Source organism: Labrus bergylta, chromosome 19, assembly GCF_963930695.1.
Source record: "Labrus bergylta chromosome 19, fLabBer1.1, whole genome shotgun sequence".
Taxonomy (NCBI): Eukaryota; Metazoa; Chordata; class Actinopteri; order Labriformes; family Labridae; genus Labrus; species Labrus bergylta.
The window spans coordinates 23,371,410-23,425,069 of record NC_089213.1 but is presented as its reverse complement, the minus strand read 5'-3'; the positions used below and the strand labels follow the sequence as shown (position 1 = coordinate 23,425,069).

At 38.2% G+C, this 53,660-nt stretch overlaps 6 protein-coding genes across 8 annotated transcripts; 2 read left to right on the top strand and 4 right to left on the bottom strand.

The window, feature by feature from the left end:
* Positions 1 to 5,122: 5,122 nt before the first annotated feature.
* Positions 5,123 to 9,472, bottom strand: mrpl24 (mitochondrial ribosomal protein L24). Its single transcript, XM_020648605.3, has 6 exons — positions 9,382 to 9,472; positions 8,927 to 9,113; positions 7,705 to 7,800; positions 7,176 to 7,279; positions 6,742 to 6,872; positions 5,123 to 5,568 (listed from the first exon to the last, which is right to left on the bottom strand). Exons 2-6 carry the CDS (start codon positions 9,107 to 9,109, stop codon positions 5,432 to 5,434), a joined length of 651 nt encoding a protein of 216 aa, XP_020504261.1. The 5' UTR covers positions 9,110 to 9,113; positions 9,382 to 9,472; the 3' UTR covers positions 5,123 to 5,431.
* Positions 9,473 to 10,417: 945 nt separating this feature from the next.
* LOC109995037 (hepatoma-derived growth factor) lies at positions 10,418 to 15,891 on the bottom strand. The gene is made up of 6 exons (XM_020648619.3): positions 15,462 to 15,891; positions 13,713 to 13,789; positions 13,254 to 13,392; positions 12,583 to 12,741; positions 12,289 to 12,477; positions 10,418 to 12,096 (listed from the first exon to the last, which is right to left on the bottom strand). The coding sequence occupies exons 1-6, from the start codon at positions 15,546 to 15,548 to the stop codon at positions 12,076 to 12,078; spliced, it is 672 nt and encodes a 223-aa protein (XP_020504275.1). The 5' UTR covers positions 15,549 to 15,891; the 3' UTR covers positions 10,418 to 12,075.
* Positions 15,892 to 16,870: 979 nt separating this feature from the next.
* prcc (proline rich mitotic checkpoint control factor) lies at positions 16,871 to 22,232 on the top strand. The gene is made up of 7 exons (XM_020648610.3): positions 16,871 to 17,620; positions 17,706 to 17,753; positions 18,351 to 18,833; positions 19,382 to 19,474; positions 19,591 to 19,737; positions 20,076 to 20,141; positions 21,058 to 22,232. Exons 1-7 carry the CDS (start codon positions 17,333 to 17,335, stop codon positions 21,142 to 21,144), a joined length of 1,212 nt encoding a protein of 403 aa, XP_020504266.1. The 5' UTR covers positions 16,871 to 17,332; the 3' UTR covers positions 21,145 to 22,232.
* Positions 22,233 to 22,533: 301 nt separating this feature from the next.
* Positions 22,534 to 26,424, bottom strand: mrpl9 (mitochondrial ribosomal protein L9). The gene is made up of 7 exons (XM_020648611.3): positions 26,136 to 26,424; positions 24,366 to 24,525; positions 24,139 to 24,263; positions 24,005 to 24,058; positions 23,800 to 23,901; positions 23,592 to 23,675; positions 22,534 to 22,844 (listed from the first exon to the last, which is right to left on the bottom strand). The coding sequence occupies exons 1-7, from the start codon at positions 26,217 to 26,219 to the stop codon at positions 22,551 to 22,553; spliced, it is 903 nt and encodes a 300-aa protein (XP_020504267.1). The 5' UTR covers positions 26,220 to 26,424; the 3' UTR covers positions 22,534 to 22,550.
* A 325-nt stretch (positions 26,425 to 26,749) lies between these two features.
* si:dkey-266f7.9 (uncharacterized protein LOC100006223 homolog) lies at positions 26,750 to 34,006 on the bottom strand. 3 transcript variants are annotated; one of them, XM_020661234.3, is made up of 8 exons: positions 33,853 to 34,006; positions 33,291 to 33,390; positions 31,000 to 31,570; positions 28,228 to 30,320; positions 28,079 to 28,141; positions 27,937 to 27,987; positions 27,629 to 27,823; positions 26,750 to 27,518 (listed from the first exon to the last, which is right to left on the bottom strand). In XM_020661234.3, exons 2-4 carry the CDS (start codon positions 33,359 to 33,361, stop codon positions 29,937 to 29,939), a joined length of 1,026 nt encoding a protein of 341 aa, XP_020516890.1. In that variant the 5' UTR covers positions 33,362 to 33,390; positions 33,853 to 34,006; the 3' UTR covers positions 26,750 to 27,518; positions 27,629 to 27,823; positions 27,937 to 27,987; positions 28,079 to 28,141; positions 28,228 to 29,936. The 3 variants fall into 3 exon arrangements, with proteins under 3 accessions (XP_020516890.1, XP_065803951.1, XP_029131358.1); XM_065947879.1 differs by having other exon boundaries at positions 28,083 to 28,141; XM_029275525.2 differs by having other exon boundaries at positions 33,291 to 33,417; positions 33,853 to 33,983.
* Positions 34,007 to 40,875: 6,869 nt separating this feature from the next.
* LOC110005974 (protein rapunzel) lies at positions 40,876 to 43,178 on the top strand. The gene is made up of 2 exons (XM_020661233.3): positions 40,876 to 40,981; positions 42,143 to 43,178. Exon 2 carries the CDS (start codon positions 42,197 to 42,199, stop codon positions 42,887 to 42,889), a length of 693 nt encoding a protein of 230 aa, XP_020516889.1. The 5' UTR covers positions 40,876 to 40,981; positions 42,143 to 42,196; the 3' UTR covers positions 42,890 to 43,178.
* Positions 43,179 to 53,660: the final 10,482 nt, after the last annotated feature.

The window sequence follows — 53,660 nt, the reverse complement described above, 5'->3', positions numbered from 1 at the left end:
AAACGTCATTCTCAATCCCAGGAGGGGCTTTTTTTATTTCCAACTTCAGAAACGCTTGTGCTACACCTGCTCCTGATATCTCACTTTTGAATTTACCCATGTTTGTGTGGGCTAAATAAGAATAAGTGATAAGATTATAATCTATCATTGTATCTATATTTATCTATTAATGAAACACAGGTCAAATCCCTTCATAGAGATCAGATTATGTTTATATAAAGCATTTAGTTCAGCAGTTGTAAGTAGGTTATCTGAGTGCATTTACTGAAGGCCTGTGCTTCTGTGTTTTTTAAGGCACACACACACACACACGCACACGCGCACGCGCATGCACACACACACACACACACACACACTCACACAAAATAGATTTGGATAAAATCTGTTCAGTGAATTGCAGAATTGTAGAAAAATTATTTCATACTTCCACTTCGCTGTAGTTGATGTTGTTTGTTTTGTAAAGTATGACAGTATACATTTTCTTACATTAAAGCAGGGTTAGCTCGTCAGGTCATTTGGCAAGCTAGACAACTAACAACATCAAAAGTATTATGCGAGCAATAACATAATATGTCAGGGTTTTAAAGCTCCTGTGAGCGGTGACCTCTGGTCTTTAAAAATGAATCCAATGTGGAAGTGCAAAATCCCGCAGTTTGCTGAGTGTCCGCTTGAGGCTGGCTCCAGGAGCCCTTGAAGTAGTCCTGTAGTAATTTCAAGCTTTTAAATTATTTTAGTGTATATATTTTATTGTTCTCATTGCTCTTTTATTGATTTTATTTTCTGTGGTAGCTTTATCTCATTTCTCGTTGTTTATCATTTATGTATGTTTTCTCGGCATCATTGTAAATGAGGGTCCCCCTCAATGATCTCTCCGAGAACTTAAATAAAGGTTGATGATGATGATGATGATGAAGTCACATACACATGACTGGCAAAAAAGCTGTTTGTACAGCATAAATTAACATGTTTACAGCCTAGTACAAAAAAAGAAATAGGTCTGATTAGTTTTTGTCATCATGGACACACACTGTGCAGGGGGTGATTTATTTTTTTAAACGGCTCTGTTTTGATATTAGGAACAATACGATTGAGAGTTAGGCTGAGACAGCATTACCAGCATGGCGGCTGCTGCCGATGATAATTGGGAACATACGGCTCCCAGGTTGCAGCTCTGGTGTAGTTGAAGCAACACATTCCTCCAGCAGCAGCAGCAAGGGCTGATGGGTTTTCTGCTCCACACTGGGCCATGATGGGGATGAAGGAGCCAAGAGGGAAGCTGGTTGATTCAGCCTTAACAAATATCTGACTTCACTCAGGCTTCGTCCATTATTACTTACAGTCTATGGAGAGACTTCCAGTTTGTTTTAACTATGGCGCCCCCTGTGGACAGAGCAGTAACTTTCCTATCTTTGATGTTCTTGCCTAAGCGCTTTTTCATGTCAAAAGATAAAATCTCATCCTGCCTTTTAACAATCAAATGTTTCACTCACTGTGAATCTTTGCTTCAGGAAATGCAAACAAGGAATTTTCTGGAATAATAATGTAAGTCCTCTTGTCTGACACATGCCCTGTAGAAGTGTTTAAAGACATTAAAAATGAAAATATAGAAATAATACATATTCTTGCTTTTGCAGCTCTCGAAAAGTACTCATTTCAATCTGTTTCATAACCGGATGAAAACCCCTCATAGGAGCTTTAAGTTCACTCTCCAGCTCATAATTGTAAAATATTGAGGTGATGTACAAGAATCCATTGAGAGAAGCATAGTCAAACCAAACAAACTGTAGTTTAATACGCATGCAAGCCATGCCTCAAACCTGCATGCCAGCTAACGTAACATTTTCCAGCATCCTTCAAACAAGCAGCCTATAATTAGGCACTATCATTATAATGTAGCTGAGCTTAGATCATCAAGTGAAAGAGGAACGGTCAAATTTAGTTTTAAGTGTCTTCAGATGTTTGTGAGATTTTTGAGGGATCACAGTCCTTGTGATTTTTAAAAGTGAGATCAAAATACCACTCAGGCTGTATGAGGCAAAAAAATATCTGAAATTGTTGCTTTTTTAGATACAGTATCTGTAGAGCAAAATTAATATATCAGTCATAATAAGAGACATTATATTAAATACATTTTACACTAATTATGTAACACGGTGTAATCTGACTTTTTTAGATGAACAAAGATCTACCATTACTCGATTCTGACACGTGCAATCTACACAAACAGGTGGGATTCATTAGTTCATGTGGCTGAGAAGCAAATATGACTCAGCTGAAATACAGAGCACACAGCCTGCAATTTCTTTTTATGTAAACCTAATTCTGCTTGAGTCATGTTCAGTGGTTTAATTTAACTGGGTTACCAGAACTGCTGTGAATTTACCACAGGGTAGAAATTACAAGATGAGCATTCGAAAAGCTCTGTCCACCCAGACTGACATAAATCTGTGTGCTGTCAATGGAAACAGTAAAGACAAATGAAACAACACAAAGGTTCCACTTCAAGACTGTTACACATCACCTTGCTGTAATCCCAGACTGAAATCCTCATCCAATGACAGAAAAGACAACCAGCCTTTGAATCATTTTTCCTCCCATAAAAAACGAAACCTCAAAAACCCTGTTTCCGCTGACGGCGTCTTTTATTCCCTTTTGGATGCAGAGTGAGGCAAACTGGTTCAGGAGGGACGAGTCTGGGAAATGTGCCTCTCTCATCTAACCAGCCAAACCCACCACTAGCCATGCTTTCTGCATGATGTTACTTCACTTACCAGAAATTAGGGTATATGGAGAGCCACTGTGAAATGGTGAGGCTGTTATATTTTATCTGTGACACATCGTTTTTTTGTGTCCACACCTGGCTACACAGTTAGTCGCTTCTCCAGCTAGAGACTTGGCAACGAGTAAAACGGTCTTTACGGTAAATCAATACAAGTTGTTAACCAGCGACGGTTAAAAAAAAAAGAGACAGGAAAGGAAATGGATGTCATTTATCAAAAAAAACAGCTCAGGATGATCATTAATAATTTGATAGGTGCTGATCAAACTGGGTGTTTAATGGGAAGTTTATGTGAAGTAGGTTTTCTGTGTGTTGTGACAGATCTTTTAAAAGAGAAAACTAGATTTCAATCAGGGCCATAGGCAGAAAATTTAAAATGTTTAAATCCAACCAAGTCCAGAATCTGTAGTGCAATCTGCATCATCAAAATTTATTGGGAAAAAATGCATTTTTATTTGATTTTTATCTTCTGACAAGATGCTGTTCCACTCTCTATTGGATAGAGGCCACGCCCTCCAATTGTTGTGGGGGGCAAATCGGGCCTAAAATTTGTAGTGTAGCCAGCTTGAGTGTATTTTGCTGGATGAAAAATATTATTATAATGGTGGACTACTTTGGACTACATAAGAGAACCTGCCCCCTCTTTAGACACAAAAACTTTTAATGTAAATAAATATTATTTATTTTTAGTCATTAAAAGTGAAAACATTCATAGCACCCTTACTTACTTCAGCTGTAATGTCTTTTTGTGTATTATAATGCCTTGTTTTTTGTTACATTTAATCACCAGAAGATCCTTTTGGTTTGTGTAAAGTTCTTTTGACATCTACAAAAGCTTTATACCATAAAGTCTCCACTCTCCACTGTTGAGAGTTTGAACATATTAACCAGCTGGAGAGAGTGAGGGGCCAACAGCTGGTAGAAAAAACAGCTGGTTAACATTTAGCGGATTCTCTCCACGTCAGACATTTTGACTTGTTTTAGCAGGTCAAAATGCTCAGCAGAAACTAAATATATTGGCTTTGGTTCCCTTTAGGTCCTTTAGAGGACTTGGCCAGTTAACCAGTATGCACAGTAGTGAGAGAAGGCTCATGAAATGGAAACAGTCCATCGTTACTGGTTTCATGCAGACCTTTAGCTGTTTCTGCTGAAACAAGTCCAGACCTTTGCTGTGGAAAAGTTGCACTACATTCTCAGTGATATGACGTGTAGTAAGGAAGAATAAAGTTATATAAGGACATTTTCAAACTGAATCCTAATATCAGTAATCCTTTAAGAACTTGATTCCAGATGCACACATTACTGCCTAGTTTGAATATTAATAAAAATAGACAATATACAATTGTTTGTTAGATTTTTCTTTTGCAATTTTTGGCTGTTATAAATGTCTTTGAGAATTTGAATGAGGTTATTCAAAAGCTTTTATACTGTCACTTTTTCATTGGTTATTGCTGGAATGGAATTTGGTATAATTTGTCGGGTCATTTTGTAAAAAAAAAAAAAATTAAAAAAAATTAAAAATTGTTGAGCAAATTGAAACAATTAGTGTTATCTGTTGATGTTACCAGATATGCAGTGATATTTTTGTTTTGTTTTCTTAGCTAAGTCTTATCATAGAAATGAACTGGTCATAAATCTGAGAGTGAGGTCATGTTTGAAACCTGATGTTAAAGCCTGTCAGACATCACAGTAACAACACAAAGTGCCAGTTTATACAGAGTCGTATGAGGTGACTGAGAACTTGGTTAAAACTCTCCAGTGTTGGTAGTCTCCTCCCAGACTGTTTCCTTCAACACATGGTTTCCCAGACTCTTTGGAAAGACAGGCTCATTTGTCTGAAGGCTTTAAGTTTTTGGAGAGCAGCGCGTCTGGGCTTCTGTAAAATAATATGACTATTTCAAGCCGTACAAATAATCCAAACAGGCTGAAATGATTATAACCGTTATTATCCATGCCAATAACCAGAATCATTTTCCAATCGTGCAGACTATACAGTATGTTTGAATCATTCTACAACATGTACTTAGTCTTTTACTCTCTAGGACAGAAGCCCCATGCTCCCTGAATGTTGGCCCATGTACAAGTTAACTACAATGCCATCTTTGCTGAAATGCTGCTTTACTTCATGTCTTAGTCTTCCTAAATAAATAACAGTGTGTGCATGGTTTGGGGAAAACTGCAAAACTTTCCTTCTTATCATTAATGTGTGTAGATCAAAGCCTAATCTTTCAGTCATTATTTTTTTTAAACAACTTAACAATAATAAGAAACTTAAAATGTGTTGGTTTAAAGATATAAGTTCCTGAACTGAAGTAGAAAACTCTCCATCAAAGTAACCCATCATACGTGTATACTTCTGACATTTATTCACAAAATCACAAAGTATGAAAGAAAGAATAACTACAGCTGTAGCCATTAAGGAAACAATAAAGTTGATGTTTGTTATCAGCTCTGTCTTCTTCTCCCCTGTACACAAAGCTGTTCTTTTCTCAACATGTATGTTACAGCGCTGCTTTTAAGTCCAGAGGTCTTTCTCAAATCATCCTCACAGTCTCTTTTAAAATGTTAACTTTGACTCCAATCAAAAACAAGATCCTCCGACGTCCTGTGGAAACTCCATAGCACCCTATGGCTTGTCTCTGGTTTCTCTGCTCAGTACCAGTAGGACCTTTGGTGGCGCCTGTTCTCCTGGATGCCCAGTTTCTCCATGACTTCCTCCTCCAGGGTTTTCAGAGATGGTACGTATGTCTTTTCTAGAGTGTCTTCTGGACTAGTGTCTTTGGGACCATCTGTGTGAGCAGAAATAAAAGCCGGTCACATACCAAAAACATTTACTGCTGGAACATCTGTATCATAACAAAAAACATGCACCTGAACAGGTACGTTTAGAGACATTACTTTACACTGTTAAAAATGACTGCGTATAAATACCCATTCAAATACTTGGATGGACAGACGGGATGAATATTGGATGATTATTACGTTTTTTAAGTTTTTTGCTTTCCTCTTGATTTTTTGTCTGTTCTGAAACTCCCCAGACACAAGCAAATCATGAACCTTTCAAAAGGAATCCATATTACTGCAAATCTTCTGTTAATATCCCAGGCTATTGTTGACTTCAGTCTATAAAGTTACCCTGCCTTTATTTGGGACAGGCTTCAATACCAGACAGGCCTGTCATTATTTTCAAATCAAACTCATACACAGCAAAGATTGGAAAGACTAAGAAATTGTAAATTTACAACAGAAATAACATTTAACATTGTACATAATGAGGATGTCATTAAAATAGTAAATCACTAATTTGATCTCGCTATGTAAAACAGCCCATCCAAGCCAACATACTGAACTGCTTTTTCTATGTATTTTTGATCATAAAAACTATTTCAACATTTAACGGAATATTTGTCAAAACTTGCAGAAATAGCAGGATAGTAAAAGGGACTGGGCCTTAAATTGGGATGGGCTTTTATTAACGTCATGCAACAATTGACCAGATGTGAAAATCTGTAAAGACTATATTACAGTTGAACTTTTTCATCTTGCTTTGTTTTTGTTCTTCAAAAACAATTTTCAGTAAAATGTTAAGAAATAATATTTAGTTCAAAAGCAAAAATACATTTGAAGAGAAACCGTCCTAATCAAACACTTAGTTTCTCACACCTCTGAATGAGAATCACTTTCTTCTTTTGATGTTTTTTATGATAATACTCACAAACAACTTTATTTAAAACATAACCTGCACTTACAATTAGCTGAGAACGTTGTTAGGTTCTGGTAAGTTTACACACAGATGTGTTCCTAACACTTTTAAAATTAAACTATTTTTAGAATTCAAGTCTGCACAGGGTGGAAAAACAAGTGACAGCCAGTTTTCTGTGCTGACTCTTCACTAACACTAAGGGAATAAACTGGTGACTGAAAAGAACACCAATCCAATCCCAACACACATAAACACTCACCTTTCCACTGCTGCGGTACGATGCCGTCTCTCCGCTCTACTACAGGTTTTGGGATGATCCGACCTGTCCTGAGAGACACTCGGACTCTCTCGCCTTCCTCTGTGAATTTCCACTCAACATCAGTGGGCTTCCTGGAAAATCAATATCAGCACATAATAAATGTAGTCTGTTGTTAAAGCAGAGATCATTTACATTAAACTCCAGTAAATACACTTGCCACTTCTTTTATATTTGGAAAAGGTTGAAGACTGTTATTATTCATCACTTCTCTTACTGATAGTGTAAAAGAACACCATGCTTACCATACCACCAGGACAATGCATTACAGTACACATCTGTTCAAACTTGTGTTTTCTTTGCTATACAGATATTTTGGATTTCAGTATTTTTATCTAAATTTCTCCTTTTTATAAGAGTAGCCATGTTTACTGTACCTGTCTGCGGGGTCAATGAGGGCAACATCACGAAGCAGGAGGGGAGCCTCGCTGGACACATAGGTCCCTCGGTAATCCCCAGATTTACCAATATACCTGTGATGCTGAAACACAAAACAATAGTTCATTGTTTGGACCCTAACAGGTGGCGGCCAAATGGCTTTGAAACAGTGTTTTTAGGGCACCCTGACTCCAGACTTCTGGCTCCATCTGGTGGAGCTGAAAAATTAAAACTTGGCTTTTTACAACTATACATCAGTAACAACTGAACTGTTAAGTTCAGCTTCACAGTGGAAGAGAATTTAGTTGGTGTCATTTCTACATGTCTCAGGTTTAAGTGTTTGTTGAAGTGTCAATACTCTGTGTAGTGTGAAGAGATATAATGAACTGACAACAGTTTAAACTGCGTCTGATCGTCTTGTAGATCAAGAAGGGACAGAATTAGTAGGTGTGGGATTTACGACACTTAATGCCCCTGAAGTAAACTAGAACATGTCTGTTTTCTTTGAGAGAACCATCACTTTCTTACCGTGTTCAGTCCCTCCAGTATAACCCAGTTTCTGTTTCTGATGACTTGAATCACTTTTCCATGTTTTCCTTTGTCCTTCCCTGCAAGGATCTCAACCTGAAAAACACATGAGAATACAATAATATATGTACAAAACTGTTTGTTTTTTATAGTAGTGTACTTTTAGGTGTATTAATAACGGCATACTTTAAACTACCATGTATCATGGTGGCTCACTAACTTTTATTTTGGTGGAAAAACTGTAAATTCACATTCTTAAAAGTATCTTTTAGAACATTTCACTAAAGGTCTTTGGGCAATAAAAAGTTACAAGCAAAATATCCAATCCATCTTAGAGCCCATTTTAATTAAACAACAGTATTCACCAAAGGGCTTTGCAGTCCACAAAAAAATAGTGTTTGCAAATGAGTAACAACGAAATAAATACATAAAAAGAACAACATCATAAGACAAATATGAAACTGTATAGATAGATAGATAGATAGATAGATAGATACTTAATTGATCCAGAGGGAAATTCAAAGCATCCAGTAGCAGGTTACAAAGACGTACATGACATGAAACATTTGTTACAAATTAACCACAAAGCCGGACCCCCCCCCCCCCCCCATACATATATATATTAACCTGAAGAACACCCCTAGATGAATCAAACTTAAACTGTGCAATTAAAAATAGACTTATACAAGAAATGTACAAAACCTGTGCAAGGATAAAAATATATCTGTAATTTAAACAAGAACCTATAAACAGTTGAGGTAAAAAAGATCTGTAATTAGACCTGAATATAAAAAATAATTTTAAAGAAAAGTGTTGACCTTCTGAAGTTGTGTTGTTTATATATGTACAGCAATGTTTAAAAAGAAGATAGTGCAAAATTATCAAAAAACAGACATTAAATAACAGGGACACAAGAACACATCCCTCTCATTCAGAGTTTAAATACACAATATATTTAGCTTTAAAGCTTAATCTTGTGCGCATTCAACTTGAACAGAGTCATTCTGGAGAGTTTGATGCGCTTTACATGATTTATATCTCAAATAGTCTTACTCAATATTTGACAGACGATTAAGTGCAGATGGCTTCTTGATGTTGGACTCTGTAAGACTGAAGACTCCACGATGGTGTGCATTCAGAGACCTAAACAACGTCCATCTGACCTAAGTGACTATAGAAGACTGAGTTTTAGTGAGTTTACTGTGTTTGGTAAGTCACTCACCTGGTCGCCTTTAAAAAAGGACCAGTCCTCTTTAGCTATCGGCTCCACAAACACCTTCCTCCTGGTCTTTCCTGGAGGATTGAGTCTCTTGGCCTGAGCAGTCCATGGTCTGTTTGTGCCGTAGCGGTAACCTTTGGGCACAATAACTCTGGCTGCCATCGATAGGAGAACAGTCAGCCTCATTGTGCTGCAGAGGCAAAAAAAAAAAAAAAAAGCAGAGAAAGTTAGCATAAAAGATGCTGAGTCTCCCTTGAAAACACTCGTCTATCCCAATAGAAGCTATGCTAACATTAGCTTCAGGGAAGCTATCATTAACGCTGGGTTACACCATCTTTTTTAAAGCTTATCAAAATATTCAACATCATTTCTGCATATCTTCAAACTTAAATTAAACATTGTGCTGAGGCGTTTTTATGACAAACACGAGCTGGCAACATAACATGCACTTATCTTACCCTCTGTTGTTGTCAATGTCACATGTGACAGCAGGCAGCTCGCCGACACAAGTACTAACACGCAGCGCCGCCTAGTGGACTGGGGGATGAGACCTGACTGCACGCATGCGCAGTGGCTAGTCAATGCATCGGTAAGTGGACAGTAGAAATAAATAACTGATGTGAAGGTAGGCTAGATCAGCAAGATGACCTTCATGATTACATGTAAAAACACAGATACGCATTTCATTGCAAATTGCATGCCCTAAAAAGTGAGGGAAGTATTTACAACTGTGATTACCGTATTAAAATATATGTGTATATATATATATATATATATATATATATATATTGTATTGGATTAAAGTTGTTTCACAAGTGTTGAGTGAAACTGGTTAAACACTTAGCTCTAAAGTTTGATCATCTGCAAATTGACTTTGGCCCTTTTATTGGTGGGAGCATTCATGTGGGTAGATCTAGTAAGTTTAATCAAGCTTTACTGTATTTTTACTGTAAAGAGGGCGAATGATATTTATAGCGCCCATGGAGACAAGAGGCTACAGAACCTGCCATCGAACATGTAAGAAAGCTGAGGAAGTCATTAATCTTGTGAAACATAGACCAGCTGCCAGAGAGGATGGTCATAAATCAATACTTCTAAAGCAGGGCAGCATCTCATGGATATTATGAGGGGGAAAATAAATGTGGAATTAAAACATTTAGTTTCCAAACAGTATATTTAAAGATCTAATAAGAAACAAACCCTGTGGCAAATTGAAAGCTGTCAGACCATGTTAGATAAAAACAAAACTAGTTCAGCCATAAAGCCCCAAACTGTGCTGGAGTGTTCTCTTGGGATCAAGTTATTTGTGACAAGTGCACAAAAAGGTGCAACTGTAGTTTTATAATTTTATAACAAGGATGAAAAGAGATAAATGATATGATGAATTAGGTCTGGTTGGTAAAAAAAGAACAGTGAAGAGAATTTGTCTTTTTTATACTTCTAACAGAGTAAAGACAAAACAAAATACAACTGAAACATAAATGACAAAAAATGTATTTTTTTTTCTGTAATTGACAAGTTTATTAAATGGACTGGCAGCTACAACAGTAAACTAAGCAGCAGATTAAGATGAAAGACAACTTCCAAAAGTAACAGTGAAATCCAAATCAAGAATCACACTGTGAAAACTCCAGATTTTAGCAGGCCACTTTGTTCGTTTATCAGCAGTCAGGATTATTGTCATGTTTCAAAGCTGAGATTTCACTTAGGTTCGTCATTTTATTTACTGTGGGCTCACTTTGCCAAAATACACAAATGCACACTCAAGCGATGAACTCCTGGTAACATGGATGAGCGGGGAGAGCGTTTAGAAAACATTTTGATCCTTGAACAGAAACAACACGCCATGTTTTCTACACAGATAAAGAAATAAAACACATCTGTAAAACATCACAACTTTAGTTTCACACCAAGAACAATCAGACCATTGAAGTTAAATAGCCTCGTATTCCAGTCAAGAGGGCTTAGAAACAAACGTTACAAAAAAAGGGTGGATTACTCTCTCATCATTTCTCAATGTGTGTTAGATAAATTGGCATTGTCAAAGCTGGAAAAAAAAAAGTGGAACATTTTTGGTACAATCAATTACTGTATGCAATTCTTCACAATTACACCTCCAGTATCAAGCAATGGCAGCATTCACATGAGCTGAATAATGTAGAAATTGAAAAATGACGTTAATGGATTTAAAGAATTTGACAGAGAAAATGTTTCCGTAAACGTAGTGATGGATTTTTAGCTTTTTTACCACCGACAGACAGCACAGCTCAACTTTCAAACGTCAAGAGCCAGCAACATTCAGGAATGTCTTTCAGCTTTCAATAAACACGTCAGCAAACAACGTTACAGAGGGGCTTTGTCTCAATCCTAAAATAGTATCTCCATCAATGGGCATTATATTTTTTATTCTGGTTTAATGAAGCACATTATTTGGTCACCTGCTTGAAGCACAAACTACACCATAGCAATAAAACCTGTGTTGAAAATACAGAGAACTAGATCATGATAAAAGAGGGGAGGGAAGGGGGGGGGGGGGGACTCTTAAGGTGCAACTTATCATGAATCCACTGTCTGAACATATGATTGAAGATGAAGTGGAGAAGCTAGACTAAACAGATGAAAGTGATTTTTTATTTTAAATCTATGAACTAAAGCTCTGAACATGTGTGACAATTTGTATCTATCTTTTAAAACCATCAAATTGGAGCTTTTCTCTTTTTTTTGTGTGGTTAAAATGTTCTCCTTTTTTTTATTATCATATATTCAGTTGTTTTCCCTCGGACTTGAAATGTGTTTTTTTTTTTTGACACCGAGCATTCAGTCTTTGTAATTTTTGTAATTGCACTTAGAAATAAAAAATATATATACACACAAAAATCCCGTTTATAAATGAGCCTCACTGTGCTCCTTTGTAATTGTTTGAAATCAGATTAGCAAACTTTTTTGTTTTGTTTCTGGGATATATGATATCCCAAAAATGGCATATGAGGATTTGTTGATGTCTCAATATAAACACTCAGGTTTTTTTTTTTTTTTTAATTCTTGTATTAATTAAACAACTGAAACCTGGTACCCCGCAGGTAATCACGTTGACGCTCAAATTCCAGAGAAAAGCGTAGAAGGTTCCTGGTCTTCTCCTGTGGGTTTTGACTTTAAGCACTGTCTGTCACAGGCTGCAGAGAGAACAGTGGAGAATAATTGTTAATCCATTTCTCTCACAATATGCATACAATGTTTCATTTTCTGGGTCAATATCCATACAAAAACAACATATACATATATACTGGTTCTCTTGACCCGTATCAAAGTCCCCATAACTTGATGTTTCCAGGTCTAAAACAACAAAGCCCATGTGTATGTCTCACCTTCTCGGCTGTGAGCTTGCCTCCTGCCACAGCGTTCTCCTGGTTCTCTGTTTTCGACTCGCTCTGAGAGGAGGGAGCCATCGCCTTAGGAGCTGCCACATCATTGAGCTTAGGCTCTGTGTTCAACTTGTTGCCGTCTACTTTAGAGTCACCTCCTGCCTCTGGATCTTTCGGCCGCTTGGATGAAGCCTAAAAAAAAAAAAAAGAAGAAAGAAAGGGTTTTACAGAGATCAGAGTGCTCAACATTCAGGCCCTCTCAGTTTGTTTCTGATAGGCTCAGAGACTAAATCTTACCTCTGTGGATTCCTCTGCTTTTCGCTTGGCTCCTCCCCTCTCGTTCTTCTCGTCGATGACCAGGGCCCCTTCATCCTCGTCGCTGCTGCCTTCAGCTTCAGCTTTCTCTGAACCACCGGTATCCCCTGCTGGTTCTGATGCATTCTCTTTCTTTGATGACTGAGGGGAGAAATACAAATGTTAAGGGAAATATATTTAATAGTTAGATCGACCAAGAGCACCACACAAAACCTTGATGTTGTCTTGTGTTGGTAAAACAGTGTAATCATCTGGCACTAAATCTAAATATGCTGCTGTACTAATAGTTCATACAAACAGAGAATGGTAAAGAGGGGATGATTGGTCTTGAGTTTCTTTTGGCTTGCTGGTTAAACAAGCCATTTATACACAATGCACGCGTGTGGAAAAGCAACACAGCAACAGAAAATGAAGTGAAATTAAGAAAAGGGTTTTGTTTTTACTTCAATCGTACAGCTCCCGGTTTCCTATACCTCAACCAGGAATCAACCAAAATATTTTCCTACCTTGCCAAGAACACAAAAATGAAATGATTTCCAAATAAATAAATATTATAGCAACATAAAAAATCAGTGTCAAACTCTCTACACTTCATGCTTTAGACGTCTTGTGATACAGTGCACACATGGTCACTGTCGTACAAACACACACACCTTGCTGCCTTCATGCGTGACAGTGGGGTTGTTCTCTATCTCCCAGAGTCCCTCAGAGAAGCCTTTCCTCTTGTTTGGTTTTCCAAGCTTCTCCTTATTCTCATCATACGGTAACAAGTCTTTAGCCCCAAGGAACGCCCTGTGATGGCCAAACAGTAGGAATGTGATATTAGCGTATATTTGTGTTACAGTTGTAAAAGCCAAACACAAACAACAAACAGCTGACTCAGCTATTTCAGAAAGATACTAGCAGGGGCAGTAGAAATGATTTTTCAGACTTTTTTGGAAGGACAATGATATATTTGTTTTATATCAGGAAAAAAAACAAAGTCACAAAAACAGATTTGATTTCATGTCTCAACATGAGTATCAAAGAGAAGTCCATTACACTGGGTTCATCATCTGGAGAGAACGAGTATACAATAAATAGATTAAAACCTTGAAACAAACTTTACTCACGTCTCATGCGTTCCAAAAAAGAACACCTGATACTTGTTTGAAGGAGACTTCACAGCTCCTTCAGGTAACTCGTCAATCTGTAGATTAAAAAAAAAACAAGCTTGTTAAGAAACTAATTCTGGTAAATCAATATTCATTCAGCTCTTCAGAAATAAGATTTAAGTTAAACTAAAAAAAATTCAGGAGCACAAAAAATATTTCTCAAGACATCGTCAGCTTTCTCATAATGTCGAATCAGCCTTTTCCAGGAGAACAAGAAAATCCTCCTATTTTTAAGAAGCTTTGATCTTTTTTTCCTTCTTACATTTTCTTGATAAAGGAAAACCAGATGACTTGATCAAAATATTTGACGCACTAAAATGCACTGTTTAACTCTTAATGCTTTATTAGGCCTGGACAGCCTTGCATCACAGTGTATACAATGAATTGCTAAACGATAGGTATCAAAATAGGTCAGCTTGATGAGTTGCTATTAGCAACTGTAAGGACAGGGGTCACAACTCTTTCTGCTTGGCTTCTTATGTTTAACATCATTACAGTTCACAGCCTGGCTGCAAAACTCTGGCAGTGTTTTAAAAAAGTGTACACAGCAATACACTGATCCACAGGAAAGCACTGTTATGATGGCTAAGTATGACGACTGTTTGCCACTGCATGACGGGCCTTTTGGCAGCAGTGTCCACAGTTTGAGTAGGTGGGGCAGGGCCTGTAGCTTACTGACATGGTCCATATCTGATAGAACTGAGAAAAGGAGGGAAGAGGTCAAGATTAATCCTAATACCTGACTTGACTTTTATGGATGATTTTACATATTCTAAAAGCTTATATTCAAATATATCCATGTTAAATGTAAATAAGTTTGCATTTAATGCAGTAGAGACAATCATTTCTGTCTTTCAACAGTATTCATTTATCAAATATAATAAAAACAGCTTTATAGATCAGTGGTGGCTATAACTTGAATGTTTTTTTTAAACATTTTACAGTTCAGATTGTGTATTTAGGCTCGAAAAATTGATTTTGAATCATCAGAGTTTAATTTTGAGTTTGAAAACAGATTTATGAAGCTTCATTTCAAAGGGAAACATACGGTGACCTTATTAGGCTCATAGTTTATTTTCTGTCTTATTAAATGATTTGGAAACACTGGCAGGAACTTGCTGTGTATTTGTATAGAGGGTAGACATTACGTTACATGTTATTTAAAGTGTTGAGTTATTTGTCCCGTAATGGGAGTAATTAAATGTTAGGAGCAGAAACAGTGCTACTTGTTGCAACAAGTGTGTGCAGACAGACAGGCGTGTTTACAAAGAGCACCATGTGTAGTCTGTAATGCAACAGTTATTAACAAGGGGGAAACGTTACTTAGCACTAACTTTGCAGAGTGAAAACGATGCTTCAGTCATTAAATATAAAGTTTAAATTAAATAAAGTTTCCTGGTGTTCACACATTAACTTGTTGATTACATGGTCGTTAATTCAAGCGAACCTTCTGTCGCCTCAGCCGCTATTTTTAACGGTAACGATCAATTAGCCTGAAAGGCCCCGGATGCTCGACCGTCTACAGTGTGCTAGCCGTGTTTGGATGCTAGGTGAAGTTAGCCGACACGACCGAAGCTAGGCTAACTCATGGTAGCTAACGCCAACTACTATTAGGCCTCTCGGGCAAACAGGTGATATGAGCAGGCAGGAGAGAAGCAGCAAAACGAAAAGCTGGAAACAAGATATTACACGCTGGGTGCTGCTTACCCTCGCAGGCCAGTGTGGATATCCCTTCATTTTCGCAAATACAAGATCTCCAGGTTTGTATTCTCTTTGCCTGTTGGACCTCGGCATGTTTCTTTGCAGAAAAAAGGCTTTTTAGTGTCAAGAATATATTGAATGAAAGCAGTGTTGTATCCGGAGTGGTCAGCAGCTGCAGCACACAATCCGATTCTCAGTTTAACATCCAAAATAAGCAGGCGCGGAAAAACTGGAGCTTAGACGCCGCGGGTTACTTTTCCCGCGTACTTACTCCTGCGTAACCTGCTAGTAACGTTGAAAGGTAACAACTGGATGTCTGGAGGTTTAGGTTGTAACGTTAACGCATGATCCACTTGCTCTTCCCTCGCACTGTTTGGGTTTGAAAACGAAACCCGCTTCCCACTTTGCAGACGCGCCCCCAGCACCAGGTGAAGCCATGCATAGCGCCCCCTGTTGACCAAAATCCTGCATTGTATGAGGGACAAAAAATGACTGAAGTGTAAATAAATAAATAAAGTTGGGAGAAATGAATACTTATTAATGTGGAAATGTATGCATTGATACATATATAACTGTAGAAATACGCTAATAAATGAATAAATACATGTAAAAATATATAAATAGCCTTTTTCATTAACAAAGTGTATTTATTATTTATTCATTGATGTATTGTTTTCAGCATTTATATATTTATTTATATATTTATTGTTTCATTTATTTAATTATTTATACATTATTGTATGCATTTCTCCCAACATTTATTTAATTATTTATACTTTCGTCATTTTTTGTCCCTCATAGTATTGTAGGTATACAAACATTATGGTAAACAAGCGATCCCTTAATGAGATAAAGTAATTGATTAAATACTAATGTTTCTACTTCAAGCTTAAAGTAAACGGACCAGGTTAATTTTCCAAGAGGCCAAATTATACTATAACTATACTGTGCAATGATTAAAGTCTGTGTGTTTTAAATCCTGGCTAGATCCTGGTACTAGGGCTTAAAAAATAATGGTCAACCTACGTGAACTACATGCACAAAGGAAATACGGTATAACGATACATTTGAACCAAGTAAATTTAATCAAGATGAATCAGAATTTTTTTAAAGCGGGATGGTAGTACTTTAATTGTACTGAAAGGAAATGTTTTTTAAATGTGTGCTCTGTGGTAAACTCATAAGGTTTTTAAGGGGAGTCTCACAATTCACAGAAGTGCTGCATTTAACACTGCCCACATTAATTTAAACTCAGTTGTTATAATAAATATCTATGCTACCAAAGAATTATCAAGATTTTGATTTTTATTATTTTATTTTTTCACGTTTTGTAAATTAATGTAGTTACACACTCAGTCCTTTAGGGGCGCATATTCCCCGAAGTTGCAAATACCGAAACAGAAGAAGAAGAAAAATGTGCGCAGAAAGATGCGCAGTTGTCGTTTCTTCAATCAATGATGGAGGCGAATGTTTTGATGAAGTAAAGGGACTAGACTATGATCGCTTTGTGGCAAAAATATAGATACAGCATTAACCAATGTTGTGTTATTTGCAATAACATAACTGAGGCAAATTTAATGAAATGAAAAAGGATAGGGCTTGTTAGCTAGCATCATTTTCCGCGGGGGCCTAGCTAACATTAGCGTTGAGATAGCTCTTGATTTTAAACCTGCGCTGTTTTACATTAAACTACAGCTCAACCTGGTTATTTAATGACCTGCTATATTGATAAACGAGTATCCTACCTTTAATTGAAGTAATCGCGTCAGAAAGTGAGTACGGCTTCTTAATATCAAATCAAGGGGAAGTTGCAATCCATGTCCACGATCACTGCAGATCAGTAATCTATAACATCATTATCAAAACATTATCAAAACATGGCTTTAGTCGCATATGGCAGCAGTGATGACAGTGATTCAGAGGAAACCTCTGAGAGCAAAGGTGGGCTCTTCTCTGTCCTGCCTGCTCCTAAAAAGACAAGCTCTGTGAGAGGAAACTATGGACAAAGCAGAGAGACGAAAGCGAAGTCCTCTGTGGAGGAGAAAACTTCAAACGATGAGCTAGATCCTCAGCCATCTAGAGGAGGGTTATTCACCAGTCTGCCTAAGCCGAGGAAGAGAACAGAGCCCGTCAAGATCACTGTACCACAGATCCAGAGACGGGATGTGAGTACTGACACGGTTTGGATCTTCTCTCCTGTGGTTTGTGATCAGGTAGTTAACTGATAATCTGTGTGTTTCTCTCTCATAGTCGGACTCAGATGATGATGAACCTGCAAAGAAAAAACTTCAACCCCAGGTAGGCATTGTTCACTGTGTTTCTGATTACCCAATATTCAATTCAATTCAAATTCAAAGGCACACAGAGCAGTAAATTAACAACAGTGCAGGTAGACGAAACATTTTAACCTAAATATAAAGTGTCAATTTAAATACAACTTAAAGCTTAAACTTAACTTAAAATACAAAATATAAAAGAGTAGATATAAATGGACAGTGATCGGACTAACAGATGTAACCAGATGTAAACAGAACTATGTGCAGTAAATGAGAAATAAATATATATATATATACAGAGCTATGTGCAAGTAGGCAAATACTAAATGATAAGTTAATAAGGTGCATGGTGAATAATTGGAACAACAGAACTAGTATCTACAATATAACTGTAATGGTATTTGCTGTAGTTATTATAACATCTGCCATCTTTTGTTCTGATGTCTCCACTTTTGGTGATAACTTGCCTACAGTTAGAAAAAATGCTTAAAAATGAAGAGAGACAATGACAGAAAAATCTTACTTTCTCAAATTTAGATAGTATACAAATAGCATCAAACTACACTGCCAGCCCTTGAACTCTCACTTCCCCTTGAAATCCACCTCTTTCCTCTCCTAGGGTGGAGGTTCAGGCCTGTCCTCACTGCTACCACAACCTAAAAACCTGACAGTGAAGGAGACCGATAGACTCTTGATTCCTCACACTCTCACCAAGCGGCAAGAACCCAAAGTAACCAAGCCTGGAATGCCGGCCCAGGGTGGGCTTGGCTCTAGTGCGTCCCCCTCCGCAATCAAAGCTGCAGCGAAGTCAGCCGCTCTGCAGCTGGCTCGACAAATAGCCACAGACGAGCAGGATAATGAGGAGGACATAACCCCACAGAACTACTTTTCTCTGGGAGAGAGCACCCCGGTCATCCCTGCAGTTGCCCCAAGCTTAGACCCTGAGCCACGAGAGCCCGAAGAACCTCTTCCTTGTGCTCCTGACGATGAACCCGGTCAGTCAGATGCTCCTCTCGACTTTGGTGGGAGCCACGAGGGTTCATGGGGGGCTCAGTATCCTGAGTATCAACAGCCCATGGCAGGCCCAGAAGCTTTCCCTCAGGTAATCTTGGTTTGCTAAGTACTCTACAATGTTTATGTCAACAAAATGGTGTTTTAAATAATAATTGTTGTATTGTATAATAATATTAATTGGTGATTTAAAATTTGTTTGAGTATTTAAGAATAAGTTGGGGCCAGTCCAGTTCAAAATGAGTTCTGTTTGTAAGTGCCAGATCATCTTGTTAACAGCTCATCAGATCTAAAAGCAGTCATGGAAAAAGTCACGTAGCCAGATTACAGTATGGAGGCTATTGTGACAATGAAAACAAGAGCTCCTTAACTTCTATTACTTATACTATATAATACTCATTATAGCCACACATTTGTCTAGTATTTGCAGTGACCCTCCATGCTTTGCATCTTTTCTATAATTCTAGTAGACAGACGAGCCGTCTGAAACCCAAGGAAACAAACTGTGAACAGTTGACAGGCACAAATAAAAAAATAAACAGAGCAGTCTGATGATTAACTGTAGACACTTAAGAGAAATAAACCAATGAAAATCAGACTTACAACGCTGTGACATCCCAATCATTTCTCTTCTGACAGAGTTATTATAATGAGCCATATTACCAAGGCCCTAACCCTGAGCTGACAGAAGCTGAAGAGCCCGGCCAGTCTGCCCTGTTTGATGATGAAGCGGTAAGACGTCTGCTGTTTCTTCTATCTGGAATGCTTGATATGACTTAATGAATGTATAACTTTGTAGTCACGTTGTTCAACTCACACACACAACAATCATTTTTCATGTACCTCAGTTCATGAGGCTGCAAGGGAAGAGGAACAGAGGTAAAGAGGAGGTGAAGTTTCTAGAGATCAAAGGAGATGACCAGCTGAGTGGAAACCAGCAGTGGATGACCAAGAGCGTGTCGGAGGAGAAGCAGAACCGGCAGTCCTTCAGCAAGGTGACCTGATTCTAACTTTTTGCATCAAAGGCATTCAAACTGTGAAGGATGCTTATACGTACATTTTCAGGCATTTTTTCTCAGCTTCTGGGATGTATAGGAATTGTGTTTGAACTTTTGCTCAATATTGATTCAGAACACTAGAAGCCATGAAATTTTGTTGTAGCAAAATCCAAAAATATTTCCTGGCAGGATTCCCGTTTGTTAACATTCACAGAGAAGGAAACGGTTCTGGTGAGGGGACTCCTGAGGTTTCAAAACAAACAAAATAAAATAAATAAATTACAACATATTCAACTTAAAATCTGTGTTTGTTTGTTTTTTTTCAATTTCTGCAGAAAAAAGGAGAACAGCCTACAGGACAACAGCGACGCAAGCATCAGATTACATATCTCATTCACCAGGTGAGTGCAACTTCATATTGGATTATAATGTTGTAATTGGGTTCCAAAACTCATCGAGACTTGTAAACCTTAAAGTCGACAGGGCTAGCCAGATGCTCGTTTTTCTTCTGCAAACTCTGGATCACCAGGCAGTCGGCCACCAGGCATTAGAGTTGTTTTGACACCAGAAGAGGGTGTGATACAAAGAGGAAGGTAGCCATTGATGTAACTAAAAGCAATCCAAATAGCCAAGAGCTTCTAGTGCCAGCCTGACTTCAGAGGTTTTTATTCAGAAGGTGATAAAGAGCAGGATGCAGTCAGGGTTTCTCTACCAGCTCAGCGAGTGTGACACGCCTGCACACGTTTAGCTCCAGATTGTAGGCCGCCATGCTGATGTTTGCACTGTGCAAACCTAAGCTTTTTAGTTGATTATTTTATGTCTAGGGGGGTTATACAGTCAGCTGACTAAAGAGCTGTACTATGAGCCAACAGAAGATGTTCAAACAAGCTAAAAGTGTGCTGTAGCTACTGTTTCTCCAGTGGTTTCTTATTAATGTTTCAGAGCTCCTGGCAGTTTAATCGTGTCGGGTGTTTTTCTGTCACTGACCAGGCTTTGATTTTTTACATGCCACAGATGGTATTCAAAGTCTAGGGATAAGGACACAGGATGGCTATTTATTTGCATGAAGCTGGATGTTGTTCAGAGCTCATATTCGTCCTTTCACTCCCTCAGGCTTTTGCTATCTCAAAACCAAGCACTGAAATGTATCACCCTCAAAATGAGATCTGGCATTTTCCTTTTTAAAATGTGTTTATAAAAGTAATCAAAATATATATAGACTTCAAATCAATGTCCTCTGATATGTCCGTTTTTATCACTTGTCTATGAAAAGCTGACCAGGAGTTCTGCTGGATGTTTTTTTTCTTTCTTTCACAGGCAAAGGAGCGTGAGTTGGAACTGAAGAATAATTGGGCGGATAACAAGCTAACCCGCCGGCAGACACAGGCAAAATACGGTTTCTAAATGTCATACTGTGGACTCTTACAGACATGATGAAACTCCACTCCGAATTTAGAGTAGAGCTGTCCAGATTTCCCAGAACAACCGGACAACGTGTTTAGAGAGAAACTATATGAACCCTCATTCAGATTTTTTCCCCTCCCCTCCCTCTTACCCTCCCCTCCTGTATTTGTGTTAAAATGTTCTTTTGGTCAGCTGTTTTATAAGGTGTTATACTTCCTCTTACATATAGGTGCTGTACCTACATTACAATGTCATGTTTTTAAGGTACCTCTGGCCAGGGAATATGTCACGTGACCCTGAAGTGGCCAATATAAACGCTCTCCTTTGAATGCGTATGTTTCTTTTCATACAGTAGACTTTGATGTATGAACCCTCTTTTTTTGTGTTAAATGACTCAACAAAAACATGTTTGGTTCTTCAGCAATCATCCGAGGGTAAGTCAAATACTCTTGTTCATAAGCAGAAATGAACTGGAGTCATGTAAGAAACCCTGAATCAACAACTTCAAAATATAGAGAATATTTCAGGTTTTACATGTCTGTTTTTGTGAAAGATGTTTCAACTTTTAATTGGGGTTTTTTTCTCCAGATTTTTAACGTCAGAATTTCAGCTGTCGAGTTAAAAGTTCAATTAATGAATCGTAAGGGAACCAAACATGTATTTCCTGTGTTTGAGAGTCTGATAGTTCCATCTGATTTTTAACATCAGTTTTAACCTGATTGCATCCATTACACATCTTAAAAGTCCTGTTGTTTTTTCTGGAGTCCCAATTACTGATTTTTTTTAATCACCTTTCATATTGGTTCAAATGGTGAAATCCTGCAAAACGTCTGACTTTTAGAACAATGCTTTCTCTTATAAGGCTGTAGATATTAATCTTGTTTTAACTTTTTCTTTATAAAAGAAAATTAGCCTTTTAAATAAATGCCCGTTATTTAAGTACTGACACTTCATCTTCCACTCTCTTCGTGTAGGAAATAGAACATCAATGTGTACTCATGAGCCAGGTTGCCTATTTGTAAAATATGTCATCATTACACATGAGCTAACGGAGGGCTCTAATAGTAAAATAAATGGCTACATGTGGAGTTAGCTCTATAGCTGTAACTTTACCAAAACACTTAAATACATCTGATGTTTGGCAAACACACCAGCAGGGGGCTCAGCATGAATGAATGATTGTTTCTTGTGTGTCTAGCATCTTAACATTTTTTTTAAAATTAGTCGGACGTTGGCAGCACTCCACAAATACTTTTAAGTTGCCGTGTAATAAACAGCATCATCTTTGGCAGTTTCCAAAAAACCTTCATTTAACAACACAGTTAACACTGGGCTCTTTATATGCATGTATAATAAGTTTTACAGACAAACAAACTAGTTCTGCAGATATCTTGTTGTGTAGTCCTTTAATCTTTTTTCGGGCTGTCACTTGGTGGTGCTGTTGTGTCTTGGTTTGTCGGTGTTTCTACAGCTGCTGAGGCTTCTGCTGAAGCTGAATCTTCGCTCACTTGACTCTCAGAGTCTTTAACTGCAGCGTCAGAAACAGCCTGTGCTGTAGCTTCCTGCTCATCAGCAGGCTCTGAGACTTGTTCCTCTTCCAGCTGCAGCTTTTGTGCTTTCAGCTGACGTTTGTAACTTGCAGACTGGTCTTCATATGGAACCACTGACAAAGGGATGCGAACTTTGTCTATCCCGTTTACCTGAGAGATAAAAAAAAAAAAAATGCTGTTAGGTCTTTGGAAGAGCAACAGCCAAAAGTGCTCTTGGGATAAAAGAAGGCTCAAGGTAAACAGCAGAAGAAAAAATGTTTTCAATTTGTTATATGCAGGGTTTGTCCTGCATAGAGGATTCTTTGGCGCACCCCCCAAAAAAAAGAAGATTATTCTAATTGCAATTCCCTCTGAATGTTTTGAATTGCAACATATCAAACAACTGTTGAACAAGCAGAACATAAACTTAAGTACAACTTCTCTGACTTCCAGCAGTCAACTCCCCTCTCATCCAATTACACATGCAGTTTGTTTGTTTTGACCGGGTCTGGACGGCGCTCCGCTGACACCCTCCAAGCGTCAAATGTCGGTAGATTTCCCATTATGAAATGGTCCGAAATAAAAGGAAAATGCAAACATTTCTATCAAGTAAGCTTACACTGACTTATAGCCTTTACTGTAGTATATGGACTGATCATGATTACTGTTGTGCGCAGTGACCCCTAAAAGGCATATTGTGAGCCAGGGAAAACCCTGATATATATGTAGCTAAGGGATTTTACAAGCTTTTTTTTTCCTTACCAAAAACAGTATACCTACAAGGTCAAACACAACTAAACCATTTCTAATAGTTTGAAATTGATTTCTACTAACTTTTAAATAAGGTACCCACAGCATGGGTATTCACTTACTGCTGATAAGTGATGCACGTGTTGCATTAAAACAGAAAATTCTTACCGTTACTTCACACCAGTAGTCGCCCACTTCCTTCACTGAATCGAATGGAAGACTCAACGCCTGAGGTGGAACTACAACTCCCAGCTGAGGAAAACATTTTGAAAGGTCAATTACTGAACGTTCAGCAGAAACTTGAATTAGTTAAAGTTGTAGAAAATGAGATTTTAAGGATGAATCAATTTAAGGGGGAGGGGGGAGGGGGATCCACCTTCTTGAGAAACTGTCGGCACACAACTTCTTTATGGACCTGGAACTCATCAGAGGGCATCTGGTTTATCTTCAGATGGGAGCTTTTAAGGTACTCCACTGTCTGTAAAGAAAACAAAAAAAAACAATCCCTGATGTTTCTCTTCTCATGTGTTAGTGACTTATCTCTCAGGTTCATCACTTCAGAGGGGGAAAGACAAACTCACCAACTGTCCAGTACGCGTTTGCACTCTTTCCTCTGGCTTTCCTTCTCGTAGAAGCTGTTGGTGAAAAAGGTGACGGAGTGAATAACTACAAGTGTGAGGGTAAAAAGATGACAGTAGTAAAAAGCGATACACACTCTGATCTCCTCAGCAAACATCTGCTTGTTCTCTGGTGATGGATACACTGCGAGGCCTTCGGACAGCAGCTTATTTCTGCCAACAGACTTTTTCACAAACACAGAGTCTCCTCGACCACCGAGCTCTGGCAGAACAAACACAAGTTGTTGTTTTTTTAATCACACAAAGAGTTTCATTAAAGCACTGAATACTCTGATCTCATGAACTGGAGACTGGAGAGGCTCACTGGGAACGGTCTGCGTCAGGATGAGCTCCATCTTTTCCTTGGGAAGGTGTTTGGTGTCTTCAACCAGCTTGTAGATTCTGTGTCTTCGGGGATGAAGCCTCGGAGGACTGCCAACTTTAGATAAAGGCACCTGCCACCAGCGCTCCACCACAACTGTGTTCTGAGGAGAAATCAAGCACACACTTTAATATGTGCTGTCATGTCCTTAAAAACGAAGGGAGGGTTACAGACACCTTCGGCAAGCTTTCATGGATGTAACATAGAAGCTGTCTTTTTGTGTATCTTTAAAAAGGTAATGCAAGTTTATTTACAGAGAACCATTCATACATAAAGCAATTAAAAACTCTTTACAAAGTTAAAAACAGCATTAAGATCCTCAATAAGCTAAAATTTGATATGAAAATACAAAATATAAAATTATAAAACGAGGCCTAAGTGGACGTTCTTTTTTCTATATAACACATCTAATGACCACTACTTGTTACAGCCTACAAAACAATCTTTATGGAAAATATATACAAAAAAACTGAGATTCATACAGGTATATTTGAAGTTTGTTTTTTTATGACCATTAAGGCCTGTTAGAAAAACAACAATAATCTTTAGTCATTAGTATTTGTTTCCCTCTTCTACTGACACTGGATGGAAACATGTGTTGTAGCTGATGAAAAGTAGATAATGTGTCAGGAAACATACTGTACGTTTAGTTTATTTGTACATTTTTTGAAAGAAGAGTCAAACAGAAAAATAAAACACATGTGCAGGTGAGGTAGAAACCCATGAGGGCTTATCTCAAAACCTAAATTTAAGAGATTAAACTAAGTTAAAATAAAATACAGTAAAAATAACAAAATAAGACTATTTACTATCACAAATAAAATTTACCCAATTGAAAATTACATACAAACATTGAAAACATAAAAAAGAGCAAAACAGGACATACAGTATGTAGACAATCTAACAAAATCAGGACAATTCACTATTCACTACAAATCTGACATCAACACATTTCTGAGTCTGAATTTGTATCTAGAAAAAGACAAAAAATCATCAAGTAAATAAAGATGTGTGTTCCATAATTTGACTCCACAGTATCTTATTGAGTCCTCGAGATGTCCAACACATTGGTTGGTATAAGTTATTGGTTTGTCTATGTAGCAATAGTTCACTTGACAATTAAAAATTAAAAATGCTTTAAAGCTTTCTGGCAAAGTTTGCACTCATGTATTTAACTTTAAAAAATAAAGCTACTTACTTGAAGAATATTAATATCAATATGTTACACTTCAGAAAGACGTGTAACCTTAGTCCTACAAATAAGTACAATAGAGGGTCAATATGGTTTGCCATGTTCTTTTATTGTCGTATTTTATGTTTCTTTCATTTTATTTTATGAAAACATGTTTGGGAAAAATATTTCAACCTATCAGTCAATGTTTGGAATCACTTAAAGAAAAGAACAACACTCAGGTTGAAGGATTCAATGTTTGGATTTCTTGTGTCTCTTTTCTATCACTTTAACATGAAGAACTCTGTCTCTGTGATTAATCCTGCCACTTTATGACCTTCTTGTAGTACATGTTAAGATACACAGCTTCTTCATACTACAGCACCATGATTCATGTTAAGGGTTATACTGAACGTTAATCCACAGCCTCATCTGAGACACATTAAACTGAGACTTGAGAATCATTTCTGGAACAAAGCGTACAGGCTTCAGTTTAAATTATTATTATTATTATTATTCAATTTAAATGTTGACAGACTGACCTGAGCAGGAGTCAGGGAGAAACTCCTGAGAGCTGCAGGGAGGATGAGCAGATCCTGAAGGACGCGTCGGCCGGAGCTCCACATGTTTCTGTGTTAACTCAACCAAACAGTCTCTACCCCGCTTTATTATCGACACACAAATACAAAGAAAAGACTCAATGCAGCTTTTTATGGAATGCACCTTCACTTTCAAATAACCAGCTGTAACCTGTCAGAGAAGCTCAGCATGCATTTTAGCCAGAAGCTAACTATCGTCGATTGTGTGTGACTATAAGGACCCAACAAGCTGGGATAGGTGTCCTCAAAGGAGCCTGAATTAAAAGATACCCTTGAAAATATCTGTGCCTGATTAGAGTTCACAGTCTGAGGATAATCCTGAGCAGGAGCAGAATCAGTAAATAGTTCCACTCTTGTCAAACTATTTGTTACAATGAATTTGTTTAACATTTAAAAAACAAAAGCAAAGGTTTAAATTACACATCAGAGTGTAGTGTGAAGCCTATCTGCATACAAAAGGTTTTTGTTTCGTATAAAGGTTTTTTTTGTGTGCAAACATTCCCATGTTTGAGCCTCATTTTGTTGATCACTGTCAAAGCAGAAGATAGAGACTATAATCAAAGTCAGCTTTTCTTTATTTAAAGTGGCAAAACTCAAGTATTAGCTGCCAATGAACAAGGCTATCTTACAAAGTATTTTCTCAAACACTAACTGTTAGATTTGGGTGTAAACAGGAAGTACACGATGACACATAGTTGTTCTGTTTCAGCAGACTAGCTCTATACAGTGATCTGTCGGAAACAACTAGTCTAGTTAAAATGGACAGAGCTGATAGACGGAAAAAAGACAAATACACAAAATGAATAAAATGTTACAAAAATAAAACTCAAGTCTTGAGTGACTCAAGGCACCGACTCAAGTGTTAACAGGAAACATTCAGAGATAACAATCTTGTAGCAATTTACATCTTTGTGCACACACTGTACTATGAAAATGAACAAAAACCAACATTAATACAATAATGAAAAGAATCCTGAGCAGGAGCCGAATCAGTCAAATATTCCACTCTTGTCAAACTATTTGTTACGATGAATTTGTTTAACATTTAAAAAAACAAAAACAAAGGTTTAAATCACACATCACCAGCAGCAGAAGAATCCCTAGTTAGACCATAGAAAGAGCTGCGGTTGGGTATCAACCTGTGTCTTACTGTGACAGTCCCACAGCATGCCAGCAGAGCGACGCAACAACCACAGATGAATGTACAAGCTATAGCGACCCACACCAGGGTAGTGAAAATGAAGGCAATCTGGTAGGTTGTCTTGTGGCAGTACAGAGCTCCACGTGTGTAGTTGGGGGGGTATATAGGATAAACCCAGCAGGTGCCTGCAGGGCAACATTTCAGAACATCTTCATTTATTCTGAATAACAACTACACAAAACAACCAAACATTTAAAGCTTTATTGCATGCTACTTTCAGATTTCAGTATCTAACCTGCGATGAACCAGGCCAAATTGAAGAGGTGCAGGAGGGTCATGCAGGACGTTATCAGGATGGAGGTGCAGCTGTTCCTCTCCCATCTCTTGCTGAAGGAGGTCAGAGTTAGAGAGAGGATGCTGGTCACTCCAAACACAATCAGGTAGATGGGGATGTTGGGCTGAAGTGGACAGTTGTGCAGATGTGTAGCCCCTATCATGAACAGTATCAAGAACCAGAAAAAATGTGAAGTGGGATAGAAGGAAGACTCGCAGTAAAAACACAAGATCTAAAATATTATAGTGATCAAAATAATATAAACCCACCAAGAGCAATGGAGGCTATCATAGCCACCCACCACATAATGTTGATCAGAACTACAAAAAAATAGAAGAAAGACAGAGTCAATGATTGGTATGGAGTTTTAAAAAAGGCAGACTTGAGTTTAAAGGAGAACAGACTTCTCACCTACTGTTGAAATCAAAACGGCGCTTTGAGGCCTGAATTCAACCTGTTGAGACTCTTCCATATCTGCAGTGAATAAAAATGTACACTTGTCACAATTATACACTGACATTCACAGGAGGAGCATCTGCAGCACAATGCTTACACTGTACCTGTTTATCTTTGATCCGAGGCACTTTGACGCCTTTTTTCTTCTTCCAGTATTCACCAAGTGAGCGTAGCGCTATGCATGAGTCGTCACCTATCTTTAACAAAGTCTCTCAACTCTAACATCATTTGCTGTTTGGACAGGATGTGGACACATTTTGTCACAAGCCCACATTACAACAACTGTTTCGCAACACTGTGCATTTTAACAAGGAGGAAATCATGATAAAAATCAAACTCTGTTATCTGACTGATCATTCTGCATGCAAAGTGAGTTTTTTTAACCACACAACCAATCACATGTTCTCACGTGTTAGCGATAGCAAACCATACTTCTTTTAAATGTAACACTTTGCAATTCATTGAAGTAAATTAAAAGTGATACTGGGAAAGCACGGGGCAAAATGAGGGATAGTCAGGTGTAGAAAAGACAAGGGAATGCATTTGCCTTTGCAGAGTAAACACTGTGTTATCAGAACTCATTAGACACACAGGGAGCGTTTCTACAATTTCTTTCAATGCAGCTGCTTGTGGTTGATAATGATTTTGCTTTCCATTCAGCTATTAGTAGATATGCAATACTGCTGAAATAAATGATGCAAAATACTCAAAAGATTTCTAAAAAAGGGTCTCATATTTATTATTGATCAAACCTTCAAATAGAAACTGCATGTCGGAAAGTAAGACAGAAATCCAGCTGTGATGTGAACTGAACCATCTTGAAAGAGGACTTCTAAGATTCAGTATTGCACAACTTTAAAAGTGTTGGGACTTGCAAAAGAAAGATGGCTTCTGTTGATGTCAAATTAAAGGATACTCAGTTGTTAAATGTTGCACTTCTGTTACCTTGTTCCAGTTTTTTAAAGCATCTCAATCCTTGCAACAGAAACATATATTTTGTCTTGTTTTACGGAAACCTTTCTTCCTAATCAAAAGCTACATTACCAAAAATGCAACTGGCCCGTCCACAGTTGAAAGATTCTAGCAGTGTGGTAGTTGTTGCTTGTGTCGTCTTGAGCAGCTAGCCTCAAGCAGAAGAGAGAAGTTTTCTTCTTTTTTTCCAAACACAGCCCAAACAAAAAACTGCCTCAAGTGATAGAAAGTAAAGAGATCACTTGGGGCAGTGTTTGAGCCTCTTGAAGGAGAAACTCAAGACTTGTAAATGGCTGTTTAGAAGAGGTGAAGGTCCATTTAATAGTGTAGAGGTAACATTCCATTATTTATCAATGTTTAAAGGCAACAGCATACCATGCAAAGATAGTAGGGGAAACTATCCGTCCGTCTGATAGATTAAGAATGAAGCAGGCAGCTGCAGATTTGAAAAAAGCTATGTTACAGTTGAAGTGAGTTTGTGATGCAAAGGTTGACACTTGTTTTCTACCAGGCAGCTGTTGACACAAACAACAAGCACACCCAAGATGTTGCACTGCCACCCTGTGTCAAAGAAATGTGACTGCTTCCATCCACTCAACAAACCAAAAAGCTTTGTAAAGTCAGCAATACACTTCCAGATTATTGTTGTTTTTCTGTATCAATTGACTTCACTAAAGGTTCCTAATGCTCTCTCTGACGATGTTGATTGTCCAAATGTCTCAAAGCAGCAATTAAAACACACTTTGAAAGTTTAAACAGCAGTTTATTCCTGCAGAAAACTTCATTCATTTTGTGTACAGTATCTTTGGTTGCATCTTTAATTCACTGCAGTGATTTTGGCTCAGACGTTTACAGCTTTATTTTTCATCATCTTCTTTCTTAGTGAAGAAATTCTATATTTTAAACTTAACTTGTTAGAGACTGAGTCAAAGGCCTGTCTTCTCTTGATGACCTCTTTTAGCTGGAAATCGATGATCATTTGAATCATGGGAGATGCAGGAAAGTCCATGCAAATGATTCCAAGCCTCTGGTTCAGATCAGTCTTGGCCCTCAGGTAGTCGTACAGCTGCGGGTTTACGCGCTGAGCGACGGCTCTGGGGTACGCGAACACACCGGCCCCACTGCTGAAGGTGAGAAAAACCTGGCCTTTGTTTCCTGTGGGTGCAGCTTCCAGGTGATCATAGACACTCTGCCATTTCTCCTCCACATGAAGGAGTGTTGGAACCTATGAGGAAAGTTCAATGATTTAAAAGCTTGATTTTTAGTTGAAACAAATTTAAGAGTTAGTCTTCTGTGTGCACCCACTTTCATTTGTTTTAAGGCTTAATATGCGATTTTTTTTGATCCAATAAACAACTTGCGCTGCATTGTTGTGTTAGCATGCTAGTGCTAGCAATCTTTATTATGCTCGTATCTTCACACTGCATGTAAATTTACCTGAAATGAGCGTGATCTAGAAACACAGTTAAGCAGTGAGTACAGTATGTTATTCTTCTTTTCTCTAGTCCCTCAATTAAACAACTTTTATACACGAGGGGAGGAGTCAGCCGGCCGTCCTGGCGATGTAAACAAAGTGAAGATAGGACTCTGAAAACTCTGAAAACGTCACAGACAGTGGGACTCGGGTGTTACACCCATTGTAGACAGTCATGACTCACAGAGTTATTTTCAGAGGATATACTTGATTTATATTACTTTTAAGTGTGAAAAATCGCAAATTAAGCCTTTAAATCCTTTTCATGATGTGAAGGAGGCACCTCAAACTCAATCAGCTAAATCCTTCTACTTATGTCCCAATCAGTTCATTTTGTAACATCTGGCAACTTTTCTGCTTCTTTCCTTCCTTCATGTAAGTACTAGTTTATTAATGCAAGTCTTAACCAAAATAAACTTCATTTTCCTACCTTCCAGTCATCTGCTATGTCCAGAGAACCGTAGCGCATCCCCAGATCTGGTCCAGAAAAGTCTTGCAGGATGATGAGCTTCCCTCGGGCTTCTGCCATGGTGGGCACAAGCCGGCTGTGCCACAGCAGGTCCCAGTGGGCGTAGCGGTGGATGTGGTCGACCACAGCTCCGTAGATGTCATACGTCTCACTGAACTCCTCCTTCACCCTCATCAGCACTGTCTCACTCTGGAACTCTTGAAGGAACTCAGCCACACCCTCCAGCACGTGTCCAAAGTGCGCCCGCTGATAAGACACCCCGTGGTGGATGGTGAGGTTCCCTTTGACATGACGGACCCTGACGTCCAGGAAGCGGACACCTGCTCTGAGCTGGGAGGCCAGGCTCCAGGTCTGACACTCGGCGTACACACCGCCGTACAGGGCCATGGTGTTGTGTGTCCCCGGCATGGTGACCTCAGACAGCGGCTGATCGTCAGGGATGCTCGCCATCCAGGACGGATTAAGGAACTCCGGTTTTGGAGTGTCGTCATAGTCTGGTCTCTGAATGGCACCACGACTCAGACCGAAGACTCTGAAACATAGCAGAGACTTGTCAAATATATGGTTTTCATTGGAAATGTTTCTTGTCAAAAAGTCAAGGTTTGAAGTCTTATTGTTGATGATGTGGGGGTTTTAAAGCCGTCTGATACATCACTGTCACTACAGGCAGAAATACAAACACCTGTCACATCATTGTGCTTTATCAATCTGAGGACTACTTTGCTCTAATTTACGACGGAGGATTAGGGCCATGTTGAAAAAAAAAAAGTTTAAATTTCGAGATTAAACTAGTAAATTTACAAGAATAAAGTCGTACATTTACAAGAATAAAGTCATAAATTTCGAGATTAAACTAGTAAATTTACGAGAATAAAGTTGTACATTTACAAGAATAAAGTCATAAATTTCGAGATTAAACTAGTAAATTTACGAGAATAAAGTTGTACATTTACAAGAATAAAGTCACAAATTTACGAGAATTATCTCATAAATTAACGAGTTCGAGACCAGCCTGCGCAAAATGATGAAAGTAGAACTCTAAGTATTTTCCTCTGCAGACAGCTTCCTCCAAATCAGTGTGCTTCTTTCTTCAGTTTCTTGCAGTATCTTTTCAGGGTGCTGATATTTTAAAGATGTGAAGATGATGATGTGTCAAAAGCATGTGTAGTTTCATATCTGCATAAGTAAAGCCCCAACACAGCTATTTGTGTCTGTTATCGGTCTGCCTTGTTAAAGTGTCTCATGTGCAGAGACAGTTTGTGTCCTGTTCATCATTTTACAGATAAACAAGGTCTTTCAAGTTGTAGTGAAAACTTCTCTTGAACTGTTTTTACCGACTACACAAGGAAGTATCCTATTTCCTTATTAGTGAAACCTGTAGGACAAGATGCTCCATGTTTGTCATTTGAGAACAGGATGCTGCTGCTCTTCTGATATAGACTAAAATAACCACTTTATTCTTTTATTATTTAAAGAATTTAAGAGTTCTACTTTCATCATTTTCGCACAGGCTGGTCTTGAACTTGTTAATTTACGAGAATAAAGTTGTAAATTTCCGACATTATTCTCGTAAATTTCCGACTTTAATCTTAAAATTAAATGTTTTTTTTTTTAATGTGGCCCTAATCCTCCATCGTACTAACTGACTTAAGAAGCGACAATTATCATCAGTCATTTTGTCCTCCTGTAGGCCATCTTTTTAATTATTAGGGTGGAGTTTTACAGTCTTTGTACATTCAAGTTTGAGTTTGTTGGATAACTTCAGTTATTTAAATTTTGTGTTTATTACATTTTTTTACATAACACTTGAAGGGGACATATCATGAAAAATCCACTTCTACTGTTTTTGAACATATATTTGCGTAACCTGAGTGTCTACCGACCCATAAAATGTGAAATAACTCCATCCAGTCCTTTGTTTGTGGTCTGCATAAGTCTGACAACACAGAGAAAATGCTCTGTTTCAAATTTGCTCAGTTTGTGATGTCACAGTGGGATTCTGGTTAAAATAAATAAATAAAATCCCCTCCCCTCCCCTGGTATCTCTACATATGGACTCCATCCTGAGCCTAGAACAAAACTTTTGCACAGGTCTACCATTTTAAGCGGATTTGTCTTCCGGGAAAACTCAGGGGGGCTCATTACATTTAAAGAGACACACACACCAAAACGGAGCGTTCTGAGAGATTACATTTTCTTCTTGAATAAAAGAGGTATGCAGTTGTCCTCAGTCTGTAACAATGACCACTCACCCCACCAACACCAGAAGCTCTATATACATCATTTGTACTTTCACTGGACCTCCTGTGATGTATTTCTTCATGTCTGATCAATCAGAGGGGATGACAGGATCTATGATTGGCAGAGAAAAGGCAAGAACTACAGAGTTGTAAATGTACTGCAGCTGTTTAGAATGATTGAATATATATATAAAACTCCATTTGTAAAATGAAACACTATTTTCTCAGTTGAGGTATATACAAATAAACAATATTTACTGTGTTGCTGTCACTGCTTTGACACCTCCCTCATAACTACTGTAGATGCTCAGTCAACAAAAAAGAGGCCTGAAATGTTCATGTATCACAGACAGGCAGTACACCAGGCTCAAACTTGGCTAATTCAAAACTTGTTGACAAAGCAAAATGAAATAAATTCCCCTCAACTCTCATGCATAAACAAACAACAATCCAAAGCCCGGGCTGATGTCAACCTCAGCTCAGCATGCAGGCTTCAATGGAAGGATTAAACAAGACTAATGGCCAAAAGGCTCTGTTCTGTCAAAGCTGCTGATGTGTAGACCATGTTTCATACCTGAAACCAGAAGGTGTTCGTCCTCGGTCCGGACCAGGCAGCTAGAGACAGAATGAGGGAGAGAGGAAGAGAGGGAGAGGAGAGGAGAGTGGAGGGGTCAGAGGCAAAATGACAGCGTCAGTGTGTTCGACCTGGGATGTTATTGTGGGAAATACCATGGAACGGTGGGGAGGGGAGGGTGGAGGGGGGGTGTTTGAACAAGAGGCGTATTCAACAAGTCATGTTCGTCACTTATTGTGGCTCAGAGGCAAAAAAAATAAATTAATGAAAAAGTTAGTAAGGGGGTCAAACATTGTTAAGATTTGTGAGTTATGTGTTGAGCTTCAGTCAGTGTCAGCAGGAGGATCTTCTTCTCCCTTTAACATTCCCAAAATAGTATCTTTTAATTCTATGAAAGATGAAAAGTGTTTAATGTGACAGGCTAAAAGGACAGAGGTTTTGTCAGTTAAAACACGTATATATAATAATATAATTATATAAAAATGAGTTCTAGTCACCGCTGCATTAAAGGGTCTGACTTTGTGCATACACAACAGGTGGATGTTTTCCCATAGATTATCAGTGAGTGAAAATCCTTAAAATAGACCAAGTAGTGATAAAGCATCACTTCAAGAGTAAGAATATTAATAGAGAAATGTGCTGTGCAAATACACTAAAACAATAGCGTAAAATAACAAAAAATACTTAAGCTAAGAACAGGATATTTGAAGGATTAATCATTAGAATATGTTTTGTTATTTCAGTTTTTTTCGGCCCTCAGTTTAATTTTAATTTCAGAAGATAGGAAAAAGAAAAGAAAACTTCACGCTGAGATCATCAGAAAACATATATATATATATATATATATATATATATATATATATATATATATATAAACATATATAAAACGTGAAAGTATATATGTTTGTCTTTAATTTTACAGCATTCAGATGATACCAAACGTCAAAAGCTTACAACACAAACAAGGTGTTTGAGCATTACATCATCTTTATCGCTAATAACTGAGGGTGTTTGATTTAAACGTGGGGTTCACTCCCAAATGGGTTCACTCCCAAATGTTTTTGACATTTTTTTCAAATACATTTTCTTTGTCTTTATCCAAAGAACCTGAAATTTATTAAGTACTAACAGCCACCTTATTAAAGGGACCAAACTGACTGGAGGAAAAACTCATGAACACGCTGCCATGTTTAAAAACACCAATAATGAACTACTGTTTTTATTCTACTTCATTTTTTAACATCAGTCACCTAATCTAACCGGTCCGTCCCTGTTGGAGGTTTGGACTGAAACCATTTTTGTGTTGCTGCTTTTTTTTTTGCTGCTGATTATGATATCTCTGATAAGTATCTACAATGTGACCTAATAGACTGTTTTTATGATGATTACTGCAGTGCTCTTCCTCTACCTGCAGCAAATACTTAAAACATAGTGACCAAAAAGCATGGCCCCATGACAAATTAAGAACTCATTGGGGAGTGTTTTGCAATTAAATGTCCATTTCCTTATGCATTACCTTTCTAAATCAAAGATTTGTTGAACCAAGAAGGATTGCCGATCTTTTCATCAATATGTCAGAGAAGTTCTGGTAAGTTTTTATAAAAACCTGGCAGCACAAAATATTCACAAATCTTTAATTAAAATACAGGGGTTTGAAAAAACTGATACATAGGTCACAAAAACAATTTGCATCAGGAAGCCAATTGCAGCTATATATTTATTTTTTTACTGTGATGGCATATTTCTTAAACCAAAGCAGGTCCTATGATGACATTACCAGCTCACCAAATTCACCTCAAGGCTGCTGGTGAAAAACCACAGAGCTACAGAGTACTGCGTCAGAGCTTCTAAGAATGAGCATCACACAGAGTAATTCAGCTCAGCAGAGCTCATCAGAGGACGCAGGCTGTAGAGGCCTCAGGTCAGAGGGGTCAAGGGTCAGGGGTCAGGGAGAGTGTGTGTGTATGTTTGTTTGCATGTGTGTAGTCCGTGGAAAAGTCAGCAGATGTTTTCCCATCTCGTCTCATATCACTACGCGGGTAGGTCAGATTTTACATAACAGACTTGTCCTCGTCCTGCTGAGGAATATTTGGTTAGCTGTTAAAACAGATTTTAAACCTATGATGTAGATGATAGGAAGTCCTGATGTTTTGAATAGGAACCTTGAATCCAGGTGAATGTTGGAAGCTAACATCACATGTCTTGATTTTTAAACATTCAGTATCTTTTAAAAAAATACATAGTAAAACTGATTGAGTCATGTGATTTTCAGTTTTACATTGACAAATCTTTCCTCCTTGACAAACCTCTGGACTTAATCTCCTGCTTTAAAATAAGGGACCCTGCAGGAAACTATGTGGGTAACGGGGTTCTTAAGCAGCAGCAAAATTTCTGTCTACATTCTTCTACATGCCACAGTGTAATCCTTTATGCCACCACTGGAGGACAACAAAGAGGACTGTGTTTAAAACCTGGCTTTAACTTCATGTAATCTTCCTGCAGGTACAAAAGGCAACAAAGTAAATTCTGATGCCCTTGGGTATGAAATGTCATGCTTAATTTACACAACGTTGTCTTGTTACAGTCTCAGTCTAAAGATATGTTGTCGATGACGAGTAAGAAGAACTCAGCACTCAGCAAAAGGTTGTTAAAGTTAGGATATTGAACAAAAACAGAGATACAAAGTGCTGAGTTTTCTAAAAAATACAAAAGATGTTTTATCACCAGCTATAGTCAAATATAAATCAATAAATCATAGTGTGTTCTGTTATTTGTTAAGTGTCTGTTTGAAAGTAAAACTTGTTACAGATCCTTTATGTTACATGCCATGTATGCAGACTTTTATTAAACACATTAAGGTTGACTTAAACTTTTTCTACTGCTGCAAAATGTAATAAAAGATATTATTTAAAGTTAAAGTCGTTTACAGTTTTAGTTTCAGCCATCTGGTCCCTCAACACCTGGAATAAGTGGAAAAACACACGCGCGCGCGCACACACACACACACACACACACACACACACACACACACACACACACACACACACACACACACACACACACACCTTCCCCAGAAAGGTTAACTTGTCAGGTTCATCATTCCTTTTGCACTTTGATTATTGAACCTAAATCAGACTGAAGTTAAAAGCTAAAAAAAAAACATGAATGACAAAACTGACAACTTTGATATTTTGAATGTTATGCCTATAACCACTGCCTCGGTGCAGAAGCCATGTGAGGAAACATATTTCACAGCAAATAATCAGAATGACTGATACATTTCACTCTTAACAGAAAATGTCCCCTGGACATGTTAAGGACAAGATCAGCAGAAAGATAACACATGCCTCCAAAATTGACACAAACTGAAAGTTCTTCACGGGAGCTTTAGAACCCCATCTTTATTTCATGTTCAGTATTTCCCCCTGTTTTTATGGCATTGATTTGAATTGAAATGTGCTGGACAAATAATGTCACGATTATTGAATCTGTTCATTTTTTTAAAGCTATAATTCATGCCCGGTTTATGACAGTGCAATCGATGTATAATTAAAGCCAAATTTCCTTATTGGGAAATAGGAAAGGCCCAAAGCACTGACAAGTGCGAACGGATAGTTTTGCTAGTAGGCTATAGCTAACTGGTTAGTTAGCTAACAATAAATGCACTAATAACCTTGTTATGCTGCAGTGAATATTATTATATATTCAACAACACAAACTACAACATAGTACAGAGCTAAATTGTATCAGACGATACCTGGAATGTTCCAAGATTAAATTTGGTGCTGTGAATTCTGCCTTTTGTACCCTCAAAAGAACTATTTTCCTGTATGCAACCAAATTCTGTTCACTTCTAGTGGAACACCAAAGAGAAACAAGAAAAAGTTAAACTCAGTATTCATCTGTGGATATCTAATTATGAAATAATCAGATGATCCCCACACCCTTCTTGTCTGTGTTCTAACAGGTACCTGCTCTCCCGAGCACTCACAGAGTGAGCGAAGACCTTATTGGAATCCAAAGAACCAAAAAAATGTTTTATTAGGGCCTGAAGCACTGACAAGTGCATAGGACCCTCTTGAAACCCAAGGAATTATTATTATTATTCCGCCGCTTTGAGCTCAATTTTCGGAATATTCTGAATTTCTATCTGAATTTGCAGAATTTTTATCAGATTTAGTCCTTCACAGTGATAGAATAATTGTTGTCGGTGACTTCAATATCCATGTGGATGTTGATAATGATAGCCTTAGCACAGCTTTCATGTCACTATTAGACTCTATTGGTTTCACACCCTGGATCTTGTTTTAGCTTATGGCATTGAGATCCAAAACCTGACAGTTTTCCGAGAAAATCCTCTTCTATCAGACCATTTCCTTATTACTTTCGACTTTTCCCTCCCAGAATTATCTCTGCTTAATAAAAATGTGCTCTCTAGAAGTTTATCTGATAGTGCTGTAGCTAGATTTAAGGAAGTTATTTCAGCTGCTTTTGATTCAGTACTGTGTTTCAACCCAGTTGGAAACTCTTATGATAGCTTTAGTCCCTCTCAGCTAGATCAGTTTGTTGATAGTGCAGTGGATTCGCTGAGAGTTACTCTTGATTCGATTGCTCCCCTAAAACAGAAGGTTATAAAACGGCAGAGACTAGCTCCATGGTTCAACTCAGAAACCCGTACTCTAAAACAAACGTCGCAAAATTTTGAAAGAATATGGCGCTCTACCAAAACGGTAGAATCTCTGGATAGTCATAATAAACGTCACGCTCGAGCTGCCTACTACTCCTCTCTAATCTAGGAAAACAAAAGCAATCCTATATACCTTTTCAGCACTGTAGCCAGGCTGACAGAGAGTCATAGCTCCATTGAGCCTTGTATTCCTTTAGCCCTCAGCAGTAATGATTTCCTGAGCTTTTTCAACAACAAAATTCTAGACATCAGAGACAAAATTGGTAACCTGCTGCCCTTACCTGCTGCAGATACGTCTGATACGGCAGAGACAGTTCCAGGACCTGATATTAATCTAGACAGTTTTTCTCCAATCGACCTTTCAGAGCTGAATTCAATTATTTCTGCGTCGAAACCGTCAACCTGTCTGTTAGGAATCAAGGAGTTCTATTTGATCAAGATATGTCCTTTAGCTCTCACATCAGGCAAATTTCAAGAACAGCCTATTTCCACCTTCGTAATATATCCAAGATCAGGAATACCCTGTCGCAAAATGATGCAGAAAAACTAGTTCATGCATTTGTTACCTCCAGGTTGGATTATTGTAATTCTCTTTTGTGACGGTGCTATGGTGGATCTCTAAAGACTCTTCAACTGGTCCAGAACGCTGCAGCTTGTGTACTGACTAGAACTAGGAAAAGGGACCACATTACTCCTGTGTTGGCTTCTCTGCACTGGCTCCCTATACATTCTAGAATAGAATTCAAGATCCTTCTTCTCACATACAAAGCTCTAAATGGCCAGGCACCATCTTATCTTAAGGAGCTACTAGTGCCGTACTGCCCCTCGAGAACATTACGGTCCCAGAATTCAGGCCTGCTAGTGGTACCTACAGTCTCTTAGTGTACTATGGGAGGTAAAGCCTTCAGTTATCGGGCTCCTCTCCTCTGGAATCATCTTCCGGGCGGGGTCCGGGAGGCAGACACAGTCTGTATTTTTAAGAATAGACTTAAAACTTTCCTTTTTGATAAATCTTATAGATAAATCTCAGTCACTAACCACTTACTTTCCTTGGATCTCTTGAGCTCTCTTAGGCTCCTTGAGATCGTTGGTTGACGACCTGCCAGAACAACCCCCCCCCACCGGATTGTTGATGGACAGCTTGCCTGAACAACAACACCCAAAGACAAAGAAAGTGTCTCGAGATAAGACTTGTTATGAGTTGACGCTATACAAATAAAAATTGATTGATTGATTGATTGATTGATTGATTGATCCAATATACTTTGTCTGATCTATTTCAAATTACACATGTATTGAACACATAGACTTAACAATAGTCAACTTTAACCATAGCGCCTCCTACTGCAAGGACTAAGTACTACACAATGCTCAATTTGCTCCAAATGTCACAGGTATCATGACAGTGCCAGCCTGAACTGCTCTACGTAAACATTTTCTGTGATCTTCATTACGATGCCTATTTCAACATGCCAGTATTACCACTTTTACATAAATCGAACTGCACGGCCTGCTGCTTAGCCACGTTCCGCTGCTGCTGCACTCCCGCGGTCGCGACATACCCCGACATGCACCAGGGTGCGAGGGCCCTTCATCACCGCTTGCGGTTTTAATTAGTCATTGTTCTTTGAGTTGGTCCATTCTCAAAGACTATATGAAAAAGTAAATTCCATTTATCTCCACATCATTTAAAAATCCAAAATGCATAAGCTCATCTTGATACTAATTTTACATAATGTGCACTACAAAAACCCAAATCTTAGCAGGTGTATTGTCTAATTTTTACCTATAAGTATCTGTAGCTCATTGCACTCATTATACATTCACCTAAAGATTTAATTGTTAAGTGCCTTGAAATGAGATGTTCAATCTAGTTTAGATGGAACGTCTCATTTGAAGACACTTCAAAAAGACTGATACACTTTCTAAGATTGAAGTTTTTGCGGTGTGTTTTGTTAATGGCTCAGTTTTAAGAAAAATTATATTTTGTTATTTAGGAAAACCGCCCCATTACATCATCTTATAAAGGTCTACAAGTGATGGATTTACAGCAACTTTTAATGTTCTGTTTAAATCCTATTTACATTTTTAAAACAGTATCTGTGATACTGCATTACAATTCTCTGCTATTGGCCTTTGTCGTATCTGGTCACCCATACTGGTTAGAAAGGTGTGGGGACCAACAATCTAACAACACAATGGAACGGAAACTCTGTGTGTGTGCAGCCTGTTCTGCAGCCTATCGTTGGGACTGAAGGCCGCAGTGAAACTGGAAGAACTCCCCTCAGCCAATCAGAGCTGGGCATGCATGAGTCACTTCCTCGTGTTCACACCCCTTTCAGACAGGAGGGGGCTGTTCTTATTTAAGTAGGGAGGAAAATGGTGGAGAGGAAAGTCGGACGGCTGCAGTAGAAAGAAGAACAAGAAACAGATTCATTTCTGGTGAGTGAACATTTACTGTTTCAGTATGAATCTATGATCTGAAGGGAGTATGCAGGCTGTGTGAAAGCTGAGTCAGCTCGGGTTGATGAACTGAAGATGGTTGATTCTTGAGTGTGTGTTGTTTGAGAATCAGGAAATGAGAGAGTCAGGCTGGAAAACACATATTAAGTCACAGCTGAAGGTTTCAAAAGGCCCCTGGAAGTGCTCTTAACTGTTGAGGATGACATGTGAAAGCTCATCAAGTCTTAAACCTGTGTTTGATTCCAGTCTTTCTTGTGTTACTACAAAGACACACCCACTGTTGTCCCGGAGTTATTTTTCCAGCAGGACAACATTGAGGGTGATGATCAATGTCAAAACTATGAGAATAATGAGTTGGATTAGAGTCTGTGGTTTCCAATACCAGTGCTACTTTTGACATGTTATCCATAGTTGTGCTTCTTTTGTGAACACTATGTTGAAAAACTCACTTTCCCAAAACACAGAAACTGCTAATTAATTCTCTATTCTGTGCAACGATGTGGCTGAAAAACAAAACAAGTCTCCTTTTAAATTAAAACATTTTACTTGATAAATTTCATTGAAAAAATATAGGGCCACTATTCTGATGATTGAGACATTTCTTTTAAAGCTGATATAAGAAAAAAAGTTTCCATCCTCTCAGATTTGAACACTCACTAGTCTTCTTAGTCCTTTGTAAAATTAAACTAAATATTTATCTGACACTTTCTTCATTTTCTTACATATTAAAGACCAAAGAGTTCATTATATTATCAGGAAAATGTTTGACATATTCCTAGATAATGAAATGATTGATTGCTTCCAGCTTCTCCTGCCCACATGTTTAGGCTCCATGCATTGGTTCAACAGGAGCCCTTGTTGTTGCAACCTGTCGTTAGAAATATTAGAGTGTAATGTGACTCCTTCTGCAATATGGCAGCACGCAGCAGCTGGTGACATCTGGGCCAAACTATCAGCAACCTGAGAGTTAGCCATGAGCTTAATAATGACGGTAATGCAAGACGAAGAAGCAACGTTGGACACTTGAGACCCTGTGTGACCGAGGCTTTAGCTTGAGCTCTTAGCCTGTGTTCAGACGGGAATGCAAGCAAAATTTTCTAACATATTTGGTTCTATTTTTTTTTTTGTGTATCTCTGCAGCCTCCTGACTCTTTGTGTGAACCATACCGGGGCATTAGAGCGTCAGCAGCAGTGATGGCAGACTCAGAAAAGATCAAGCAAACTGCAGTGAAGGTGCTAAGCTGCGTGGAGAAAGTGTCCTCCTTCGCCTCCTCCATCGATCCCATCTTCGGCATTGTCGCCTCCTTGGTCGGGGTGGCCCGCAAAGGACTGGTGGACGAAGAGAGCCACGCTCTGGAAAAGGACTTCCAGGAAATTAACTCTAAACTGGAGACCATCTCCCAAAAGAATCAGCAATGCCTGAGGAAGATCCGCATTGACGAGGTGAACGAGACCTACGGGAAGTACGAGGAGTACATCAAGCACCAGTACACCGCCTTCAACAACATGGTGGCTCAGGTGAAGAAAGATCCAGAGAACACAGAGCGCTACTTTGAGATCTATGAGAAGATCTACCAGAGGGATAAGAGTGATCTGAGTCTAGATGTGTACTACCGTGGAGTCATGGGCACCAACCTGCTGTTTGGGAGAACCCTGCTGAAGGTGTACATGGACAACTGCGACGGCGACTTTGAGATCATGGAACGGCGCTGCTCACACATCGCCCACCTGTTCCACATAGGCCTCATCGCCCTGATGGCCTACACGGCTGTTACCGAGGACGATGAAGAAGAGGTGCGGGAGAAGTGGGCCAAGAGGGTAGTGGACATCCAGGACAAGATGCAGGAGGTGCTGAGTCAGTGCAAACCAAAACCAGAGTCCTCCTGAAGACGGAGCAGCAGAGAGAGCATCTCCTCTGAACTGTCAGCTGTGGACCAATCACAAAACTATAAATTATCTTATAATATATATCAATCCAAAGCCATGTTTTCTTTTGTAAAGCTGCCTGTGATGCTGTTATAGCAGCATTTTAGTTCTCATATGAACATGTTTTGTTGTTTTTTGTTTAAGAGAGCACTATCTGTTGCAGCTATATTGTGTAACTGTAAATGCATAATTGAGGTAAAGTTTTATACACAGAAGAATTAAAAATGTACAAATGTACAAGTAAATTGTTGTTGTTTTTTATAAAAGCCATTTAATCTACTCCAAAAACAAACAAAAACAGAACAGATTTTTTTAACACATAGTTAAGTTCAGAACGCATGCACACACTAGATGAATTGAATTAAAAAAAATTCCAAGGTATATTTCAATCGCACCATAATGAACCAAATTGCAGTTATTGAAAAATGATGGTAACAAGCCAGATACTGAGTATACAGCAATAGATACTTTATATAGAATCATTTGAATTACAAAGAAGGTCTATGATGAACAGATTCATACTTTTTTCAAACTGTCTCATTTTGGGGTTAGAAGGTGTGGGCTGCAGGTTACAAGAAGTTGGATCTGTTGTCTCTGGTCCTGCAAACAGACTTATGAACATGTTTAAATCCTTCACCGTGAATAAAACACAAACACAGAGAGCACACTAACTTAATGGACACTTAAAGTCACATTGTAACCATACAGTAATGAAGTTAATTTACATTTCACACCAACAGCTGTATTGAGACAAAGTGTCTCTGATTCATGCGCTGTTTAAAAATAAAAAAAAAGGTTGTTCTACTGTTTGGAGGATACAGTATGAGACATTCAACATAGAGCCAAAAAAACAACACTAAAACAAAGCTATACACAAAAATAGATCCTAATCTAAACTTAAAAATAAAAACTAAAGCTAAACGGAAACGGAGAACACACAGTCATAGCAAAATAAGAATCAAAACTATTAAAAAAACTACAAAACTATTACAACCTTGGTCCAGTTTCTTGAGTTTGTACCTGTAGGTTTGTACCTTTTTGTAGGTACAAAAGTTATCATAGCAATCAATGATACTGATATGATATATATAAGGTATGTTTGTACCTGTAGGTACAAAAGTGTATCTTTCCTCCTTGACAAACCTCTGGACTTAATCTGCTGCTTTAAAATAAGGGACCCTGCAGGAAACTGTGTGGGTAACGGGGTTCTTTAGAAGCAGCAAAATTTCTGTCTACATTCTTCTACATGCCACAGTGTAATCCTTTATGCCACCACTAGAGGACAACAAAGAGGACTGTGTTTAAAACCTGGCTTTAACTCAGTCTATGCTTTAACTATATGTAATCTTCCTGCAGGTACAAAAGGCAACAAAGTAAATTCTGATGCCCTTGGGTATGAAATGTCATGCTTAATTTACACAACGTTGTCTTGTTACAGTCTCAGTCTAAAGATATGTTGTCGATGACGAGTAAGAAGAACTCAGCACTCAGCAAAAGGTTGTTAAAGTTAGGATATTGAACAAAAACAGAGATACAAAGTGCTGAGTTTTCTAAAAAATACAAAAGATGTTTTATCACCAGCTATAGTCAAATATAAATCAATAAATCATAGTGTGTTCTGTTATTTGTTAAGTGTCTGTTTGAAAGTAAAACTTGTTACAGATCCTTTATGTTACATGCCATGTATGCAGACTTTTATTAAACACATTAAGGTTGACTTAAACTTTTTCTACTGCTGAAAAATGTAATAAAAGATATTATTTAAAGTTAAAGTCGTTTACAGTTTTAGTTTATATAACACGTATATATAATAATATAATTATATAAAAATGAGTTCTAGTCACCGCTGCATTAAAGGGTCTGACTTTGTGCATACACAACAGGTGGATGTTTTCCCATAGATTATCAGTGAGTGAAAATCCTTAAAATAGACCAAGTAGTGATAAAGCATCACTTCAAGAGTAAAAATATTAATAGAGAAATGTGCTGTGCAAATACACTAAAACAATAGCGTAAAATAACAAAAAATACTTAAGCTAAGAACAGGATATTTGAAGGATTAATCATTAGAATATGTTTTGTTATTTCAGTTTTTTTCGGCCCTCAGTTTAATTTTAATTTCAGAAGATAGGAAAAAGAAAAGAAAACTTCACGCTGAGATCATCAGAAAACATATATATATAAACATATATAAAACGTGAAAGTATATATGTTTGTCTTTAATTTTACAGCATTCAGATGATACCAAACGTCAAAAGCTTACAACACAAACAAGGTGTTTGAGCATTACATCATCTTTATCGCTAATAACTGAGGGTGTTTGATTTAAACGTGGGGTTCACTCCCAAATGGGTTCACTCCCAAATGTTTTTGACATTTTTTTCAAATACATTTTCTTTGTCTTTATCCAAAGAACCTGAAATTTATTAAGTACTAACAGCCACCTTATTAAAGGGACCAAACTGACTGGAGGAAAAACTCATGAACACGCTGCCATGTTTAAAAACACCAATAATGAACTACTGTTTTTATTCTACTTCATTTTTTAACATCAGTCACCTAATCTAACCGGTCCGTCCCTGTTGGAGGTTTGGACTGAAACCATTTTTGTGTTGCTGCTTTTTTTTTTGCTGCTGATTATGATATCTCTGATAAGTATCTACAATGTGACCTAATAGACTGTTTTTATGATGATTACTGCAGTGCTCTTCCTCTACCTGCAGCAAATACTTAAAACATAGTGACCAAAAAGCATGGCCCCATGACAAATTAAGAACTCATTGGGGAGTGTTTTGCAATTAAATGTCCATTTCCTTATGCATTACCTTTCTAAATCAAAGATTTGTTGAACCAAGAAGGATTGCTGATCTTTTCATCAATATGTCAGAGAAGTTCTGGTAAGTTTTTATAAAAACCTGGCAGCACAAAATATTCACAGATCTTTAATTAAAATACAGGGGTTTGAAAAAACTGATACATAGGTCACAAAAACAATTTGCATCAGGAAGCCAATTGCAGCTATATATTTATTTTTTTACTGTGATGGCATATTTCTTAAACCAAAGCAGGTCCTATGATGACATTACCAGCTCACCAAATTCACCTCAAGGCTGCTGGTGAAAAACCACAGAGCTACAGAGTACTGCGTCAGAGCTTCTAAGAATGAGCATCACACAGAGTAATTCAGCTCAGCAGAGCTCATCAGAGGACGCAGGCTGTAGAGGCCTCAGGTCAGAGGGGTCAAGGGTCAGGGGTCAGGGAGAGTGTGTGTGTATGTTTGTTTGCATGTGTGTAGTCCGTGGAAAAGTCAGCAGATGTTTTCCCATCTCGTCTCATATCACTACGCGGGTAGGTCAGATTTTACATAACAGACTTGTCCTCGTCCTGCTGAGGAATATTTGGTTAGCTGTTAAAACAGATTTTAAACCTATGATGTAGATGATAGGAAGTCCTGATGTTTTGAATAGGAACCTTGAATCCAGGTGAATGTTGGAAGCTAACATCACATGTCTTGATTTTTAAACATTCAGTATCTTTTAAAAAAATACATAGTAAAACTGATTGAGTCATGTGATTTTCAGTTTTACATTGACAAATCTTTCCTCCTTGACAAACCTCTGGACTTAATCTCCTGCTTTAAAATAAGGGACCCTGCAGGAAACTATGTGGGTAACGGGGTTCTTAAGCAGCAGCAAAATTTCTGTCTACATTCTTCTACATGCCACAGTGTAATCCTTTATGCCACCACTGGAGGACAACAAAGAGGACTGTGTTTAAAACCTGGCTTTAACTTCATGTAATCTTCCTGCAGGTACAAAAGGCAACAAAGTAAATTCTGATGCCCTTGGGTATGAAATGTCATGCTTAATTTACACAACGTTGTCTTGTTACAGTCTCAGTCTAAAGATATGTTGTCGATGACGAGTAAGAAGAACTCAGCACTCAGCAAAAGGTTGTTAAAGTTAGGATATTGAACAAAAACAGAGATACAAAGTGCTGAGTTTTCTAAAAAATACAAAAGATGTTTTATCACCAGCTATAGTCAAATATAAATCAATAAATCATAGTGTGTTCTGTAGACCATGGCAAAATAACATTAGCATTTTGTTTGTTTATAAAATAAAACTTAACATTTGTTACCATATTATTTGATCTGTTGTATCAGCATTTGTTAAGTGTCTGTTTGAAAGTAAAACTTGTTATAGATCCTTTATGTTACATGCAAACTTTTATTAAACACATTAAGGTTGACTTAAACTTTTTGATCTGCTGCAAAATGTAATAAAATATATTATTCAAAGTTAAAGTCGTTTACAGTTTTAGTTTCAGTTATCACAAAGACCAACACACACAAACACAACCCCCCCCCCCCCCAAAAAAGACAGCTCTTGTTCTTCTGTTGAATTTCACTGTTACCCTATAATCAAAGTGAGTAAAAAGGGGTGGGATTAGATAAGTTTTAACTTCCTCCTACTCCTTATCAGGTATGTAAGAGTGAATGAAGGACATTGAATTTTCTTTCTTATGATGTGTATTTATTTTTCATTCTTTTTGTTTTCTACATATTTTTAATTACAGCATTTCTTTGTTTGTTTTGTTTTTTCACATGTTCAAAATAAACAAACAAATCAAATCAATCAAATCAACTAAGCATTTATTGCTTAGTATTTCCAAAATCTCATCTTTTATTCACGTTTTATTTAATTACATTTTTACACTTTTGCACTTTGAATGAGATAGTTTGAAATCTGCTATAAAATAAAGTTTGATGATTTGATAGATGTAATAGACAGTCTTGTTGCTGAGGTTGAATCCTTGCAGTATAATTGGAATCAAAGTAATTGTTGATATTTTCATTCAATGACAGTGAATAAGGGAATGACAGAAACTCTTTACTTGGTACATGTTTGATTAGTCTGCGTTGTGGATCATGTCAACAAATGACGCTCTTTTTTAACAATCACTGTGAAGCTGACACTTTCCTGTGACACTGCTTCGAGAGAGAAATGTTAATGTGGGATGATGTTAATTATAAATGCTGGAAGCACCACAGACAAAATGAACACTTGATATTATCAAACCTTTGTAACTAAACCCAAAACAACCATCTGGTCCCTCAACACCTGGAATAAGTGGAAAAATAATTAATTTATAATTAGGTAGATGGAGCCTTTAATTGTTAGTTTAAAGACTCAAAAACACATAGAGGTTGAATGAGAATGCATCTACCATTAGCCCCCCCCCCCCACACACACACACACACACGCACACACACACACACACACTCAATATCATTGATTGCAATGATAAACGTGGTATCTGGTCACCTGTTCTGGTGAATGAGGGTGTGAATATAACTTTGGCAAAATGAAAAACATGTTGAGAATAAATCTGATTATTGAAACCCTCTGCCTGCTGTTGAAAGATCAGAAAGAGTTATGCAATTGTTGAATTTGTTTTTGTCTCTTTTCTTTTCTTATCATTTAATTCTTTCATCATTTACAGTAATACATAGGTCATAAAGTCATAACCTTTTTCTGCTTTCAACATTTCCTGTTAAACTTACACACACTTGTAGTGCCTACGCACTGTGAGGTAAAGATAAGTGTGCCATACATTGAAGCAAAACCACATAGGAGCTCATAGGCGTATAGCGTTTCTGTGTATCTGCTCAGTTCATGGTCTTCGAGCTGAAACCACATGAATCTAGTATTACCTATGTTATGAACTTGGTATGCAAGTGATGTGGATGCATCACGTTTCTGCGAACGTGCATTGTTGAGGTGTTACAGGATCTTGAAAAAAGAGAGACTTTTTGGCTATAAAAACCCTGTAGAAAATCTGATCGAGGTTCTTTTTTGCTTTGCTAAATGAATCCACGTCACTCTGATTTTTGAAATCCCAATTTGGGACTTAGTCTCTGAGCCGAGATCTTTTAAAACCTCAAGTGTCTACACTCTCGGGTTTAGACTTTGGTCTTTGTGTTTTGCTTTTCTTTTCCATTTTTATATTTTTACTTTTATTGTTTTGTATTTGCATTTAAATTATCATTTTAAATTTTTTAATACATTTTCGGAAACTTTTTGAAATCATTTTCTGACTGGAATCATTTACACCACAAAGACTGGAAGTAAATGATAATGGTAAATGGACTTGAGCTTATAAAGCGCTTTTCTAGTCTTCCGACTACTCAAAGCGCTTTTACACTGCAGGTCACACCTACACATTCACACACTGATGGTAGTGATTGCTAATACATTCATACAACACCACTGAAGCAGCAGGAGCAATCAGGGTTAAGTGTCTTGCCCAAGGACACAACGGACATGTTGCTTAGCTGGGGATCGAATCCTTGACCTTCTGGTTGAGAGGCGACAACTCTACCCACTGAGCCACAGCCGCCCTATAAGTCCCCCTTAAGGACCCTGTGTACCTCGGAAGGTAAGTTTTGAGCAGTCACACCACGGCACACTTGTAATACTGATTTATATTACACACTTCATACACACCTAACATCCTAGCGGGGGGAGTTCATAGTTATTTCCCCTTCGGGGGGTAATCTAGAGTCCTATACCAGGGGTTATCCTTGAATCAAATTATTCTAGAAATGAATGTTAGGCAGATAATCCTGGGGCTGTGATTATAACTTGTTCATCCGTCCTCCAAAGGGTACATAGCTCCTTCTACTAGGAAAGAGTAGACTAGCAGGTTGGTAGGGAGCGAGTTCTCATTTAGTTTTCTAATTAGTTAACTAATATGTGGTGAGCTTCCGTTAGCTATAGTAAAGTTATTCACCCCTTTTTGCATGTCCAGGACATGGTATGCTGCGTAGTTATAAAAAGCATTTTTTGTTTGGAAACTTAAGACCTAAATTAACTTTTAATGTAAAATTTGCTGTAATGATAAACTTACCTTGACTTCCAGCAGTTATGGCAGTGATGTTACCGAGGATGATGAGGACGAAAACTTTGAGGAAAGGTGAACTTAAAGTTGAGAGGACATCCAGGAGAAGTGACAGGATTGCATTTCTGCGTGCTGAAAGTATGCTGGGAATAAAAAATCTGGTTGTTAGCTAATAGAAAAATATGGATCAAACACTCAGCACGTTGTGGTATCTACAGTACAGTGCATCATTTAAGCCAGTGGTTCTCAACTGGTCCAGCCTCAGGACCCCCCACCAACTCCTTAATGTGAATTTGAGACCACATTTCTGAAATTTTGTTTAACCAATCTGATTAATTTAATGAAAAATGCTACAGTTTGGACCACGGACAGTACAATACATCAGACAAAAGAGAATGAAGATAACAAACGTTTAAAAAGTGCTTCATAGACTTTTTTCAAGGCACACATTTGTGATCCACTTAAAACAGCTCCGCGACCCATTTTAGGATCCCGAGCCACCAATTGAGAACCATTAATGCCATCCTTGTCGTTCATTGGGGCCCCATTGATTATTTTGACCTCTTATAGCAACATTATTTTGATGTCTCTGTTTTACATGAACTCCATGATTCAGAGTGTTTCAGCTGATTTTAGGTTTAATGCATCAATTATGATAAAACATTTCAAACAAAACAACATCAAGAGTGGATTGTTACTGAGGTTTTAAGTACAGATAAATACTCACACACACACACCCTTCTCCAGAAAAACCAGCTCGAGCTTTCTCTTGAATTTCAGGGTTAACTTGTCAGGTTCAGCATTCCTTTTGCACTTTGATTATTGAACCTAAATCAGACTGAAGTTAAAAGTCTCTTTATGACAAACAAAAGCTAAAAAAAAAACATGAATGACAAAACTGACAACTTTGATATTTTGAATGTTATGCCTATAACCACTGCCTCGGTGCAGAAGCCATGTGAGGAAACATATTTCACAGCAAATAATCAGAATGACTGATACATTTCACTCTTAACAGAAAATGTCCCCTGGACATGTTAAGGACAAGATCAGCAGAAAGATAACACATGCCTCCAAAATTGACACAAACTGAAAGTTCTTCACGGGAGCTTTAGAACCCCATCTTTATTTCATGTTCAGTATTTCCCCCTGTTTTTATGGCATTGATTTGAATTGAAATGTGCTGGACAAATAATGTCACGATCATTGAATCTGTTCATTTTTTTACATCCATAATTCATGCCTGGTTTACGACAGTGCAATCGATGTATAATTAAAGCCAAATTTCCTTATTTTTAGGGCCCAAAGCACTGACAAGTGTGTAGGACCCTCTTGAAACCCAAGGAATTATTATCATTCTTCTGCCGCTTTGAGCTCATTTTTGACAGTTTGAACGTCTGTGAAAACTCATCAAAATTTCCCAGAAATTTGTTTCTTCAAAGGACATGGCCGTGGTGTGCATACAAAGTTTGATGTGCATTTTGGCAACTTGCCAAAAAAGTAAATCCTTATATCTCTGCACATGCAGTGTTCAATCATATCCAAATGTATAAAACATGATACAGGGCCCGCCCCGAACACATCCATGTTTGAAATTTCTGGATAAGTCACTGCGCCACCTGTTGACAACAGGAAGTTACTGCTTCTCAATTAGCACTAGTCATTGCTACACGATAGCTCATTTCCCCATCAAAATTGGTGTGGACCATGCTAACACCTTGGCCATATAACACTTTCAAGCTCAAATGCCTACATCCAACGCTGTTGCCAGATGGCCAAAGATGTAACAATTAGCTCCACACGTTGCACAATGGTCAAAGTCCTGAATGAATAACAGGCCAAGTGTATTGAATACATAGAACAGATCTTTATTGTCATTGCTATAAAACAACAAAAGAACCGTTGAGCAGTGCTCGTCTTGTATTGCTTTACACTCCTTGTTGTCTCAAGTCATAAAGGTCATTGATATTCATTCTTCATTCTTCATCCTTTGATGACCTCAAAGCCACTAACTCTTAATTTTACCTCTTAAGTTCTGACAAATTAATAATTGTCTCGTTTATTAAACTAATGTTTAAGTTTGTGAATAGTATTGCCCGAGAACTGGTCAGTCAAATGATTATTAGGGCCTGAGCACTCACAGAGTGAGCGAAGACCCTATTGGAATCCAAAGAATCAAAACATTTTTTTATTAGGGCCTGAAGCACTGACAAGTGCGGAGGACCCTCTTGAAACCCTAATGATTATTAGGGCCTGAGCACAGACCGTGCGAGGACCCTCTTGAAACCCTAGCGATTATTAGGGCACGAAGCACTGACAAGTGCGTAGGACCCTATTGGAACCCAAGGAATTATTATTATTCTTCCGCCGCTTTGAGCTCATTTTGACTGCTTGGACGTCTGATTGTTCGAATCATGCGCTCCCAAACTCTGCCAAAATTAGATGCTCCTGGAGGATTGAATTTACAGTCCACTCCAGCTGGAATGAACACTCTTTGGATCTGGTCGTGGTTAAGTGCAGCGAGAGCCTCCTTCAGTTCTTTATTTGCGCCAACAAAATTGGTGCCATTGTCGGACAGCATATGAGAAACTTGGCTTCTTCTACTTATAAATCGTCGCAAAGCGTTTACATATGCATCAGTCTCCAGTGAGTTTGCAACCTCAAGGTGAACAGCTCTGCTTGCTAAACAGGTAAAAATCACTTCATAGCGTTTACACAGGCTTCTTCCTCGCTTGACCTCAATTGGTCCGAAAACGTCCTCCACCAACGATAGCCGCTGGCTGCTATTTGCTACCAGTAGCTCTCCCAGTCCTCATGTGCCTCCTCCTTAACGTGCCAAACGTGCCGAAGGGTTTTCAAACAAAGTTCCAACTGGCAAGGTTTTTGACAATATAGAAGCTTAGTCAAATACTAAAGCTGCCGATGTGTTTTGACTCCCAGGAGTGACCTGGCTGACGCACTGTACTGTAGTATGTAGGTCAATACGATACCGTTTGCTGTTTGCTGATCAATAACATTTCTGCAGGCGTGTCTTTGGTTTGCAGCATAATACAATCCGTTTATTGCAGCACCATGCGAAGTGAATACAGCGTCCATCAGTTTCCATTCATTTGAACTAAACAAACATACAAACAAACAATACAGCTGCGGTTTCTCCATGCCGCCTGCCGCCTCAGCGGTCAAAAACCATAAGCCCTTCCAGGGTCAAACACCTCCCATACCTTGACAAGTGACGTACATATATACCTGTGACTTAAACAATAGGACAGTGACACCCAGTGGCACAATAGTAAAAATTATTTACAGCTTGACCCAAAAACATGAATATGGCTCTTACAACGATTTTGTGCTACCTATTTGAACGAATTTGTCCGAGAGCGTTCATCCGTTCGACAAAAACTCAGTGTCAGTGTGTTCTAGACATGTTCAACATATCCAATTGTGCTCTGCACGTTATTTCTTCAAAGGACATGGCCGTGGCGTGCATGCAAAGTTTGATGTGCATTTTGGCAACTTGCCAAAAAAGTAAATCCTTATATCTCTGCACATGCAGTGTTCAATCATATCCAAATGTGTAAAACATGATACAGGGCCCGCCCCGAACACATCCATGTTTGAAATTTCTGGATAAGTCACTGCGCCACCTGTTGACAACAGGAAGTTACTGCTTCTCAATTAGCACTAGTCATTGCTACACGATAGCTCATTTCCCCATCAAAATTGGTGTGGACCATGCTAACACCTTGGCCATATAACACTTTCAAGCTCAAACGCCTACATCCAACGCTGTTGCCAGACGGCCAAAGATGTAACAATTAGCTCCACACGT

Coding starts and splice junctions, on each gene's coding strand:
- mrpl24 (XM_020648605.3), bottom strand. CDS start 9,109: ATGAGGCTGACTGTTCTCCTATCGATGGCAGCCAGAGTTATTGTGCCC. Junction 7,801..8,926: donor CCTTTTTTAAAGGCGACCAG/GTGAGTGACTTA, acceptor TGTGTTTTTCAG/GTTGAGATCCTTGCAGGGAA. Junction 6,873..7,175: donor CTCATTGACCCCGCAGACAG/GTACAGTAAACA, acceptor TTGATTTTCCAG/GAAGCCCACTGATGTTGAGT.
- LOC109995037 (XM_020648619.3), bottom strand. CDS start 15,548: ATGCCGAGGTCCAACAGGCAAAGAGAATACAAACCTGGAGATCTTGTA. Junction 13,790..15,461: donor ATCCACACTGGCCTGCGAGG/GTAAGCAGCACC, acceptor TTTAATCTACAG/ATTGACGAGTTACCTGAAGG. Junction 12,742..13,253: donor TCACGCATGAAGGCAGCAAG/GTGTGTGTGTTT, acceptor TTCTCCCCTCAG/TCATCAAAGAAAGAGAATGC.
- prcc (XM_020648610.3), top strand. CDS start 17,333: ATGGCTTTAGTCGCATATGGCAGCAGTGATGACAGTGATTCAGAGGAA. Junction 17,621..17,705: donor CACAGATCCAGAGACGGGAT/GTGAGTACTGAC, acceptor TCTCTCTCATAG/TCGGACTCAGATGATGATGA. Junction 18,834..19,381: donor GCCCAGAAGCTTTCCCTCAG/GTAATCTTGGTT, acceptor CTCTTCTGACAG/AGTTATTATAATGAGCCATA.
- mrpl9 (XM_020648611.3), bottom strand. CDS start 26,219: ATGTGGAGCTCCGGCCGACGCGTCCTTCAGGATCTGCTCATCCTCCCT. Junction 24,059..24,138: donor TGTTTGCTGAGGAGATCAGA/GTGTGTATCGCT, acceptor TTTCACCAACAG/CTTCTACGAGAAGGAAAGCC. Junction 23,676..23,799: donor GCCGACAGTTTCTCAAGAAG/GTGGATCCCCCT, acceptor TGTTTTCCTCAG/CTGGGAGTTGTAGTTCCACC.
- si:dkey-266f7.9 (XM_020661234.3), bottom strand. CDS start 33,361: ATGAAGAAATACATCACAGGAGGTCCAGTGAAAGTACAAATGATGTAT. Junction 31,571..33,290: donor GAGCTTCTGGTGTTGGTGGG/GTGAGTGGTCAT, acceptor GCTATGTTTCAG/AGTCTTCGGTCTGAGTCGTG. Junction 30,321..30,999: donor ACATAGCAGATGACTGGAAG/GTAGGAAAATGA, acceptor CTTTCCTCATAG/GTTCCAACACTCCTTCATGT.
- LOC110005974 (XM_020661233.3), top strand. CDS start 42,197: ATGGCAGACTCAGAAAAGATCAAGCAAACTGCAGTGAAGGTGCTAAGC.